This window comes from Melanostigma gelatinosum (genome assembly GCF_949748355.1).
Source record: "Melanostigma gelatinosum genome assembly, chromosome: 22".
Lineage (NCBI taxonomy): Eukaryota > Metazoa > Chordata > Actinopteri > Perciformes > Zoarcidae > Melanostigma > Melanostigma gelatinosum.
In genome coordinates this window covers 3,934,956-4,006,477 of record NC_136655.1, presented here as the reverse complement: position 1 = coordinate 4,006,477, position 71,522 = coordinate 3,934,956, and the positions used below count along the sequence as shown (strand labels likewise).

At 45.2% G+C, this 71,522-nt stretch overlaps 2 protein-coding genes across 8 annotated transcripts; one reads left to right on the top strand and one right to left on the bottom strand.

Annotated features, from left to right (window-relative positions):
* Nucleotides 1–17,008: 17,008 nt before the first annotated feature.
* On the bottom strand, nt 17,009–19,157 carry rps16 (ribosomal protein S16). Its single transcript, XM_079294116.1, has 6 exons — nt 19,109–19,157; nt 18,967–19,018; nt 18,359–18,460; nt 17,968–18,064; nt 17,810–17,857; nt 17,009–17,195 (listed from the first exon to the last, which is right to left on the bottom strand). The coding sequence occupies exons 2-6, from the start codon at nt 19,012–19,014 to the stop codon at nt 17,050–17,052; spliced, it is 441 nt and encodes a 146-aa protein (XP_079150242.1). The 5' UTR covers nt 19,015–19,018; nt 19,109–19,157; the 3' UTR covers nt 17,009–17,049.
* A 14,136-nt stretch (nt 19,158–33,293) lies between these two features.
* ppp1r12a (protein phosphatase 1, regulatory subunit 12A) lies at nt 33,294–66,391 on the top strand. 7 transcript variants are annotated; one of them, XM_079294655.1, is made up of 26 exons: nt 33,294–33,561; nt 46,474–46,604; nt 48,217–48,335; nt 51,037–51,196; nt 51,555–51,699; nt 51,782–51,856; nt 52,018–52,109; nt 52,340–52,497; nt 52,636–52,748; nt 54,876–55,100; nt 55,274–55,365; nt 55,567–55,680; nt 56,367–56,519; nt 56,806–56,964; nt 57,046–57,213; nt 57,613–57,703; nt 57,915–58,088; nt 58,176–58,347; nt 59,336–59,457; nt 59,578–59,643; nt 60,182–60,198; nt 60,293–60,410; nt 60,545–60,649; nt 60,737–60,784; nt 62,340–62,390; nt 65,331–66,391. In XM_079294655.1, exons 1-26 carry the CDS (start codon nt 33,325–33,327, stop codon nt 65,415–65,417), a joined length of 3,192 nt encoding a protein of 1,063 aa, XP_079150781.1. In that variant the 5' UTR covers nt 33,294–33,324; the 3' UTR covers nt 65,418–66,391. The 7 variants fall into 7 exon arrangements, with proteins under 7 accessions (XP_079150781.1, XP_079150780.1, XP_079150779.1 ...); XM_079294654.1 differs by having other exon boundaries at nt 60,293–60,425; XM_079294653.1 differs by having other exon boundaries at nt 52,636–52,727; nt 60,293–60,425; nt 63,307–65,334.
* The last annotated feature ends 5,131 nt before the right edge of the window (nt 66,392–71,522 follow it).

The following is a 71,522-nucleotide window of genomic DNA, read 5'->3' as shown; positions in this document are numbered from 1 at the left end:
GCTTGGGTTTCAAAGCCGAAAGGGGAGGCAACGCTGATGGCATCTGCCCTTTCTCTGGTGGACGACGCAGGGATTCAGTTCAAAGGCCGGGCGGCTGAAGTACATCAATTAGCGAGTGAAAGAGCTCGCTGACTTGCCCGGCTTGCCAGCTAACTCTCCATGACCTCAGAGCATTGCTTTATGCGACACGACGAGAGTGTTGCACTGGTCAGGCAATGTCAATAACCCCCTCGCAAATGGACTGGTATTGATGGACTGGCTTAAAGGGTTGTTCCTGCAAATGGATGTAAAGAATAATAACTCGCCATTTAGCATCGAGAGTAGAGGACGAAATGCCAACAAGCCTGCAGTGCGAGCAGATTTGAGCAGCTGTTCGCCTTTGTTTCAACAGGTCTTCGTCATAACGCACACTGAGAATGGGCCTTCTGCAGCATTTCACCTGACAGCCCATGCTGATTTAGATCAGAGTGATCTGAAGGTCCCTCCTGATTGATTCTGTCCTCATTCAGGAGAGTGATGGATCAGCCCTCGGTGTTGTATCCCTGTCTGCCAGCCAGACAGAGTCACTGGTGGGGGACTAAGAGAGGGCACTGGCCTTGACCCAGCAGCAGACGATGGGAGACCTCTCGTCTGGCCAGTGAGGTGATACGTTGACCCTGTTGCCTTCTGTCTAGCCCTCTGTGTTTCACCCCACCTCTTGTCCATGTACTTTTCGACAAGTGCCAAGCATCGCAGGGTGTCCAAAGGCATTTCTCACAACCTTCATTGCTCAAAACGTGTGGAAATTGAATCCAACTCCAAAAGACGAGAGAGTCTGAGTTTTTTTTGGGGGGGGGGTTCTTTTGCAGCTTTGATGTTGCAGCCTGTAAACGATACGGTGAAACGTCGCTATCATTGATATCACACGGGCTCTGGGAGCCGGGGATGTAGCCAGCGATAACACAGAATGAATCCAATCATCGGCAAGTGCGACTGTAGCCATGGCAACCCGGGTGACAATGATCCCCCAATATTAGTTTTTCCAGAAGTGTCTGAGCCGAGAACAAAGCGTGTTTTGTTACAATGAAAATGAAACTCCTGAATAACAACAACAGCAGACTTTTTTCTTGTGGTGCCCGGCTCCAAGAGAAACTAATAGGATATTGATGAATGTCCGTGCTGACGAGTGAGGAGAGGGGCGCTGCAGCGCTGCATAATTGGTTCTAAGGGGTCTATCATTAAAACAACAGATACAAAGGGCACCGAAGCTTTGACTGGACGCAGGCTGCTTTTTAACATTTTAGCTGGCGCTGAGATGATTGGTCACTTACTTAATGAGTCAACTGACAACATTTTGATAGAACTGACTTGTGGTTTTAGTCATTTATCAAGCTTTACCAGCTTCAATGTCGAATTGGCATGTTAGATATCATTAATTGGTTGAACAAAACAAAAAGATATCAACCTTGGGCTCTGGTCAATGATGACAGAAAATCTTGCTATTGTTGGACATTTGTGGAATAACCAAATAATCTACTTGATTCATATTAGTTGCAGGCCCAATTTCCATCATCGTGTTCATGGAATTGTTCATCAAAGAGATAAAATGTTGAGCGTGTCATCCATAAATAACGAAGATGACAAATAAAGAGGAACGTCCAAAGCAAGGGACTTCACAGAATGTACAAATGTACAAATTACTATCAGGACACCAACAGAACATCTGCCTTCTGTTGAGTTCGATCTTCTTTGAACCAAAGTGAATTAACATGGCCTTGACTTTAGCAGACACTTTTATCCAAAGTGTTTTAAAGCTTAATAGTTCTTTATATTGGGAAATCAACAGTGGATAGTGGCTTTTACCAGGATTTATAACATCTGTGAACTAAATTGGTATCTCAAATATCTCCAACATGACATGTAAAATAACCCAAATAAATAGCGATCCCATTCACGTCTACGAAAGTTGACTCGCTGCGATATCTACGCTCGTCTGACTTGGCTGAAAGCAACAAATGAAAGGTGATTTACAATTGATCCCTATAATGTTGACAAATGGGCTGAAGGCCTCGTCCAGCCGTACGTGTGTGTGTGGCCCACGAAATGTAAGAGAATCCAGAGATTCCCACTTTTGACACTCGCATGAATTATTCTCAACAGGTTGCTCTCCACACCCAAGACCCTCCGGACTAGCATTACTGTCCAAACACAGGAGAGGGTAATTGAGCATTGATGATCGCGTGTGTGTGTGTGTGTGTGTGTGTAGGTGTGTGTGTGTGTGTGTGTGTGTGTGTGTGTGTGCGTGAGTTCATCATCCCCGTATGTGGAATGCTGCAGGCACGGTAATGTTATCCTGAAAGTGCGACGCTGTTGTTCGTATTTTGATGAGCGAACAGGAGTGCGAGACTTCGGATCAATTGTCCCATCTGAGGTGCCGCACGTGCACGTGCACACAGACACACACATGCACGTGCACACGAGTCCTATAGTCACCGGCCCTGAAGGTCTTCACCACCTGTTTGATACAATATGAAAATATAGTGTTACTGTTGTGGAAGTTATTGGAGATGGAGTTTCATTGCGCGTGTGTAATAGTCGTGCAGGTGCATGCAGGGAAATGGTCAGACGGGTGTAATATTATTGATGGGGAAGCATCAGTCTGCTCTTTACAGCCATTTCGTTTCATTGTCTTTTTGGTGGGCGATAACCAGGAAGGCTTTTATTGATTTCTTTTGCAGAGAATTAGTTAAGAAAGCTGCAGAAATGAATTGTCCATCCAGAGTGAAGGTCAGGAGAGGCGGCTTTGCTCACAGATAGAAAATCAATTGCTGTGAGAAGAGAATATCTCTTTACAGAGAAAGTCCCTGGCTGAGGTTTTAGGGGATGGTTACCCTTAATGACTTAATCCAGTCTCAGTGGTTTTAGCTCTTTGTATGTGTGTGTGTGTGTGTGTGTGTGTGTGTGTGTGTAATCCTCGCTGTGAGATGGGAGCCCAGAGCTGACCTCACTGTTTGGTTTCACAGGGTCTCCGGGGGCCCAGGGAGGTTCTGGGTCTGGTCCTTACAGCGGCGCGGTCTAAAGCACTGACATGCAGGACGGGGTCCGCGGGGACCGCCGGCCCCGGCTCCTGTTACCGCCGGGTTAGTCACGCTCTGTGAGATTAATGTGTGGAACAGTAGTGAGGGTTTGGGTTGCACGATACCACCAAAGTGTCGCAATATTAATCCCCTGCAGTGCTGAACTTGTAATGCCAAAGATGCCCAAATGTGTATGCATCTATTGTGTGTATCAAAATGTTCATATAAATACATTAACGCCAGAAATTAGTACGCGTGATGAATCGATTTTAAAAGATGATTCACTTCATTTACATTCAGCCACAGCGTCACTTTTCCTTGACATGATTTCTGTAAATTATGAAAGGACAGATAATTATACCTCCACACTTAAATTAACACCGTTTTAGCCTTCATACTCTTTTGGTGATAAATATATATCTATATATATATATATTGAAGTAGAGAACAGTAGAATTTGATGCATTTCCCTGCTGCTGGTTTGAGATTGTTATGACATACCTTAATTTCCCACATGAGTTGGTCAGTTCAACTTTTATACAAACTGATCTTTCAGACTAAAATAGTTTTTAAATTAATGTCAAATAGAGACGTCAATCTCCGGATCTCCTGATCCAAATCTCACTCGACTCAAGTTCCCCGAGTGCGGAGTCTAAATCTCTCATTTCCTGAAAACAAGTGAAAACAAAATCCAGGAAGAACAATGCAGATCTAGAGACAGTAACCAAGAACATCAAGAAACTGCTCATCAGAAAATAATATATATATTTTTTCTTTTTAGGGAAATAAGACTTTCAAGTCCAGACAGACCTCAATAAAAAGGTTGCTGCAGTGGAGTCTAAAAGAAATAAAAAAGCTGATAATGTTTGTATCAACATGTTTTTATCGTCTAAATGTCTGGCTTTTTGCTCTAAAGCTGGCCTGAAATATGATTATACGGCTTAAATTTGACATAAACCTCCATAAGGTTCTTTTCTACACACATACCAGCGCTATCAACGCTGCCTTTTTGACTCTGAACGTGGTAAATAACAGCAGGCAGCGCCTGAATGTGAGTCATTGATTGCATAAACCCTGTTGTGTTTGCTAAGCTTTGGTACGAACGGCATTGGCGGGATTATACCTCCAAAGAACGCAGACGTCGGAGTCAACACATTCTCAAACATCATAAATTCCTTCATAAAATCCGTGTGGGCATTGTATCATCAACAGAAATCCCCGTCCAATCTTCAATCGGAACCTCCTCTTCACTTCTCAGCAGGCAGTGATTCCGATGTTGCTCAGCAGACGCTTCCACGCAGGTTACGACAACAACGCAGCGACAAAAAAACAACAATCCGACGACATATCTTCACGAGGAAGACCACACAGCTAGATAACTGAGATGTGAGGAGGTCCTTTTTAAAGCAAGCACTTGTCCTGGCTGACATTTGGACAGGCCGCTGGTTAATGTGTTGTTTCACACTGTTTAGCGTTGATAGGGTCTCGTGGTGTGGATGGAGCCAGGCGGGACCACCTCTCTGGTGGCTGACCCTGGGTGCAGGGGGACAGGTGGAGCGGGGGGACCCCCCATACTTAAACCGAGGACCTCCAGTAGAGAACACTAGTTGGATCATCACGTTTTGATTTATTATGCATTTTTACGTGGGTTTGTTCACCTTGTGGCATTCAAATGATTTTGCTTCGATTTTTCATGCATTAAAACGCCGACTGGATGCTGGATTTTCCAACTGTAAGTGTGGGCTAAACAAAAGCTGTGTTATTACACCTCATTCTCTGCGTGGGAGGTTTTAGCGTGCCCTTGCTACCTTGTAGAGACATAAGGGCTGCGGCACACACGCCCCTGCATGGATGCAGACCACAAACAGGCAGCACAAACAATGCCGGGTCTGCCTTGTGTTTTATCTCCTTGCCACCCACAGTTTACGCCAGCGGGGAGCTGAAACCTTGCCCTGCCCAGGGTTCATCTGTAATCCCCCCCCCAGCTAATCACCATACCGGAGCCCATCACAGAGCAAGGCTCCGGCCCATTAGAACTAAACCACCCTCTGGCTCCCACTCAAATTATCAAAACACAAACTGTAACTTTAAACTGCTATTAGACATTACTTCAGCTTCCCACCAGCCCGGTTCCGCTGCTGGCTGAAAATCAAGGCAGCCTTTTGTCTCCGTGTGTTTTCGCCTTTTTGGAGAAGTTTGTTTTAAAGGCGCAGCGCTGAATGTTTGAGACCCTCGCGCTCATTTGGACATTCTTTGTGAGTGAGGAGTTCCTTTGGGGGCGTTGTTTGAGTTTTGAGTCATGCTGCTCGAATGGAAAGACGGACGGTCGGGATGATGACCAGTAGGAGGGAATGGAGTCATCTTGGACCAGAGATTCCCCTCTTTTCCCCCTTTGACACAACAATGTCCAGGACTGACCTGCTTGACCCACACTCTTAACAGTGCTTGACAAAGGAATGCACATTTTTACTCACTGCAGCGGAGGCCTGTAAGCTCCCTGACTTCATCATTATCGTCTGTATTGAGTCCTGTGAAACAGATTATTCGGCAGTGATCCCAGAGCTGTCCACAGCGCTCCTCCTCCCTGTGTTGGATTGAGGCAGATGAAAGGCGACGTCAGAGGTTGTTGGTTGTGTTTGTCGGACATGTTTTCCCTGATTGCCTCTCCCCGTGTGGTCTTTGCTGGCCTGCTTTCAAAAACAGCCTCCTGAGCTTGTCAGTACATGTCAGAATACTGATCTCACGACACGAAGAAGACCATGTCCACAAACCCACGAAAACATACTGAGTTAAAATGGTCACAATGTCAAAACATATGTTGAACTTTAATAATCATGCAGGGTGAAGGGGTTTCTTGACTAATGGCCAATCTATCATTTGAATATTACAAAGTATTAAGGAATGTGGCGCTTACGTGACTACAGCATTGTAACTCTGACAGCACTGATTTCGTGATTTAATCTTCAAATCATCTAATCAATGCTACCCTATGTTCATAATTTGTTTAAAAATAAAATGATTGAGTGCATGAATTGCTAGTATTATTTCTTTACTTTGTTTTCTTTGCAAAAAAAGAAAAGAAAACCTTAATAACATATTTAAGTATAAAAAAATAATAATAAAAAATTATTGCATAAACATAGGTACTGTTAACTCAGTATTGCACAGTAGAAGATTCAATAAAATATCCGGCTATACTATAAGAAATCAGTTTTTTCATATTTGAAATAATACGTTAGCATGGAGCACCGAAGCTAACAAGCAAACCGGTGGGTAGCTGGGGTTAGCCTGCATGTAAAGGCCTGGGTGTATTCTTTCAACATTTGGCATCTAGTTTAGGAAATATTATATTTGTCAACAAAGATGCTCACCTGCGAAACGGCGTGTAGATGCAGGTGAAGGCGGTTTAGCATGGTGGGCAAAAAGGGAGGAGCTAAAGGACAACCTGGGTAAACACAACAGGGTCATCCGGGGTTCAAACCCAGGAAACCGTCAGTAAGACCTCGCTCCTCTGTTGTCTTTCTACTCTCCCTGTTATTCTGTCTTTTTTTCTATTTGTCAAACACCTCTGAAACAACTCTGGTCCCCACAAAGGTCTCAACGCCGCCTTTACCTCTCCTGTCTTTTCCCCTCTTTTCAATTACACTGATAGTCCTCTGCAGCGTATGATAAATGATGAGTGCATCTGCATATCATAAGCGTGCATGTGTTATTGAAACCAGGTTAGATATATCCACAGACTTGCTCCCGGACAGAATGTGTGGAATTTCCCAAAACCCATCTCCGAAGATGATTTGCACCCATGCAGCCCCAGCTTTATATCACCGGGAAGAAGTCTTCACTTCACTGTGCGCCTCCCGGGGTTAAAGTTACATGATGAATGACGGGGCAATCAGATCGACTTTCCAATGCAGCGAGACACTGCCGCCCTCGAGACGGTGCTGGAGGAAGAATCCTTTCACAGTCGGGCCAAAAGGACATCAAGATGAAGGAGAAGCGGATATGGATCGTGAAACTTAACAACAGATAACAAACCTTTCTTTAAGTAATCGTGCTTTAACTCTTTGTAATAAGTCGATCTTCATAACCTAATTATCCTGAGAAGAATATGAAGAAGTGCTGGAGGGGGTTCGGGGGGCAGGGTTAGGGTGATGGGGTTAGAGGGGATCGGGATGTCACTGCTCCGCTGAGCCTTCATTGAGCACTTGATGGATGCTCTGTAACCAATGGAGATAGAGTGCCTCCAGAGCCAGAGCGAGCACACAATCTTCTCAGCAGATTAACTTCCATTGATTTATCGAGATTTACCTCAGGAAAGAAAAACAGCTGGCAAAAGGACAAATACCAGAACTGGCAAGGGACAAATTCAACAGGGGAAAAGCCAGCGCATTTGGTAAAGAGGCTGATTCTTATCACCGTAAAGGAGACAGAGGATAGAATTTCTGTTCCGGACGATTATTAAATATCAACTACAGTACTGCTTTGCATGACAATCACTTAAAGCTACATTTTGGCCACATGGGGGCTGCGGAACAAGCTGGAAACGCTGACATATCATCTTATAAAGTTGAAACGGCAACCGTTGGCACAACTCTGTAGGTTTGTCCCATTGCACATCGTCATTTGATTTATTGTGATTGTAAAAAAATATTGACTAGTGTAGCTTTAACTACTATTGAGGCCATGACTGCTCTGAAGCCACCATGCTCTAATCGGCTTTGTTCTTATCGTGTGTTCGGCGACGGTATCGCTGCTCAGGACTGATTTCACAACTTGGACGCTAATAAACCTGCCTGAGGCTAGAGATGTCTGGGGAGGCTGAACAATTCAGACTCACGGGGGAAGCTATTAAGTGTAGATTATCTGAGAAGTTGAAATGGGCAGATACTGTTGGAGTCTGGTGAGCTATTGAGGAAAAAAACAGTGTGGGGATTTATGCGGACAGAGGAAGAAAAAAAAACGACTCTTTGTTCAGCCAATTCATCCCTCCCATGTTTCTCCTGCTCCCCCTCTGCTATTAACACCCCTCCATTAAAGTGAAATATCAGATGTGGCCGAACATGAACACTAACCAAGCTCCCATGACATCAGCTCCATAGTTTGGCCAAAAAAGCCAGAATCTTTGGCACAAAAACATCAACTCAGTTTCTTATTTTGTGGTTTTATAGAGAGAAAGTCTTCTTACTGTATGTAAGTAGCTTTTTTCTTTTACTGTATTTATAATTCCTTGACATTTAACTTGAAGTAAATTGATGTACATTTTGACTCCTACATTTAACGCTGCATCCATTACACACTATAAAAGCTGCCAACTGTGTGAAGCTGTGAAGCTTTTGCAGTCGTTGTCAGCGTAGAAAACAAGAATCATCTGCTTTTTTTGTGCACTGTATTTTGTGCTTTTTGTCCAATAACGAGAAAAGAGTTTTCTCCTTTCACAACAGAAAGATCACATCCAGTAGAAACATAAATATTTTTAATCTATACACTATATTTCCACTGATTTAGTTGGACATTTTGCTTATTGGCATCATGAGCAAATAAATAAGGCAGGTTGATACAAATCAGACGTAAAAAACTGAATTTCTATGTTTTCCCAACAAGTCAGGAACACGTCCAGTCATGTCCTGTCTCTGGGGGACTTGCAATGAGTCATAATCCTGTTGTATTGGACGGGTGTTGTAAATTAGCATTTAGCTACAAACACTTAACACAGTGCATCTGGGCTTTGTGCATAAATGTATGTTACAATTCTAATGCTACTGTGATGTCCATATGAAATAAAATAAACATAACATACCTCACTTCACTTGTCAGGCTGTTCTCATACCGCGTTCGTAGTTATACCCACACAAATGAATGCGTTGTAATTCGTTAGCCACTCTCTGTGTGGGGTGTGAAACAAGGAGTCAACGTTGATTTATTTGTCATTTAATTTCTGTACTTCAGTAACGATTCTTTGAACCCAAACTGCGATATTTTCTCCAACCTAACTAAGTCGTTTTGTTGCCTAAACCTAATCAAGTTGTTTCCTGTGAGGACAGAAGCTGATTTTGAAAAGACTGTAGGCGTGTAACGATTGGAAATCGACACGTGTAGCTGGACTTTTGTAGGGAAACGCACAAAAAACGTGTCCAAAATCACCCCCCATTTACTACATGGTCACCATTCACTGTCCACCGTTTCTATGAAGTGTCTAAATTCTGAGAGGGAAAATTGCAATGCATTGTTGTCCGTTTAATGATCCAAAAGTGCACAAATTCTCAATGTACTGCTCTCTATAGAGTCTCTGTACTCAAGTTGTAAGACAGCAGTGGATTCATGCTGTTTTACTACAAGCATGCACGTCCAGTCTTTAGTTATCGACCGTCTTATGGCCCAGCGCCTCTGACCAGACGTCCAAAGGGACCCATATGATGTTCAATAGCGGCTCATACAGTAGTTTCCTCTTGTGGCTGCAGCCTTGTATTAGATGCAGCTGTAGTTGTGTTTAGGTGTGCCTCTCTGGGCCTTGTGTGTAATGTTACACGGCTACTGCTCCACAGATGTGAACCTCTCTCCTTCTCGCTCACACACACACACACATGCATGAAGATGTGCATCGAGAGAGAGAGAGAGAGAGAGAGAGAGAGAGAAGTCTCCTTTCCCTCCTCCCTCCTGAATGTCTCCTTCCACACCTTGTCGATGGACCGGAACTTTCCTGTGTTTCGCCGGGGTGGGCTTCGTGCTTGACTCATTGGGCTGAATGAGAGGGGTCGTGACCCGCGCTCTGAACTGCTTCCTGTTTCTGTTGAAGGGGTCTTCCGAGGCCTGCGGTGATCACAGGAGAGGCTGACGGGCAGCCGGATAGCATCCGGTTTGAAGTGATGCTGCCACAGTAAAAAAAAAAAAACATACATCAACGGGAGCAGTAGCTGGAACAGGAGAGAGGGGAGGCAGTCAAATGCTCTTATTTACTGCTATGAAGACTACAGGGAGAAATATGTTCACTCTGTCGGACAGAGAAGAGGAGAGAGAGTGTTAGACTGGGGGCTCCATGCAGCACAATACAAAGCAGCTGGACAAGAGTTGTCATCCTCGATTTTGGATGTCATGTGCCTGTTGTCAATTCAGGATTATTTTTAAATCAGGAGCTGTCGAGGTTTGACGATGGCGAGGACGGGGTACCCGTATCCCTGGCGGCCTTGTAAATCTGAGCAGTTTACTACAGAGAGGGGGAGGACGGAGCCCTGTGCTCTGCTTGTCCAAGCCCGGCGTAATCCCACCACTTCCTCTCCTCCGCTCCGCTGGCCGGGCCCACGGCGTAATGCATTTTCTGTAACTAACAGCCGTTGTTTCCCGATTGTCACGCTCCCATCCCTGCCTCTTGGAATGTGTGTACACTTGTGTGTGTGTGTGTGTGTGTGTGTGTGTGTGCAGTAGGATAGGGTGTTGGGGTTTAGAGCTCTCTGCTGTGGAAATGGAGAAAAAAGAGAGAGAGAGAGACTGGTAGTAGAAGGTCTGGAATTGCAGTTAATATTAACGCCACCCTCCTCCATTACCGTTTACCTCCTCCTCCTCCTCCTCCTCCTCCTCCTCCTCCTCCTCCTCCTCCCCACAATCCCTTGCCCTATGACTGAGCTCTGGCAGCCAGACGGGGTGCTGCAACCTGGGCCTCCTGCTTCCGTCACGCTTGCCCCCTCTCTCGAACCAAGAACACATGGACGTCAAGTCCTCTCGTGCTGGCAGTGTCCAGCCCCTTTCAACAACTTTTACTCCGTTTAATTAGCCATGCCCCCCCCCCCCCTCCTTTTTACACATATAGGGGGCATGACACACGTACTCAACACAGGATGGCACACTGAGCGCGGTTTGGCAGCAGTAGGAGGGCAATCAATTCACACTCTTCTCTCTCGGTAACATTCTTCACAACGCTTCCTGACAGGTCCCAGTCAAGTAGCTCATGGGCTCCACAGCACTTAGTGAAGGGGCCTAGGAGGTCAAATCCCCCAAAAAGGAGAGCAACAGGTTTTCGGGAGATTCGCCAACTTTGCCCCCCCCCCGTAAGTGATGAGAACATCGACAATAAAATTCACCTGCCCCCTGCTGCTGATGTTCGCGTTTCACCGGATGTTAAGCGGTAAAACATGTTTCTAGTTTTACAGTCATAATGTGTTGATGTTATGTGATCGCAGCATCTTTTGTTGGGATTGTGCATGTAATTCATTCTTCTCATTGTTTCCAGATCGGATCCAGATACTAAGACGACTCATCCTCACCATTGCAGGTGAGCGTTATCGTCATAAACACAATAATATTACCCTCGTTAGAAATAGATTTGATGTATTTAAAGGTGTCATATCGTGCTCATTTGCAGGTCGTATGAACCTGAAAAATAGTTATATTCTAATGAGCCTGCAAGTGACATAGGAAAGGGGAACCAAATGTGATTGGCTTGTTGAATCGCATGTTCTCTGATTGCCGGGGTTGTCTTTATTTCACCGTTTTGGGTTGCTAGACACTCCAAAGAGCCAGATGTAGCTGCACAAGCACTGAAAGTGACTTTTTTAACATGATATGTCCCCTTTAAAGCTGATTTGGCCAAGTTTAATTCTGGAAATGTTTTTAAGGGCGCAATCAAGAGCTAAGCAGAAGATTGATTCCACTCGCAATTAACTCGTATCAATGTACCCTTTTACCTCTGGGCAAGAAAGCAAATAAGCCTATTTCTCAAAATGTCGAACGGTTCGATTAAAGCCTCGATGTGTAGAATTTATACGTCGTTAAATCATCCCAGTACGGGGCTAAAGTCTGCACATTTAAATTTACATTTCATTTACACATTACTCACACACTTTTTTAGGCTGTAGGAATATTTAAATCATATTAAATCACTTGACAACAAACAAATCCAAACACAAGCGAACACAGCAGTAAAAAACAGCCTTTATCAGTTGAGACTGAGTCGCCCCAAACATATTTGTTTTAACGAATTACATGCGTGATTATAAAATGAAGGGCTCGCCCTATGAAGCTGAGATAAAACTCGTGATTCATCTTGACTAAACATAGCTGGTAACAAAGTGTTTATCATGACGTTCATCATTCTCGTCTCCTCCTCCGGTAAGTTGACCAATCCACGACGTGCTCCTTTAATCACGACGTCAAAAGAAACGTCAACAAACGTGGCAGGAGCGCAAGATAACCTCTTTACTTCAAAGCTGTCTGGGGTCACTGTGAACTTTAAATCTCACCCCTGCTGCACAGGAGGTGAGCCTCTCTTGTATGAACTGTGTGTTTTCTCTAAAATAGATCCTGGCCGGCCACGCTGACCCCTGAGGAGGGGTGGGGGGGTGGTATGGGGGATCACCGCGGGTCTTCTGCAGGTTGTCGCAGGGTATCAGAGCGCCGCAGCCAGAGCCGAAGGGCAAAGGTTGAAGGGTGTGTGAGGTAGCCTATGACCTCCCGATTTGGCTCGGGCGTAACACGTCGAGCTCTCAGGGGGGGAAAAAACCCTGCATGACCCACGTGTGCCGGCCATGTCCGGGTAGTGCAACGCTGCCAACCGCCGCCACAACGCCTGCACAAAGACGGAGGACGAGAAGGAGGCAGATTTTAATGGCAGACAAGAGGTTCTGCGGTGTGAGCGCACTGGGACTAATTCCACTTCAGGTCAAGTCCAGGTTAAATGCGTTGGGAATGAGTCAATGCTGGCCGCAGAGAGTGTGACTAACACAGCGGGTCAGCAACAGGGTGCCCTTTTCTGGCTGCTTTCAGACCAACAACAGGGCCGAGAGGAGAGCGAGCGAGGCCTCTTTGTGCAGAGTGAAACAGATGAGATGACTCCATCATCAGCTCGATATTCTCCCTCGACGGCAACGAAGGGGTACTTTAAGGGTGAAGCCGTGGAATAAAGAGCAGAGACCTGACTTTAAAGTTGTCATCAACATTCATGCCTGACTTCTGAAATGTGTGTTTCCAACATTCAGCCGGCTGCTCATTCGTGATCATTGTCCTTTTGCAGAAAGGCACAAACAAAGTCGCACAAATCAGAAGGAAAGTAGAAACAACAAAAGACGATGACGATGAAAACCCAAAGGTTTATTTTGCTTTTCTTTGCGAAACAAAATGTTCTGCAAAGAGAGAATACGCACATGATCCCAGGTAGACTCAGAAACCCAAACTCCTCACAGATGATTCCAGCATCCGTGTTGTCTTTTACACCAAAGACCAACGAGAACAGTGTTCAAAGCTGCCTCATGCAGACACGCATCACCTCGGTATTAGTACCAAAACTCATCACATTGACACAGCAGACCAATAAATGTGTCTCTGGTCTCCCCTCCCCCCTTCAAACATCACACATGCTCACAGTGATCACCTCCCCTCCAGGACAATGCAACAGATAAGCAGCTCATTATCACTCTCGGCTCCAAACAGTCGCTTTGCTGAGCTGCGTTTCCTCTCCAATGAAGGCAACATTTGTTGCTGCCCGCTACTGTCCCCTGATCGTCAGCCGCTGACGCCCTCAACCACTTGTTGTTTACTCATTCGGGGCAATGAGGCCGAGGAGGAGGAGGAGGAGGAGGAGGAGGAGGAGGAGGAGGAGGAGGAGAGCAGTGGTCAGAATATATGTTAATGGTCCTTCCCTCTTTCTTTTTCTGTCTCCGCAGAGAGGAGGATGAAATAGAGAACGAATGCACTCTGGAGGTTTGTGTAGGCCTGAAGCCTGATTTTGTGTGTGCGTGCGTGTGGGTGTATTCATGCGCCTGCACGTGTTAATTGCAGAGTGTGTGTGTTCGCGGATGCCGTCGTCCTGAGAGGTGGGGATGAAGTGCAAGTGATGACAAAATGCATCCTGGCCCAAACACCTCAGTGTTTGTGTGATCTGGAGACCCAGAGAAGGCAGAGGTGTTAACAGAGGAAAGGCAGGTGCTGGGTTCAGTGTGTGTGTGTGTGTGTGTGTGTGTGTGTTCAGCCATAAGGCACTAAACCCTGCGAACTTAATGACACAATTTAAATGCTAAAAGAATTACAAGACTTGTTGTGCAACAATAACACAGACACCTTTGCGCACAGAATGGAATTGATTTAATTTACCATCACAGCTCCTCATTTATTTCAATGACTAAAAGCAGTGTAACTGAATCAAAGCAGCTCGTTGAGACGGAGGAAGATGAACCAGTTCAGGGGCCAACGTGTCGTTAGCATCCTTTCATGTGCTACTGCAAGTTACATTGAACCACACGCTGCACCGGAATTTAACTATTTGCTTTGTTTCCTGCAGCCATGCATGATTATATCAAAATAATCTTGCAACTGGTATCACTGTCCCATAATGCAACAAACGGTTTTAATAATGGTTGATGAATCATTAATTAATATCGTTACAGGCCACTATTAAGGGCATTTATTGTGAATAATCTCCAAGGCTGGAATTACTAGCAGTCAATTCATAAATAAATGCTTATGAGTTTCTTAATTACTAATAAGCCATTAAATCTGCAGTTGTAAATATTGATAAATAGTTCATAAATCCTGCAGAGCTTTCTTTGGAAGGCCAGAGGTGATATGGTCCATTGGAGGGTTTCTACATGGTGAACTTAAGTGTGAGAAACACCAGCCGGAGGGATTCTTCACAACCTGGCAACCCAAACGTTCTCCTCAATAATGGCTTTTAACCAACGAACTGAACCCCTTCATATTGACCGGCTCATTCCAACGTATTACCTGCTGTCGGCCACACGATTATGATCTGAAATACATGTTGCAGCTTTAAAAGGTTTAAGAATGAATCACTGTGTTCCTTCAGTTCATCAGTTTTGCTGTTGTGAAATGCTCGTCCTACTTAAGGCAAGATACACGCACATTATTTTGATAAAAAAAGACACATTTTCCCATCACACGGAGACAAAACTGGCACAAACATCTATTTCGACACAGCTTTTTGCAGCTCGCTGCGTTAGCCACATTAGCCAGAGAATGTCACCGGTGCTGCATTATGGCTTTCAGAGGTGAGGCGGTAAGCAGGGGCAGAAAGTAAACAGTAGTAAACAACAGCAGTAAACAACAGCAGTAAACACCAGTAGCGGTGGGGAGTGGGCTTCCCTGCTGTGTTGATTGTTGGAGGGCTGTACACAGGCCTGATCCCCAGCCCCCCGGGAGCTCAGCGAGCGGGAACGGCTGCTGCTGGCTGCCCACAGAGAGGCCAACAACATCTGGGCCTCAGCTCAGCTCACCTCATTACGCTCCCGTGGTGGAGTGTTTGTGTATCAGCACTGGCACCAAAACAGGCAGCGAGTAACGAGCAGAAAATGAGAAAACGCTGCGATTTGATGAAAACTTGTACGAGGCATTCTTCTCAGGGTGGGAAGGACAGAACAAAATACAATAAAACCTCCAACCAGAGTTATGAAATTCTACAATTTGTGCGCAGAAAGTTTCATTTAAAATGAATAAGCATCAAATCAGCAGCGGCTACAATAGCTGCTTTGTAAGAACAAAGCCAACAGAGGCCTGGAACTACAGTCAACACTACTTTAGTGTTTCTCATTATGTTGGTTCCTGAGATCTCAAAGCAAAAGGCAGCGTGGGAACCAGTGTTGGACTTTATTATTTATCCGAGCAAGGATGTACGTGGCTCGCCCAGAGGCATTTTAGCACACAAAAAAAGGGAAACAGTGTGGAGTCGTGATGTGGTGAATGCTCATTCATCATATATTTCTTGATCTGTGTGAGACTTCTGAAATGGCAGCAAGCCAGATTTCTATTGGCTGCTGGTGAGGGAACGTCTTTACGTCGCTGATTCGCCGCTGTCTTCTGGCTCCCTCTGCTGGTAGAAGGTGGTAATCAGTAAACAGTTTAAACATTAGTGTCTGATTGTAGAAGTAAAGTACGTATTAGTGTTCTGTCTTTAAATGTGGGTAAAAAAAAGCAGAACGTTTGTCTGTTTAAAAAAATCAACGTTAATGCATTTAAATAGAAGTACTGACTTGACTCCCATTCAGGGAATACAATTAGTCTGTAAATTAATTACTTCATCTGCCACCATGACAGTATCGTTTTTAAAAAGCATTTCCTCAGGGAATCAGTCAGGGATTGAAGTTACACGATGTGTTCCATATTTTTTACAGTTCTAAAGCGTTCTAGAGACGGTTTCATGAGTGGCAGACAGAAAATTGAGCGGCCGCCAGAAACACCCATTAAACTTTACTCTGATGTCTTTGTATCGCACTAGATGAAGCATGTGTCGATAATAAAAACTAATGAAGGCCGAATGCAATTAAGCTGCTTTAGTTTCAGGTTCCTGGTGTTGTAGCACACTTAATGGGATTAGTAACACCTGTGCTTTTCTTACTCCAAGTCAAACACTGTGACACAGGCCTATGGCACCTCTGATTCAACTTCTCTCATCTTTCACTCTCAAAAATATCACCAATAACAATACAAATACTAAATCACAAGAATCAAACAAAATGTTGGTCAATTTTAAGAACAAACATTAAACTGAAAATAAAATATCTAGAAAAATGTTTTATAGTTCTCCTAACATCTGCTCTGAGGTGTACAGAACAGATAGTGTATAATAGTGTTAAGTTCACTTAAAATGTATTATTTCTTGGCCTCATTCAGCAGAAGAAAACAATGCTGCTCATTAAAGAGATGAAAATATAGCCGAGTCCCTCAAAAGACACATACCACCCGGCAGTGAGCAACATTATGAATTAATGCTGTAAATACACATTTACTAGAACATTCATTATGTCTCGACACTTTTGACACCATGTCAAGAGAAATATGTAGTTTACTGTCAACATGTATTTTTGTGCTATGTGACCAAGAAAAATAATTAAGTGTTTTGTTCTCAATGAATCAAGCGACTTGAACGACACAAACATCCCTCATTGAAAACCGAGCAACAGAGGATGCAAGCAAGCCGTCTGTACAGTCCTATGAATAAAAAATGACAAATTCAATTCTTTGTTCCTCCAATTTATTAAGAAAATGTACAGGGGGATTAACGGTAGGACTTCTGGTAGCGGGCACGAGCTCCGGGTCCACCGAACTTCTTGGACTCGCAGCGACGTGGATCGGCGACCAGCAGGGTCCTGTCGTACTGGATCAGGATGTCTTTGATCTCCTTCTTGGAGGCCTCGTCCACATCTGCAGGACAAAAACACTGAAAGTTATTCTCGATCCAAAGTGTTCCAACACTCTGCATACTAGGTTTGTACAGAATACCATAAGTATAATAAACACTGCACTATGTATATTCAGATGTTCACACCCAAAGGAACTTTTGTAACACAAATAACTTTCTCATTCAATAAGAATTCTCTGAAGTGGTTGAAACAGGTTGTTTCTACAAGAACACGGCAATCCCTGTCATGCTACTGATGTGATGGAATTTGCACAGTAACATATGACAACATAGACTAATGTAGATTAAAACAAATTGACAGCTCATGTTCCAGACACACAATCACTGGAGTGATAACTGTTACCGTGTTGAAATGCTGACACAATACCACTCTTTTGAGTGCTGCGTCGTATTTTAACTATCCCGATTTGTTATTTGACAACCTTTCAGCTGTCTCGGACGTCCTCGGATCTGTAGCCTCCATTTATGTCCATGCATCAATGTTACTATTTGTGAACACGTCTGAAAATCAGTTCCCACTCATCGGGCCTCTGTTCATTTGGTTGAAACCTTAACAGCGAGCATTTTCTCAAAAGAGTGAGTGATGTTTGTGCACTGAACAAAATGTCATACTCACACTTCTGGTAGTAAGCAACCAGAGATTTGGAGATGGCCTGACGGATAGCTGGAAGACAACAACAACAATAAATGGCAGAAAGGGTAAAAAGCCGAAGACACGATATCTGCTGATGGATAAATATGAAGCAACAAACTCATACTTGAAGTTCTGCTTACCATAGATCTGTGCCACATGTCCACCACCCTTCACTCTGACTCTGATGTCCACACCAGCAAAACGCTCCTTGCCCAGCAACAGCACTGGCTCCAGAAGCTAAAAAGCACACAAAAAGATGAAAACTATTGAAAAGAGGAAACAATTGCTGCAACCAGGATTATAGTAAAAGGATAGTAATCAATGTTGTTGAATATTGATGTCAGCTGCTACGACAAGGGCAGTAACCCATCTCTTTGTGTAGTCTTAAAATGCATGGTGTTAGATACAGAGGTTACAACTAGCACCCTTGTTGTGCTGAACTGCTCATCCCCACCAGTGCTTTGCCCCCCCCCCCCCCCCCCATCAGCCATGTGCTCCCTGATGGTAACCCCCTCTCTCCTTAGGACTCACCTTGTACTGGAGGGTGGCAGGCTCCACCATGTCCAGGGGTCTGCCGTTCACTTTGATCAGGCCATTGCCCCTCTTGCAGTGAGCAACTGCTGTGGCGGTTTTCTACGACAGAAGCATCATCATCATCAGATACCATATAAAATCAACTTTAACCCGCACATGTATTACGTGAACACTCGTAGCGTTCCGTTTTAATGCAAACATTCGGTTTGTGAGAAAGTTAGACGAATTTATCAATTAAGTAAGAAATTGGTGTTCGTTTGTGCGAAGAGACGTGATCTAAAATCAACGTTGACATCCTGTTTTAGGTATTAAAAGCACAACCATTGCTAGCAGCCAGGCTGGCTACCTAGCTACTCAAGCTTCGATAGAGTAACGCTATGCAGGGAAAAAGCCCGATTTTGAACCCAGCAACAGCATCACGTGTGCTTTACGGTCGTGTACAACCGTAATGTAGCTTCAAACAATGACGTCTAGATCAATATAGGCCTCCACAACACGGTGTAAACCGACACACTACCGCATTATGTTAGCTAAAGTAGCTAATGGGCGCTAGCAAGACAGGATAGCCACACCACCACATGTGCAACACTCTTTAATTTACTTACTTTACGTCCAAAAACCTGGACAGATTGCAAAGGGCCTTTCGCCGGCATGTTTCTGAAACACAGAGAGGAAAAAGTGTTACACTAGAAACCGGCGAATACGTATAAATTATACTATTGAAACGGGTCAGGCTGACAAACATACCGTCTTCAGCTAGGGTGCCGTACGGAGAGACCGACGGGGTTTCACGTGCAGAAAATCAGGGGCTGTTGCACGACACATCAGACGTGCTTTGGGGTAGGTTTTGCGACAGTTGATATCGCTCTACCTCCATTTTACTGTAATATATCCATAGACGATTCACTTAGATTGCTTAACATGATATAACAAATATGATCCTTGCCAACACTCTGTGCCTCTTATTATCTCCCAGGAGCTAACACCTGCCAATGAATTAGACACTAAAGTAAGGTTTATTGCAGACTCTGTCCCTGTTCTTATGTTAAATATTGTCCCAGTTCCATTATTTAAGCACACTGGCTTTATATCTCCATTAACTCTTCTATCACCATTCCATTGTCATCATTACCATTACCCCATAATGTGCTATGAGCAATCTGTGAATGAGAAATGTAGATTTTATATACAGTAACTGATGTGTGAAACTCTGACACTGATCAAGATCTTTGATTTAATGTTTTAGTTAAAGCTCTAAGAGGTTAATGTGGTTATGTATAAAAATAAACAAACACCTGTTAGCTTAACACTCCGGACTTCAGGTCATATATACGACTATATTTTTAATGATAATGTTTTTTGTTACTTTTTTTGTACTTTACATTGCCAAGCAACGGTCGTGAACCTCTTCTTCCGCACATGAGAGCAGAGGTGCTGGCTGGATCTTCTTGCTGGTTGCGGGGAAGGGCACGTACTGCGCCTGGGTCGAGAGAGATTGGGGGTTAACATGGACACATTCAGGGTGAATTTATAACATGAACACACGCACAGATGTTTAGTTTCACCTCCTCCTGACTTCGACTTGATATGAAGGTTATTTTCTTCTTCGTGTAGTCGTCTATGGCCTTGGCGATGGCCTCCAGCCACTCGTCTCTCTCTGTAGCTGAACGTTGAGCTCGTTTGTAAAATAGTATTTAAAAAATGAAGACAAAAAAATGTGCTTATCTCACTTTATTATTTGCTATAAGAGCTATACATATTAATTCCTATTACAATTCAGTGAATTTCACATTTGTACAAAGTAGAGAGAGAGATTATTGATTTTATTACTTTCAAACATTTAAATATGCTTTTTACTTCACAGAGTCCTCTGAGGGTCGCCCCACGTGGATAAAGGTGGTTGCCCCTGACACAAACACAACATCGAGGCTCGTACTGTACAACTGAATTGTGTACTTGACTGGAACATGTTCAATTAAAGACTTTGGATGCAATGGAGTATTAATAGGAATACTGACAAAAAACACATGTAACAGATGCCATCCTGGACTGAATTTTGCTGTTACTTCCATCACGTTCAGTTGACATTTCTATTTTAGAGCAGAACAATAGAATGGCATTTAAAAGAGATTGCTTCGTACTCGAACACTATCTAGCATACAAACTGTGTGTAAGAAACAAAAAGAGGTAAGACATTTGGAAACAGTGAATCTAAATACCTGGAAAGATAAATTGCCTGTTGAGAGGAGGAGGAGTATCTGTCTAAACAACAAAAACCAGAAGATGCAGCAGCACTGTTCTGCTCTGCAGGATCAGGATACAGTTATAAAAAGTAGGAATCTTTGTTTCTTTACATGGACGCTCCTGGAAATTGTGATGAGCTGCACCCAGCTCATGAACTACGTTGATAAGGACGGTAATGTAATAACTTGTTTACTCAACAGGATCTGGTGGAGCCAAATCACAGCTATAATCTCAATTTTAGCTCGCTATATAAATGTAGATTTGAATCTACATGAATGGTATTTTTGTTTTGAATAATACAATCCATCAAATCACAAATCATATTAAAAAAAACCCATAAACTGTGACAACTGTAGTCCCAGTGGCCTGGTTTATGTGAGTCTCCTCCTCATCCGCTTTTCAGAATCTCTGCCCAACACCACCCTCTCGTGGAAAGTATTAACACAACACAATTTTAAGTGTGACATCATTCCCATCTCAGCTGGGGGCAAGGTTGTACAATCAACCAGATGCTGTCTGGCAGAAATCAGAGCAGAGCGTTCATTTCTCCTGTATAACAGGCCGCCGTCACACCACACAAACTCAAAGCGCCTCGGTGTGTAAAAAACCTCATTTCCCAGCTTGTGGTGAGCCAAACGACATACAGAGGTCATGTTGTCCAGTGCCGCCTGGGGCCGAGGAGCTTCGGGTCAGGGTACGGGAGTGGGAAGTGGGGAGCTTTTTGGACAAATATCAAACCGACACTGAAGACGAGAGAAAAGTGTCGGCTTCAAGGCACAGTCTTACCCTTAAAGGAGGGGAGCAGCGGGGACTGAAGATAGATAGCATCTTGGGAATCTGTATACAGTGGTGTGAGTCATGTGTGCAGTGCCTACCTATGCCTGACATTTACTACAGCGAGACTGGTGTTTATAGTGTCGGCCACGGCTGAAATGGCACCTGGCTTCTTTTATTGGCAGAGGGAACGTGCACTCCCATCGGGCCGCGTGCTGAGCCTCTGTCTGGACTCCCGAATTCAAACCGCAGTGGTGTGCGTGGAGCTTTGTGTGAGAGCATAGATTTAAAAGTTTATGTTACACTGTATGTTCAAGCCATTTACCTCCCTTTTTACAGTGCAGACCTGTAAATATTTTTGAAAATAAAGCTTTTACCTTCTACTTTAAAAATAAATTAATTCCGTTTTGGGCCACTTGGGGGCAGTGGAATAAGTTGTAGACACAACATTGATTATATTATTACTTTATCAAGTTGTTTTGGTGAACATTTTTTGCAAAACAGCTCGCTAACTACACATCAAGCAAGCATAGAGCAACATTAGCATTCACTTGTAGTCTTGTTTCTGGCCACCTGATGAACAAGAGTCCAATATTCACTCGGCCCTGTTTCAGAGGCCACCAGCTCCTGAGGGAAATAACTGTCTCTTTATCTGCTCAATATGAAATCATTGTATCGTGCAGCGTGAACACCTCTGAACTCGCAAGGCTGCTTTCAGCAGAAGAATGGGTCTGTGTTGAAATGATGACATACACAGTATGTGTTTGGACCTTTTCCTTGATGCTCTTGTCGTGACGAATGGAAGTCATTCTATGACTCAATCTGCTCTTTTTCACACAACACTCTCTCTTTTCCTCGCCCTTCCCCTTTCAGTTGATGCGTGACAAGTCTGAGGAGTTTATTAGCCAACAGATAAATGCAAGGGATGCAGCTTCGGACTGACAGTGCCAATATCTACACCAGAGTCAGGCAGACTGAGGAAGCGCAGTGTGGGGACCCCAGGCTGGATGCTTTCAGATAAACCTGCGTTTGTGTTAGTGGTCACGTAAATCCCACATTTTCTAAAAGAGGCGGACACACCGAGCCTCAATGCTTCAGAAGAGGTGCAGGGCTTACAGGAGGAGGAGAGGCTGCACTCATCCAGTGCGAGAGCTGGCAATAAATAAAGACCACACCATATATGTGCATTTCCTCTCCACGGCCTTATGGAAACACATCACCTGGAGGCGCGACCCCTCGACCTCGTCTTGTGACAGCACCGTGAGCATGAGGCAACGCTCTCAGATTTACAGGGGAAGGAGATGCCGTTCCCGGCCGGCCATGGTGTCTCGCTTGACCATAATAGGCCTGGCGGTGGTTGAAAAAGTGTTGCCGGTTAATTGAAGTTTCCCTGAGCAGAAGGAGAAGATCTGCTAAACCCCGGTAGGCGGAGAAGCCGAGAGGGGAGCGAAAAAGGGTTTTTTTTTTTTGGTGAGGTGTACACAAGTGCGGTCGCCACAGCAACGAGAGAAACCTCCTCCTGGACTCGTGAGGCAGAAAAGTGTCTCGTCTGAGAGGAGAACGCCGAGGGCCGTGAATCTGCGAGTCAAGAGAATTAGGATTCAAGGCAACGGGTCTTACCTTTTATATCCATGTGCGAGGATCCATAAATAGCTCTCGCTAGCTCACCATTTCCCTGTGAAATGTTTAAAACATCCTCCAATTCATGCTACTCAGACTTGTGTCTGGAAAATACTATATTCACACAGGCTGCCTACTTTTCTACACAACATACTTTGCTACTGTTTTAAAGCTTTTTCATTTCTGGCGAGTGTTTTACATACACGTCTATATTTACATGCCAGACTTTCCACTGTGTGGTGAACATCACTCCCAGTACGTCTGTCATCTTTCAAGCCTCTTTCTAAGAACCAACAGTCCCAAGGTGGTGCACCGATGTGTTTCCCCCAACTGTCTGCTCCCCCCTGGAAGTGAGAGGAACCAAAATGGCTGCCACCCCCTCTTTTTTCGTGCCTGTCGCAGTGCCATGGCAGCAGTAAATATTGATGTCTGCCTGAGTGGGTGACAGCTCATACCACTATAATGTAGCCTGGTATTGAACCCTGGTTTGGACTTGAGCCCCTCCCATTAATTTGGCTATTTCAGCACATTTACCACATAGCAATGGGCCTCGCAGCTGTCCCATGCTCAGTCAACCTCCATCTGGCCGTGGAGCTGAGGCCACAGGGTGATGCTGAAGTGAGCGGGCTCAGGGATGCAGCGGACAGGTTGTCTCTACTCCCGGAACACAATGCTCTGCCCAAATAGTTGATCTTTCTGGACTACTTTTCTTTAAGTGCCATGAAAAATATCATGGAGTCATGAGAAGTTAGGGAAAGTCAACAATATTACTGCGAGATTCTGACTGATTTACAGTGATTATACAACATAACTTACTATAATAACTGTAATTTATTGGAGTACGATACACATTCAGCATCTGGCAAAAAAAGGTTGATTGGATGAAGTGTCTTTCTGCAGGTTTAAACTATTTTTAACGTCCATGTCAGCCACCAATGCATCGATCTAATTGAAATGAATAAAACCAGCTGATGTAGTGAAATGTATGTTTTCATTGTGAGCATCTTGTAAGATTTAAAATAAACAGCATTCAGGATACCAACTCTTGTGTTTCATGTAATGGAAAAACAGGCATTTATTCAACTTCTGTGGCTTCTTTTGGAACTAAATAGGTTGTTTAATGCCATCGGATTTGGTTTAAGAAAACCCACTTCACTCAAAAGGCGTCACCATGAATTTCAGCGACGCTTATTGTTTACGGAGCAGGTTGAGCGGCTCAAAGCTGCACTGGAAACATTGCATTCATGAAGCTGATGGCAGTATGGAGCAGGGCCAAACTTGCCAACATAACTACCTTTCATTCGCCATTTGTCAGCGCTGTCACACATGCACCGGTACTTCCCCTCGATCAATCTCACACACACACACACACACTCTCTCAGCTCGCCCACACAATCTGCTTCGTCACCCTCCTCGTTCTCTTGTTCCATCTCGCTCTCGGTCTCCCCCCCTCGCCTTGTTTCCCTCCTCCATCTCACCCGTTCTGTGTGAGCGTGTGCGGGTCGTCCGGGGTCCATGCATGAGGCGGTGGCACTGGCTTGAGGACGGGGACCGTGTGGGGTCTGGCTGACATCAGCAGGGATGAAGCCAGAGAGGGTCACCACTACAGCAAAGCCTTCTTTATTCCCCCGACTTCTTCTCTCTCTTCTTCTGGGAATACAATGATGAATATTATGGCTGCCAGCAACTTGCATCCCCTCATTTCTCTCCCTGTATTTGCTTGTGCCTGCACTCACATTAAAATGTCGAATAGATGATGGAGTGTGACCTGTATATGTTACATCTCGTGGTCCAGTTCTCTCTCAAGTGCACGTGACAAATGATCGTCCCGCTGATGCTGCTGTCTTTGTGTTCCTTGTAGTTTGTCTTCACTGTCTCAGAGTATATTCGGTACCTTTTGTTAGCGTGTTTGTGGTATGTTTTTAAAGTATATTATATGCATGTTGTGTTTCCTGGTGTGTCTCTGAGTCTGTGCTCAGTCACTCCGTGTTCCAGGCTCCCAGGGGGAGAGGAGACGGGGCTGGGAAGCTCTGATGGGAAAGTGGGCCAGCTCTCTCAGCCCTCCACTGGAGAGCTCCTTAAAAGGCCTGGAGAGATGATGTCGTGGACTCTCTCTTCCCCCCCGTCCCCTTATGTTTTTTTTCCCTCCCTCACACAGCAGTGGAGAAGCCCGGCAGCAGGAGCAGAACCAGGCTTTGGCCAGCCTCATCATGCACATCAGAGAAACACACGACACTGATGACTTCATTGAGCTGAAATAAGGCTTCCATCCATCAGAACCTGGAAAGGCGTGTTATGAAAGATTTCCCGGATTGGGAATTTGTCTGATGTACTCACTGATACCTTTTAAATTCTTTTTAGAGTGTTTCATTTGCGGAACTGCAGCCAAGTTCCCTTTATTTACGTGACAAAAAGCAGAAATGAGGAGGAAATGCAATATCACAACAGCAACAAGAGATGCAGAAGTAGTCTTTTGCAAGTTGCGTTTGGCTGAGAGTGAAGCCTTTTTATTTCGACACTTTCCGCTTACATATCGGCGGGCCGCGCTACATCCTGGCACTCTGACCAATCAGAAATATCCCAAAAACACATTAGATAGCGGATGTCTTCACACGCAGCTGCTGGCCTCTCTGTTTCAACAAGCCTGACTAATTTTTTCCATCACAGCCTCGGCGATAAGGGTCAACAACCGCTTCATGTACACAATGCGTGTAAGTCCAAAACAGATGCCCCCTTTGACCCCACACCCAATCATTTTAGAGCCTCTGCGTGGGCTTTGGTGAGCTTCCAGCGGCCGGAGTGAGATGCATCAGGCGTGTGTGGGCGAGCTCTTCACCCGTTCCCCATGCGGCTCCAATCTACCAGCCATCTGCTGTTATCATGGGGAATGTTCTCCGCACACTTCATGGACATATATGTACCAGGGCTTTGACGTCTGTGCTATTTTTAGCGCCGGCCCTCCAATGGAGGTTGTCATGATGACGTCACGCAGGCTCTCAAAATAAATCTGATTGTTTATCTTGTGCACTTACTTCCTGCTTTTCAGGTTGTGTTTCTTTGTGTGTATTCATCTGTCAAACTGGATGTTTTTTGGGTTTTTTTTGGGGAGCTGTCGACAGGTACCACATGTGATGTCAGCCGTCACCTTATCAGCTGCGACACAGCCACACCTTGCTGTGAGGCCCATGCCAAGCAGATAACGCGGCTGAATCGAATGCTACAGTTTAGGTCAATGCAATTGACAGTCTGAACGTTTTGCAGGCTGCTGTTCAAAAAGAATCTGAGTCGAGTGAATAAAAAGATTGTGGGCGGCATTGATTGGTGACTTTCTATTTGTTTTAAGTAGCAGGTTTTGTGCAGGATGTCCAGTGTTGCGCATGTGACAATTCTCCAGTTCTGCAATGTTTTAGCTCCGCCCTCCAGTATCTGCTCAGCTTGCTTGGAACCTCGACCGAGGTGACCACAAAAAAAAAGGTACCAGGTACTGCCTACAACTTTCGCTAATGGAAAACCAATTGAATCAATTGAAATTGACCAACTTACCATTCAATGGAACAGCGGCATTACATTACAAGAGCTCCGTGGAGGAAAATCTATACTTAAAGTGTACTTTACATGAGATTACTTCTTGCCTCAAAGTCTATAATTGATTTTCTTCTTCTCTGTTTCCTGCGATTACGCACCCACCAAAGAACTGTGCTTGAGGTGTCAGCTTGCAGAAATACACATCCCTTTGATGTAACATTACAGGTCATCCTGCATAGAATCCTGTTGAGATCCAGCCAAACAAACAGTGCTGCTCTAAAGTTGCGTTACCTGCTGTTTTGCCTCTCAGCGGTAATTGACTTGTCCCAATATGTGAGGTGGAGCGACAAATTCCTGCTATCTCTTTGCCTGCAGGCTTTATTCTAGCTCATAGAGTGCTGCTGCAGAAGTTAGTGCTGATAGTACTGTCAGATGGCTGCATAAAGGGGAATAATCATATGTGGGTGGCTTCACTGCAAGAGAGAGTAGCACAAGTAACACTTATCTATTTTTAAGCCGCTGCTTGAGGGCCTCCTTTGTGAAGTGTGTGGACGGAGCTTTCTGTGTGATAGGGGAGTTAAAAGCTGGATTTTCAATGCCGGTCGCAATTCTTGTTTAATTCGGGTCTGATTTTGACCTGATTTGCTCGCTTTAAAGACAGTTATTGCCAAACAGCCTTTCATGGGTTTTCGGGTACCCCTCAGAAAATGCAATCCATGTATTGGAAGACATCGCTGGCTGAATCAAACTGAACATGATTGATGCTAGTCACGGGAAACACTGTATCCATTGTAACTGGCAGCAGATTTTGGGATCACCGAGGTCGTGGGAGATGAGCACAGTTGGGAAATAAGATATTTGACACCTGTTAATTGAAACATGAACCTGTCCGCATATGAAGCGCCCTGAAACTGTCCATGACAAACGAGATGGTCTGTGACCTTTCACCTCGGAGAATGCACCCCCATGGGCTCGCGCCCCCTGATCATCCGCAGGGTTGAGTGCAGTTCACAATGTGTTCGTGCTATTTAAACCTGATAGGGCCGAGGCTTTAAAGACTGAATGCGGCTCTGTTTTTCCGCTCATGCTTCTTTTCATCAAGGTGAATGGAAATAACGAGGGCAGAGGGTTTCAATGGCGAAATGAAGAAGTCTAAAAGAGGAGAACCAGAGCTTTAAAATGATCTCAGAGATCAATAGAGCTAATGGATGTATGGCAGTATTCTTTTCAGTTTACGTGGAAATCATTTTGTGGAACCTCAGAAACTGCATTCCACTTTAATTAAATTGATGTGTTATTACAACCATCTCTCAAAAAGCGCATGATCATAAATGAATAAAAGTATCTTTTACAAAAGCCCCTACCTGAGGCCGCTGTTTGGTTTGTCCGCTCTGGGCTGCTGTAGAAACGTGGAGGTGCATCATGGCGGACCACGTAAAGAGTGAGGACCAGGTTTGTATGTCGATTAAAACGGCTCTTTTACACTAAAGAAGACATATTTATTCATATTATTTGGGCCAATAGATCCCCCTAAATGCTACACACTGGCTCTTTAATGCAAAACACGTGCCCATATACACAACAAAGACTTATTCAAGACTTAATAAACCCAATACTACAAGGACTTTTACGAGAAGATACTAAATTTGACTAGCTCCAACTGATTTATCCTCATATTTGCTTTGAGGATATTGACCTCCATCTCCTATTGGAGTCACTTTAAGACGGGATCTCTTCATACAGATAGGAGATGTGAAGACTGTTTGATGTGAACCTATCCTTAATTTACAGTTCCTGTCTGATCGTTTGTAATCTTGTAATCTGTTTCCTCACAGGCTCCTCTACAATCTTGGTCATCGTTTTAAAGACTAAATCATGCTAATCTTCATCCGGCTGGAAATTGATGATTTTTTTTTTTCCATGTCTTGCGTGGAATGATTCATCGTAGCTTTTAGCACTAACCTATAACAGTCTTCACCGCAGCTCCAGATTTGGGCCTATTATTAGCCTCTTTTCTCGAGGAAACAAGGTCACTGAAATCGCCTTGTCTTATTAGGCTGTCACGATTCATTTGGCCTTAAAGAAACACACACGTCCCAGAATGAAATATGCCTGCATCACACACTACGTAACACCACCGTCCATTTGCACATAAGGCTGTCACCAAACATTTGAATTGACTGAGCACAACCAAGCATCCATTGTTGTCATATTGCCAACATATCGGCCCGAGATTTAAAAGAGCAGAATCAAGTGATGCTCCAGCTGTACAGCTGCCCTATTTCTGTCCGCAGGTTAGAGCTCAGCTGTTCGTCTGGGAGCAGATCACCTCATGAACACTCCTCAACCCTGTGATGCTTACGAAGACGTCACCTCGTGTTTGCAGACACGGGCCATGGAGAGGCTGCAGCAGCTCCGGTCTCTGCGCTTCAGTCCTGACCCAAAAAGTGCTCGTAATCTGTGCAATAATCACACGTGTGGATTCTGTGCGACACACGAGGCGCTGCTGCGACGCTTAACCTATTTGGTCCAAACGATTAAGCGGCCGAGAGTGGATTCACGGTGCACAAACACACAAAGAGGAACCCAAAGACGCGTGCAGTAAAGCAGCATCCACAGCTGAGGAAAAACCCACAGATCAGGTTGCTGTCATTATTCCTCACCCCACCTGCCATTCATTCAAGTCTCTCCGTTTCTCTGCCAATCGCCGTCTGTTCCTCCACTTCACTGCCTGACACATGATTGGCCTTGGACACATTGTGCGTTCTCGTTGCACTCTCCCTCTAAATATTTTGACTGTTGAAGCCCCCGGCGACATTGGGCCAATGGGCAATGCAATCTACACATAGTTAACAGGCAGTCAAATGGAGGCCCGTTCATCAGTGATGGACTTGGGGTTGGGCCCAATGCAGCACGACGTGTCACCTTGGGGCTTCTGGGAAGAATGTTTTTTATATTCCACCCGGCTCTTTCTGCAGACATGCTAACTCTCGCCTGATACCACAAGCCGGGGCAAGCTCCTCAATCCACCGGTGACTAATTGGAAGGGTCTGAAGGGCTGAGCCAGCACTATCGGGGTATTTCTCGACATCACTTGTTAGACGTCCTTTCGATAACATCAAAGCATGGCTATTTCTATCTGCTCGATAGCACTGCTGTCTGGACCCGTATTTCGGGGAGGGAGATGAGTGTGTCGGCGTCGCAGGCGCCAACAACAGGCACCGGGTGACATGGGAGCATGGGAGCCGAGCGTCTGGCTTCTCTCCGATGGGACCGAGTTGTCCACACGTCACCAGTCACCCCTCTGCGAGTGCTGCTTGTCTGGGTCACCTGCACTGACATGCTGGTGGATATGATACAGTTACTGTATGGCAATTCATTATTTGCCCTGTCTGATCCCACTGTTGTGGCTTTCTTTTGCAGGGCAGACTGACCCCATTGATAACTGTTCTGAAATCTTCTTAACAGAGAAAAACATTGATAAAAACCAAGGTACAGCATTTTCCCTGGAAATACAAAAAAACTCAAACTCTAAAGTGGACTTGGCTTGATAACACGACACAGACTGATACTTTAAGTCAGATAGTCACCTCCAAATTGCTTTGCCTTTGTGCCTTTCCAGACCACTTGGCATGAACACCTCATCTGGTTTCACAAACCACACCAGAGAACAGTCCCCTTGGAAACACTCAATTAAAGCAGTAAACAAGAGCTTCCTCTGGGGGGACCGGTCATAGGTGCCGAGGGACCAGACAGCGATGTCAATGACATGACTTACAGATCTGTCGGTGGGTTTTAATCAGCGCGCTCAGCGGCTGAAGACAAACAGCGAGAGTGCGCCGGTGTAATTTTGTGGTACTGATATACACTCGAGTCACTCCCAGACACTTTTCGGAGATCAAAGCGAAGGGTAATGAGAGACAGGAGTTTGTCCAGGAGCCTCATGACACATGTACTGCAGGATGGTCACTACTGCCTGTCAGAGGCGATGCTGATGAATGATTTTTCTCCCGTGTTCTGGAACGTACTGTATATTCCTGCTGACATCCCATCAGTTATATCGAAAAAAAAATCCTCATGCATCCTCCGGCATCGCATTAATAACTGCAATTATTTGTCATCACTGAGGTAATTGCAGCTGCAGCTCTTACGTAACCATGTTGATGTTGTAGATGTTAAGCAAACTGTAGGGGAGATTTCCAATTTCTCATTTTCAAGCTTGGATGTTAAATGTATTCAAATTGTATTTTATTGGCCCTGAGCTGCGTAAAATACCAGAGAATGACGTTTTTGATTTTGATTTCACGGCATCATTTGTGTATAGATTTCTGACTAAATATATTGATGCATTTGTTTTTAGGGGGCAACAACACAACATCATGGTGGTGGTGTTGTTTAAATTGAGCTTTAAAGGCGACTCATTTGTTTGGATATTTGCATAAATATGTGAAAGGTGCATGTTTACTGTATGGTATTAGATATAACTAAACCCTGACTAAAATCAAAGAGCATATGTACCCGTTCCATGTTTTCTCGTTGGTAGGTAGGACATTGAAAATGTCAATGTTATCCCATATTCAGAGCTTGAATATTCAAAGGTTATGAAAATGTTACAGCTATTTATTTAAAGCAACCTTATGAAAACTCTGAATCATAAAGATAAGCACAGTTTTTTTTGGCCTGCGAGTAATAACGCAGTCTGCCAGCTCTGAAACTTGTGTGTCTTACCTACACACACTCTCACTTGTTGGACGTGGCCCTCATGGCTCGCCTTGTGCTGTCGGCCCTCCTCGCTGAGCAGCGGCTTGCACATCACTTTCCCTGCAAACCCTCCTGATATCAGCTCACTGAAGCCTCCGGCCAACGACTTCCTGACACTGACGCCGTTGGTGTCCCACCATCTCTATGACTCAGTAGAACCACCGTAATTCCCCGTCACATTTCTGGAACATTGGGGATCAGTATCAGCTGAGCCTTTCCGTGTTTTAACCTCCGTGTTCTGGCCCAGAGTCCCCTATAGTGCTGAGGCCCAAGTCTCATTTATTGCATTTGCAGACTATAAATAATTTCAATCTGTCTACTTTCAGTGTCGGTGACATGAGGAATGGTTCTGAAATGGTAAAATTGGGGGTGGCATGACTTCACACAATGGCTCATGATCACAGTTGTATCAATGTTTTGGATCATGATTCTGCTTGAACAGCGTGTTATTCAGGATGTCAACTCCAAGTTCAGCGGGTGGGTGGTACTTAATCAAGCGCAAGCAGCAGCATTTTCACTTTCTGAAATGTCTTTAAACCCAAAAATAACATCATTAGCGTCTGTAATGACACAAAAAAGAGGTCTGTGTGCATCTTATCCACAACTTGCATATGAGGGGGCTGCATCACACCCCCCGCTGAGTACACATGGGTGTCTGCCAACAATAACACATGGTGGTGCCAAAATAAAAAACACTTTATGCCTGGCCACCTTGTTTTTACTCCAGGTTGAGCTGGACCACCCTGGTGCTCGAGTCCACGACATTCCTAGCACTTCAAGTATTACCCATCAAATCATTCCAGGTACTTTGTGGTGAGGAGGGTTTTTTTTATTCTTACAAAGAGAGAGAAATGTGTTTTTATTAGATGTAAACTAAACATGTTACATCTTTGGAATTTCATTCGATGCGTTCATGTGTGGAGGAAGTTTTGTTAGCACGCCCATTCCTGAAATGAAAAGAGAAAGGACAAGTCACGTCTGTTTGAAAAAACAACAACTAGAAACTAAGAATAACAGTCATATCATGAGCAGGAGGGACAACCGATGACAATAGTGACCTCATCTCCGTAAAAAACAGACAGAACTTGGTTCGTCAATATATTCATAATGTTTGGTTTTCACTACCCACCTGTGGAAAATGCACATGGAGAATGAATATGGTGCAATTCAGTCCATGAAAGAGGAAGTGCAGAAGCGGGGGCATGGTTGGATGCAGACTTTAAGAAAACTGCAGAGTTCTATATGTTTGTGCCATGTAAGTGCCACTCTTTTTATTTTTTAATCTACATGATTTTCCTGTCATTGTGTCTGTATTTCTTCGATAGATTTTCATTGTCTTAAAACACCATATGCTTAACATTGTCATACGGTGCCCTCCGTTTGTTAGATGTACCGGATTTTCTAATCTAATGGTTTTGTCGACTGATTAAGAACAAACTCACAACATTCTACATGCACGTGGTTGATAACATGACTTAGGTATTATTAAATAGGTATTATGTAAAATGAATGAGTGGTTTTGATAGAATGAATGCTTTATCTCTTTCTTATTTCAAACTCAGAGGGTTGAAATAAATAAAAAATAAACTTGGTGTTTGTGAAGCGATTCATATATTGTAATACCCTATGTTATTGTTACATGATGTGTCATAAATGTTATGGTCGATTGGAGCATTGAGGATATGTTGCAAATACTTTCCTCTGTATGTAAAATTGCCTCTTTCTCTCTAGCTATAGCTGAATGTTATGTAATATTTTCAAGTACTCTTGTCTTATTTGGTGTTCACACAGTCTATAAAGGATTATACCCCTGCTCACTCTCTCATAATCTGCTCATGATGACGTTATACTGCAGCTCCTGAGCTCCAGATCTCGCGAGATTTTGGAAAACTCTCTCTCTCTCGCTCTCTCTCTTTCTCTCGCTCTCCCCAGCCCTCCCTTCCCACGCCCCAGTGCGCTGTGGGATAGTGGCACTATAAAGTATATCCTCTCTCGGAGAAAGATAAGAAGAAGCCCGAGACAGACAGATCAGGAGGGGGATGAAGATGGCGGACGCCAAGCAGAAGAGGAATGAGCAGTTAAAGCGGTGGCTGGGCTCGGAAACGGACCAGGAGCCTCCTGTTCTGAAGAATAAGAAGACGAAGGTGAAGTTCGACGATGGCGCCGTGTTTCTGGCCGCCTGCTCGAGCGGCGATACCGAGGAGGTGCTCCGAATGCTTGACCGAGGCGCTGACATCAACTACGCCAATGTGGACGGTCTCACCGCCCTCCACCAGGTCTGTGTTATGCCTGCTGTAACTAGTTGTTAATGTCAGTCATCAATAGACACAGAAGTATCGTTGAACACCTGTCAAATGGAAGCCATTCTCATCCCGTTGTTTACCTTCCTTTTCGACGATATAGATCAACACACTGGCCTCTCTCTCTGAGCTTGGGTTATGGACTACTTAAATTCAAAACTGTGCTTGCAGGTTTCCCGAGTGCAATCCACAATGAGCAACAAAGTAAAAAAAAAGCTTCCCTTTAAGGACTACTTTTTGTAAACTAGCCAGGTCTATCCTCTAGTCAAGTGGGTGCAGTCTAATTGCTGTACTGCTGCACTTCAAACTGTAACGTCGGGTCATTTATATGTTGTCAGTTACCTTCAAGCCGAGCTACCACTAGTGTTTCTATGGCACATTGATGTAGAACAATCGAGTTGTGCCAGGAGCTTAAACACCAATGTTGTCATTGATTTCCACACCGATGGCTACTACCTGGCTATAGCAGTAAAAGTGGTTTTGTTTTTGACTGCGGCTACTCTCTGGAAGAAGCCAAAGCTAGCTGGCGTTAGTTGTGTACAACGTCACTCGATTACAGGCTGCTATTATCCTACCAAGACCTCAGCTGTATGCTACACTTATGTAATGTATATGTTGTTGACAGCACTGTTTGGTATGTTAGCTTAAATGTGACAAAAAGGTACATTAGGTCTGTGCAATATCAGCCAAGCGGAATGTATGCTAACGCTACATTAGCTAGCATAAGCTAGCTTCGTTAGCTGTTATGGAGGGTTTAGCTGATGTTAATTCATTCGTTAGCTCGCTTGAGAAGCGACGTCAGCGGATAACTAGTTTGTCTCCAAGTTTGACGTTCGCAGAGGAACATGTGTGACCAATAATTTACTATTACGTTGGAATTCCACCAGTGCTATGCTAACTATTTGCCCGCTAACCACTGGTAGCTACGTTGACTAGCCTCGGTGCTTTCGTAGGCAAATAATGAAAATGGCAGCTCGTTCTGGCTGTCTGTAGTCAGTAACGTCAGGTGCTATTCACATATGAGGCTTTATTGAAACTAAGCACGGCTAAATAACAGATTATAAGGTTCTTAAAGCACCAGTACAGTGATCGTAATATTATGGCAGACAGTAGGTGCATTCAAAAGAAAGGGGAGTCCTGATGTGTCGAGTTTGATTGTTCAATATCTGCTAAGCTCCAGATGTGACATATCTCTACCCTTTACTGTAAGATAAACAATACTTGGAAAATATTAATAGTATTCTACATCGGATATAAACTACAATGCTATCGGATCTAGGGACATGTATTACAAATGTAATAATATGATGGCATATAAACAATATCAGCTGCTGTGCATTAACAGTTAATTCTGAATACCAAAAGAAAACCTACCTGGATGGATTTATAACTAGGACATTGCAATTATGTCTTAGTTACACACATTTACACCTGTAGGACAACAGGAAACCTCAGGTACTTCATTAGCAACTTAATAAATCAAAGTGCCAGATATTAATTGTGGAAACAACCCATGCAACAGTTTAATTAATTGCAAAAGCAAGGATGCTTTTTACACCTATTTGTTTTGATAGCAAGTGCTTAAATGATTTAAGAATGAATCATAGAATATTAAATGTGTAATGCTTTCATAAATCTCCAGTGATGTCACCTTATTAGTCATGCCCACATGTGCTGTGTTAGTAAGCCTGAGCACTGCTAATTGCACCACCATGCTGCACGGTTGTTGTCCAAGACTTTGTTCCGCCTATTCAAAGTTTTAAAAGTATGTTTTCTGAGAAATCCCAGAATTTCACAGAGGTCAAGATGATGAGGAGGAGAGGGCCAGTCGGTCAATATATGATGTCTTTGTTTTGCATTTGTTTCATTTTGTGCATGAAGTGCACTGCCCTATTCTGTGGAATGACTTGACCTCTGGCTTTGTTGAGAAGTGTGTCATGTTGTTACATGAGGACTCTCTCCACAATAGGTGCAGCGATATCACTCCCACTGCTGGGTGGTGACCAGTGCAGGTTTATAAATACCACCGCCACAAGTTCTCCTAACTGGGTTTCAGGAGATGATGCTAAGTTTGGGTATGACTCACAGTCTGCAGCTCTGCTTTGTCGTGCAGCCCTGGCATGATCTCGCATGTAGGCTAGCGGTTGTGTCGCCATGCGAGTCGTGGGCCTTCTGTCACCTAAAAAACAGTTTGTTGCAGAAGCACCCGTAAACATCTTCCCTTCGGTTGTTGGCGCTATAACGTGATTCATGAAGACCATTACAGGTGCACATGGACGTTGTTGGTAGCCAGGGTTAAGATGTCGACTTAGTATAGCTTTACAGATTGGTTCATTCAAACACAGACTGCGTGGTTTCAGGTGGACGGTAAAGAGGATGCACGAGCGGACGAGGGGTCCATCAGACGAGTGGAGAGTCCAGATCTGGTCTGCTAAATTCGTCTCGGAGAGTAGCATTCCAGGTCCTATCGTCCAAGCCCGTACATTCCTCACATGACAGTCGCTTGAAACCACGGCAAAGAGAGCGGAGCAGACATTCCTCAGCTGTCACCGAAACCCCTCCAGTCATTCTCTCTCTGGCTCGCTACTCCCAATACAACGCCGAGGCCCAGCTGACTGTCGCCCACTGAGCTCCATCAAGGCAATTCGTGTGGCGGTAACCGGGGCTTGTCGCCTCGCACAATAAAAATCTCCACACTGACCCACACCTGAACTTTTTTGTCTTTAGCGTTCGGAGCCTGTGTTGATCCCCGAGCACCGAGGTGACAAGACTCAGGCCAGCTTAACATGTCAGAGTTAGGGTATTACAATGCCTTCGCTCTGTTGACATTACACACCCTCATTACAGCCCTGAAGTCTATGAACATTATCTTGCACTGTCTCCATAACAACGACTCGGGGACGGTTGCTAGTCACTCGTGTGTTGGTGGATTTGCATGTACAGAGTGGGAGGTTGCATAACAGGCTGAGCAGAGAGCGGGAGAGTCTCTGGCAGTGCTCAGAGAATCAATTTCATAGGATTTTGTAATGGAACAGTTTACAGCGCGCGAGGTGGCATCCGTCATAGTAACGCATTACATAATTGCTGTGGACCTCTCACTACAGATCAGACCGGCCTTGAGATTCTCAGCTGTGCCTTTTGACATGTCCTCGTCCTTCTGATAAAGGCGTCATGGCATCCTCTCACGGACCCTCCTGTCTCTCTGCCCGAGGGAGGAACATCCTTCCATCTCATGTGGAGAGGCCCCTTGGCTAAAACAAGCAAAGCATCACATTGCAAAACGCAGATCTTCCCTGTTCTCACCTGTTTTGCTTTTTCTTTACAACTGTCAGGGCTCTAGCTTCCTGCAGAATAACTCCCAGATCAGACTGTTCGATAAAGACTACCTCGGATTACATCGTTTGAGGTTGAAACGTAGCGCACAGCGCTGTCGTCGTCTTTCCTGCAGCTCGTGGGGGTTTTCGGGGCGTGCAGCATGTGGCCTAAAGCGAGCCCAGATGACGATGCTCTTTTGCATTGAGGTTTAATTAGAAAGCCGAGTGATATTTGGTGCTTTCCTACAAAGCATTGTAAATCAACTGCCTTTTGATGTGCATGCTCTAAAGCAACATCCTGGGGGTCTTTTTGAATGGTAGTGACTTTTTTTACTGTCTGGTATTTTTAGGAGGGGAGACAGATGTTCTTCTCAGTAAAGAGAAGCTCATGTGTTGCAGAATTGACTACTTTTATAATAACTTATTGTTGAACATCAAGGTCCAGGTAGTTTAGAAATCATTCAGCTTGACTGCAGCCTTTCAGTCGAGCTGTTGTTCACCGTTAAAGTGTTATTGTGCCCTTTGAGGCAGAATTGTGAAATTGGGCTATATAATAAGATTGACTTGACCACATAGTGCCAGTCCTTTTCTTTTGTTGGACTCGTGCAGAGAACTTGTCTCTTAGCTGCTATGACATAACCAGCTGAAGAGTTATTGTTGGTTAAACAGGCTTTAAAGTCGACGTGATGAATGTTAAACTACATTTAAAATGTTGGCTCATTGAAATGAACAGGTATCATTGGGTTTTTATGGTAAACTATTCCAGTATTTGGACTGTAACAGGATCCCCGTGCCCGACAATTACTGCCTTCTTCAGGCACTTGATATCTGCCCATTTAGAACAAGTCTTCTTTCAGCTTTTTGCCTCCAGGTTCTTTGTTATGGTTTAAGGCCGCCTTACAGTAGCAGCTAGTCACTCATGCATTTCTAATATATTGCAGAATACATTATGATGCAACTTAATAATTCATGGTCTGGAATCTAGACAATCTTGATGTTCTTTGTCCAGCACGAATAGTTAACAGCCAGTCCTCGAATATGATTATAGCTATTGTCATGTTTTGGCGTAACATAGATATATTTACAGCTTTCCATATGAGTTATGATAGTGTGTCATTGCTAATGACAGACCTTTTGTTTGAGATCTCAATTCTGGTTTCAAATCAGAAGCCGACACGGACTGGTGTAATATGGTCCAGTTCAATGCACACGAGAATAAGTAATTTAATTTAATCTTGGTGCCATTCATTCATTCTGATAAATGATCAACTTCTCAAACAATATCACATCTTCAGGGTACAGTTGAGAAAATGTGATTGCATCATGAATTTATTAACCACATGAACCAAAACAGGTCTTGCAGAAGTAATTTGAAACTTATTGAGACCAAGCAGATGGTAAGATCAACATTAGGAGTACAAGAAAGACAAACATGAGTGGATCATTATGGCTTAAAGCCAAGCAAACATGACACAACAGCAGACAATAGGTGATGGATAGTGCAGTTGGATTCAGGAATGTTTTATTAGATTTTCCGCCAGCAGCTGGTTTGTGTGACCGGTGCTGAATGTGTGACGTTTTACACAGCACATGTCCCTCTGAGCTTCTGTCAGTGTAGTTGCACGTTAGATCCACTGATCTGAGATAAACACGATGTCCTCTGTTTCATTCCTTGCATAAAAGAAAAGGTCATGTTGCGACGCAACGCTGAATTCCAGTCCACAGTGAATCACAGTAGCGCTGTTGTAACCTCAGCGTGCTCGATGATTGAGAGCGGTACTTTTAGAACCCGAGCCCCAGAACATGTATATGTTACCTGTCTATAATTGGCAGGTCTCTCCTTGTCAAGCTGGCCTCGCTCACCGTTTCATTCAACATTTCTTACCAACCCCATAATCAACAGCAGGAAGTCCTTGTGCTGTCTGCGCGCCAATGCTCTGCACCTTGCCAGGTCATCTGCTGATTGTGACACGTCGGTGTTGTTTCCTCGCGCACAGTGTTAACATGTCAACTTTTAAAATGGACAGCCACTGCGTGAGCGAGATGGGTTGGAAGCATTGTAAGATGTCTTGCAATGTAGTTTCTTTGAAAGGGATCAAAACTACTGTTTATAGCTGAACATCTCATGTTAGATGGCTGCATATACACTTGAGTTTGCTGAGAAGTTGTACATGAAACTGTAAAGCCTTTTATAGAAAGTATTGATTTCCTCTGAAACAAAAACCATGCATGCAGCAGTGGCTGCCTTAGACTTTCATTCTGACGGACTGTGTTGCAAAGACACGACACCGGCCGTGCGGTCGCTTTTTGAAAACATTCCGTTAAAGCGTCGTCTGTGTCTCAGTTGATTCTGGTCTGCGTGAATCCTACGCGTCCCAACTCTATTCATGACACTGCCGTGATCATGCACAGCGGATATTCCAGAGGATCTGGAACAGTGAGGGTTCTCTGAAGTATGTCGGATGAGCTTTGCTGCAGGTTGGAACTGGTTTACCTGGGGTCGTACGGAGAATTCCTCAGGAGAGTGAACCTGCTGCCACGTATGTGGTCTGCGCTGACTTGACAGCGAGGCTGTGGACACAGACTTGACCTTGCACTAAAGCACATTTGATGTATCTTATGTCTCACCAAACTGTTTCACCTGATGCATTTATTCCATCAAAATGAGCAGTTTATTTCAAACCAAAGGCTGCCATGTTTTCTCGCTCCCTTTCTGCTCGGAGTGTAAAGGAACCTGCCAGGTGCCTGAACAGATTACTGCCCACCGCTTGCTTTTCTAAGCCGTGCGTAGTATCGAGCTGCTGTGAAATGTTTGTGGGATGACTTCAGCTTGTTTTTTTTGTTTCACAACCCGTGGCACAGAGTGTCTGTCTTCTACTTAAGCCAGGTATTCTTGAAGCCGTCCCGCTGTTGTTTGCTTGGCGGCATTCACATTTTTATGAGCTGTTTTTGAAGTGAAAACACCTGGACCCAGAGACCGTGAATTCCTCATTGTCTTACGGAGCAGCGAGCGCAATTAAGGCGAGCGCTAATTAATGAACCACAACCAGTCCTGCTAAGACACGGCTGCCATCCTCAGCGTCTGGGCCTCTGGCTGTTTTATAGATCATGTTAAATCCTCGTCCACTGTGCAGGAAGCTCACTCTATGTTCAACTGATGACAGATGAATCACAGTTCTATGCTTGCTATCCATCTAGAATATGAGAGGGGTATTGCTCGTCTGGTGGTGGGGGGGGGGGTCAGGGTGTTGGAGATTTCAGGCCAGAGAGGAACAGGAAGTGGCTGTTTATTTTTCTCATTTCCTCTTTGAGGCTCCACTAGTGAGCCTGCTTCTTCCACTCCCTCTGCTTTTATGTCTGACACCAGCCTCGCATAGACTCATGTTGTCACACACACAAAGCATACGGCTGTAATGCACTAATAATCGACCTAAAGCCAGCCAAGCAAAGATGTATTCTGATCATAGTTGGAAGTCTTGCAGTTTTATCTTTTATTGTTCCATTTGTTTACATACGAGGAGGGTATTATACTTAAAGTATAGATCACACTGTATTTATCTTATTTTAGTCCGCTCAAAACAGCAGAAATGGTCTTGGACCTCAACATGCGTAGTGATGCGCTGCCACTCTGGTGACGATCCATGTATTTCGTGGTAATGGCTATAAATCGGTAGAATTTCTGCGGGGCAGAACCCGGCGCCCACACTATCCATTTAACCGCTCGGGCTCAGCTCGTTGGCATGAGCGGTGACGCTGCCAGGGGGGTGGGTGCTGTGGACCGTTCTCAATGCCTCTTTAGTTGACCGACTGTCCTCCACATAACGCTTCTATTATATGGAAATATTCTGCCATCTCTCCGTGGCGCCCCGACCTCGGTGCCCCCTCTCTCGCCTTTGGACCCCTCACATGGAAACTAATTTGGCTCTCTCAAGTGGGGCTATTGTTTTGGCTGCTGAGCGAAAGCCCAAGTGAAACGTACAGTTACAATCTCGCCGGCATTTTCTTTTGTTTTTTTCTTCCCCCTCTTCCTCAATCCTAGTCTTCTTTTTCCATGGGAATCCCAGGGCCTTATATGGTCGTCCTCAGTAGCAGAGGCTGTGTGTGCGCATGCGTGTAGTCTGGTTACAGCTCCCAACAGGGCTCATCTAGCGGAGGGACCCAGCTGGTCGCCCTGCAGCGCTCTAACCCCCCCCCCCCCCCTCGTACCCTCTGGCCTCATGAACCCTGCCAAAAGCACAGGAGCTGTGAGCTCTTTGTCTCAGGCGTAAACACACACAGATGTACACCTTTCAGAATGAACATTCACACTAAAGTCTCACAGTTATAGATTTTAATGGTAGTTCCATTTCCAATAGCGTGTTCACTTTCTCACCACGTCTTTCATTGTCTGGGCTGATTTTGTCTAAACGCAGACGCGTAAAGCACTCATACTTGCATGCAGGCGGTAAGAAGGAATTCCTTTTGTGGAAGTGGCTGCGCGCCTCTGAGCCGATGACGTAGCCCAGCGAGGAGTGGCCAGAGCGCTGCAGCCTGAAGCGCCCCAAGGCTAGGAGTATTACTTATCTGGGAATTTCTCCACTGGTATGCTCGTCCAGGGCCGTGCTGCTTACTAGGCTTGGGTGGTTGCAGACAGATGTTGTACTACTATAGAGAGGCCAGCTCTGAGCTCCAGAGGAGGCTGCTTTGTTGTCCACACTGTTTCTTTATATGGGAGAAAATGGGTCTTTATTCCTTTTTTGAGGAAAAGCAAGTGCTGTGGAACTAAGCTTTATTGTGGAAGCCCTCAGCGAACAAGCCTCTCCATGTTGTACATGTTTGAGTAACCTTATATCACAATACCCAGATCATGTTTTGGCTTTACTGACTATCATCCATCTCACTACAGACGTGTTACTGAGAGTGACCGTATTCAATGACTGAGCGCCACAAACGAAATTCCATCGGCAAATAAAGGCTGGATACCATGAGGGAACATGGGGTGGAAAGGTTTGTCAGTCAAGGGTGATATAGTGGCCGTGCCCCATCGTCATTAAATAGTAGAATATCTGCACAATGGGCTTAGCCGGCTGCCTGTGTCTGTCTCTCGCTCTCGGCAGTAAAAATAATGCAGGAGCCGCAAGCGGAGCTTTTCTGCAGCTCGAGTTGGCCATCTGAGGGTGCTACTAAAGGAAGTCAAGGAGGGGAGGGGTCTTCAAGTCTCTCCTTGATGTGGAGTGCTGCTAAATTAAGCTCGGAGCTCTCCGCCCGATTGCCCAGGAGATAATAAATCTACTCTTTTATACACACACGGTAGCTTTACCCCTTCACCAAGAATACTGTCTTTTTAAAGTGTTTACTTGTCGAAGTAACCTTTTTTTTCTTGACATTTCTACATGTTATTCACACATTAGATACAGTTTTGGGTGATTGGCTTAAAAACACCACATCGGCTCTTGTATTTATGTTAACTACACTGTGTTTCTATTGATTTAAATCTGAGATTATAAGTCAGTGGCACCCGCATAATCGCACCAGAAATCTCTGCTTTTTGTTGCCAGAAAAGGTCATGAGAATCGCTCCAGTAACAGCTAGAAGTCATGTTTAGAAACAAAGATGGCACCTCGAGATGCTCCTTAGTGGCTTTTTTGATGTTTCCTCACAGTGGTTTGCTGTTTGCGCTGCCTTCAGGGGCCATCCGAGCAACCCCCGTGTGCTTTAAAATGAAGCCTTTTCTCTATTTATTTATGTTACTTACAAAAGCCTGACGAGGCCTGAACTCATGTTCTCTTTTTTTTGGGCTTTGTTGTCGAGGCAGCAGACCGGCCTCCTTTCTGAGGTGCACGTCATGGGTGCATTTTTTTATTTTTTTATTGTTTTTGGCTTAGCTTATCTTCTTTGCAGCGCTAGCAGGGAGTCGGGCTTGAGTTCTGTACATATTATTTCAGGATTAGACCGGTGCATATGATGGACACTGTATTGTTTCTGTCCTAATCTTCTCTATTTTTATCCCCACTGGCTTCAAACGGGTTTATTAAGTTAATCTCTTGGTGGTTTCTATATTCGTCCCCGGTTAACTGATGTGTGACGCTTTATTTATCGTTTTGTCTCGGGAACTTGTTACCCGAGTGCAGCTCTACTCGTTTAAAACATTTTGCTTCAAAACAAGTCAACATGAGAAACTGTCGAGTTATCTGCGTTTATGACTACTGTTGAAATGCAAAGGTGAGGCCTGATTGCATGTTGATGAACAGTCTGTTTCCCGGTTGTAAGGCCAGTATGTGTGTCGTGTTTCCTTTATGTGCTTTACATGCTTTACATAAATACTATCTGGCTGGTGATGGGTTTCTTTTTCTTTCAAAAAGTGCCACTGGAGGACTTTTGTCTTTTGACTGTCCGGTGACGTCTGGCTGATGTTTATCTTACACCAGCTCATAAACACAGACACATTCCTTGATTGAGAGTCCATGTTTTTGAGAAGAACATGGTAGGAGCAGTTCTGTATCGTGAAATACGACGCTAAGCAGTCAGTCACACTCTCACGGATCAAAAAGTCTCCGTGGAAGCTTTGCAGAAGAGCCTGCTACACTGTACTGTACTGTTCTACAAAAACAACTTTAGATAGCCTGTGGTGTTGTTTCTGCTTTACAGCGCTGGATTAAAGTGAATCTAACTACGAAGTCTGTTAAATGTGACAATTCTCTCTCAAGCCTCAAGGAAAACATATTAATGATGGCTTCTTTATTTCACAATGTGCATTAAACTCAATCCAAAGGACCTTCATGTGTCCATTGATTAGGTTAGTTGTGGATTTTTTTTGTTTTGTAAACTTCCCAGAAGCCCCAGCTTCCATTAGGGAGGTCCTTCTGATCAGAAAGGGCTTCAAGGACTCATCCTGTCCTCCTGGTTGGCAAACTGACAGCACAGTACACATAAAGAGATCTCTAACACTCTGCAGCCTTATGGTGGTTAGCAAGTCACTACTTCTGTCTCTTTGTCAATGCAGCTACTGTGGCGTTCTCAGGTCTACTGTATGTGTAACGTTGTGACTCAAAGCATGAATTAAAATCATCCATGCACATGTGAAGCAGACATTGGTGTCGTAAGAGTAAGAATCAACCCAAATTGTTTTCAGAATGATGACGTGGACGTAAACTGCAACTTGACGGTAACTCTAGTTCACACGGCGCAGTGCCGTCCGTCTTATTGCCGTGATGCTTTACGCTCTTCTCACGCACACCTGCCAAACGGGTTTAAATGGCAACATGTCTGCTCGAGCAGTGAGTCACAACATGTCTGAATGTTTCTCTACGAGTGCAGCTCCTACATGCTGATCGTGATTGTGTGAGACGCGGGATTAAGTCCACGATGTTTCTTAATTAGTAGTCCGATCCCCCTCCGCTACTCTGCCTGCTGCCCGATATCTGGCATTTTGTCTGTGTAGCTGTATATATGAACCATGGCGGCGAGTGTGGGGTTGTAAAAGCCTCTGCTGCCCCCTTACATCACCTGTCAGCCACACACAATCGCAGCCATTAAGGGATTACCTTTGTTGGGCTCCTGATGGCTGCTGGGAGGAGCCAGGCTGGTGACGCAATGCAGAGGGAGGTCACAGCCAACGCTGCTGCGTTCGCCTTAAGGGGCTTGTTTCCATTCCTGGATCAGACTTTGAAGCGGTAATAAGTGTGTGGAGAATGACTGAGGGGGAGGGTTTAGATGAGGACCGGTTTCAAATGAGAGGCAGAAAGCTGCAGCAATCCATGTTTTTAAGGAAAAGTCAGTTTAAATGTAAAAGGTGCCCGATGCACAAATTCAAGGCGGACTGTATGTTGCCCTGCATCACCTGATACATACTTGTATCGTTATTTCACATCTCAAAAGGAAGTGGAATGAAATATAATGAATATCTGGAAGGCAGACTTGGCATGAATGTGACGGTGAAAAATAACCATCATATCGAGTTAAACCGATACGATGTAGTGGCCGACCCTGTTTGGAAGACTCTGCTGTCCCGGTACTTTATTTGAACCACAGGTCTGCCTTTGCTGACGTTCCCAAAGTGTGGACTTGGATGGCGGACCACAAGCTGCCATGTGTTGGCACAGGGCAGCCGCATCATTTGCACTTGATGGTGACGTCCACCTAACAAACTCCCAGAGGGTGACATTTCACCAGCGACGAGAGCTGCAGACGGCTGCACTTTCAAAGCAATATGTTGCGTTGCTGTGTTCCTCCTTGCATTAAAGTCAGATGAACACGGTCTGTTAACAAGTTCATCTGCACCTGGAGGAACTCTGTGCCTGAGCGCACACACACACACGCACTGTCAGATAAGCTCAGTGAGGCCTTTTGCAGGCGCTCCTCAGCTCTGGCCATGTACGGCGCTCTAAACAGCCCAAATTTGGACAAGGATTCCAGCCAGAAAGTCGTGTGACCCGAACGTGAGGCCGCTGTGTGTTCATGTGTAGCTAGCAACCCCAGGGGAGCGAGCGAGACAGTCCAGGCACAGTGTTCTAGTGATGATGGGGGGGGGGCAACAACGTTTGGTGTTGATATCGCTAAATGGTGTTACCTGTTCATGTTGTGAGAATACAGATTGTTTTCCTCTTGAAGACTGATTAAATGCACAACAGAAACGCACAGTACGCCCGCCCCGGTGCAAATTCTGTTTCATAATGTCTGTAAAATCACAACATCTCCCACTTCATTCGTCAGAGAATCTTAAAATAGATTCCTCCCACTTGCAGCTGCTATTTATTTCTGTGGGCATCATTGTCATCAGTCATATACGCTGTGGTTTGCTGCACAGAAGGCTTTCAGAAAATGGTTTAACGACATTCTTGATGGTGTGAAGAACATTAGACATTGTGCATGCTAAGCGCCCACTTCTGTTGTCTTCTGGTCCCCTTCGGTGACACTTTGGCATGACGTGTTTGTGGGTGGTCTGCTAGCTTTCAATCCAGTGTGTTGACTTCCTTTTGAATGTCCGATGTTATTTACATTAAGGGAAATCTGAGATCTGTAGCTTGTCCCCAGCACCAGCGACTGGCAGAGCTCCTCATGATTATGATGGATTTAAATAAAGAGGACAAACTCTGGGGGCAAGATGTCAAATAAAGCCTTTTTTGACTTTCGCATACCCACAGATGTGGATTAATTTAAGTGCTTCATCAGCTGCTCGGTGTAAAGAGAAGAGACGCCCGACATGTTTGGTTATTTCAGACATTTTTTGATTGATCACACGTAAGAAACTATTCGGCTAATCTGCAAAGCTCAGCGCTGAACTAAAAGCAGTCTTTGAAAGTGTTTAAAATTCAAATCGCTTACTTTTTTTTGCAAAAGTGCACACTGCACCTCAACGGCTCCATCAGCAGTACTACGTTATGTGGTATTTCAAGCACCCTGGCTATGTGCAGGCATTTTTGGGAGAACGCTCCGACTGCCAAAAATTCCTCAACAATTCGGGACGCACGAGGCAATCTATCAGGCAATGCAAGCTAACTATAGCACACGGCATCACACTAACACAAACTCATGTGCATGTACACACACGCATTAGCCATTAGCCTTACTCCTCTCCTCTATTTCCTTCTTTCAGGCATGCATAGACGACAATGTTGACATGGTGACTTTCCTGGTGGAGCACGGCGCCGGCATCAACCAGCCGGACAATGAGGGCTGGATCCCCCTACACGCTGCAGCCTCCTGCGGATACCTGGACATAGCGGAGTGAGTATTGAGAAGTTTAACAACCCAGTTCAAGCCGTTTCTAAGAAGCAGCAGCAGCATCTGTTTCATCAGGTTTCTGCAAACTCACCCTTACATCCTGTTTTGTATCGTTTATTCTCAGAAAGCTTGTAAAGCTGTTTCAGTTCAGACTGCGTGAGAATGACTGAGGGGTAAGGTTCATCTGCCATACACGGTCATGTGGATTGTCAAGCACAAAGTGACACGAGGGCTGAACATGTGGAGGCTCCAGCACGCAGCGCTATAATCCCATATTTGTGACGGGAGCAGCGGCTCATTTGGAGGCCCAGACGCGCTGTGTTAGAGTTATGTAATCAAATATGGAGACATCGGGCCACCGTATCTGGGACGGCGCTCTATAGAGTTGTACTGTAGTATTTTCTTGCCCCTGGTCCTTCGTCAGGTAAGACGGCTGCTCGTAGGGCACCGAACACAACACACAGATGTTATCAGAGGGTCTTTGAACAGGCTGAAGGAGCTCCGTCGTACTCATTGTTCAGCATGTTGGGAGTGTGCTGTGACCTGCTTTACTTCTGTGTTACATTACAGGAACCGGAAAACGTAACGCGTGCAACTGGATGTAAGAAGATAAACTTTATAGTAGTTGCAAAGCAAATTTCTGCATGGTGTTTGTAACTAACCTTTTGAGCAATAATGCAAAGAAATTATGTTTCACAAAATGTCGATATTTTAGTGTTAACTTCTCAAACCCTGCAAGTTTGTGTGCAGCAGGCCTCTTGAACACAACACTGGGCTAGTATTACAGAAAACAAGACGTTTCTTGTGTCTCATAATGAATGAAAAGGTCAAGTGGTCGGCCTGATACGGGTAATGGAGAAATCATGTCATGGAGGGAAAACCCGTCAACGAGATGTGGGTGGTGAGCGCCCAGCAGCTCCCAGCATCCTCGTTCACAGTAACGGGAACTCCGGAGCGGGACTCTTAAGCCCTCGCTGTCACCACAGCCATCTAATGCTAGGGTTGGTTAAGAATCCCACAGTGGGGCTACACGCCACAGAACCATCAGTCCAAGTAGAGTTCACCCGAAATAGGCAGAATAGAAAGTCCAGTCAAGGAGATGTTAAGTCATAAGCACTGAGCCCGTTTCAAGTGGTCAAATGACAAGGGCCCGAGTCTCACCGCAGCTTTAACTAGAAGCAGCTGAAGTCCAGATGTTGGAGTCTTGAATCTCTGCTGGGGGCAGACAAAGATATAAAGGGTTAAATCGCTGTGTTAAATGTGTGTTTTGGTTGTCTGCTGTTATTTAAAGGGTTTTATGGTTCAACTCCTGGTCTGTGAATGGCCATGCAGACACAGACTTTGGAGATGAGCTAGTTGATGCTCAATTCCTGGGTAGCAATGAATGCTTCGATTGCATCTGCAGCTTTGTACTTCAAGACGAAGTGGAGAGCAGTAAACATCCATGCCACACACCGGTCTGGATCACGGTTCAGTCGCCCTCATTTTAAAATTTCTTTTATTGAGCTCCTGTCCTTCAACTGTTTCCTCAGCAGTTGAAGGAAGTGACGGTTGCCTCTACCTCCTCCTTTCCCTTGGTTCAAAACCTAAAACGTGTGTATTATTGTTGTTGCAGGTATCTCATCAGCCAGGGTGCCAGTGTAGGAGTTGTGAACAGTGAAGGAGAGACGCCTCTGGACATCGCTGAAGAGGAGGCGATGGAGGAGCTCCTTCAGAATGAGATCAACAGACAAGGTACCGTATTAAAGACTAAACTTCCGGGTCGTCCTTCCCTCCCAGCGCAGAAATGCTTCCATGGAAAAGTATGTAAATGGCAGCATACATAGCTGGTCTGGGCCCGATGTGTGTTTCATGCACTTACGAGTGTGTTGTCAAATGGAATCGGAGTTCAGTCACCTGCTGCTATTCATTTTTTTCCCCTCCGCTTGCTTGCTTGAATACAACTTACATAATCTGGAAAAAGTGGCGCAGTGACTCATGTGATGATTCGAAACTGAGAAGTATTTTGTATTTTGTGCCGGGGGGCATTCTTGAGACGATGAAAGGCCCTCCTCTAGGGGCCACGCTCGGACGTGTAAACTGGCCCCGGGCCAGAGGGGTGCTCCTCTGCTCACTGATAAAGGTCGGCTGGCTTATTACCCTTCTCTGTGGCACCATCTTAAAGCAATCTTTACGTTCTCTCTCTTTTACCACAGCATGCTGCGTTTTATAACCTCGGCCCTCGATAGTTTACAGTAAGGTGTTCAATGCAATGTCTAAACCAGTCATCTAAGCCCCATCTAGTAGTATGTGATAGGCTTTTACTGTGGGTCAGAAGATGCACAGACTCTATTCTATTCACACTGTTTTAAGAGTATTGTGCGTTAGTGTTTGCTGTCTAGTATCTCCGGCAACCTTTGACAAACATGCTTTCTGTGAGCCGGGAGTCCCAGTGTTTTCAAAGCACATGGCACCGGTGCTGCTTTGCATGTTGCGCTCCTCCTCCCTTGTTGCATAACGACAGCTAGACATGCACCCGGCCCAACCTCGAACATCACGGCCAGCGGCGGCTGTCTGCTTTAATTTGCCGGAACGAAGGAGCTGCCCGGTTCTAGAGAGTCTGCACGCTACCTCCTCTTCAGTAACTGGTGCAGAAGAACAAATGTTCATAGACTTCTAATGTGTGCTTGTTGCGTATTAAACTGCTTTCGAGTTTAAAAAAAACAAACACTGAAGAGTGTATTTGCGCTGCTCCTCCTGACCTCGGGGCATCTGCAGACAATCCACAGCTCAGTTCTCTCTGTGCGAGAGGTAGCAGGCGGCATTATGCAACTAGCTGTTGTGTAACGCTTCTGTGTGATTGCAATGTGGTTTCTCCTCTCAAAGAGACACCAGTCATGAGGTTAAACTTGTTAGCGAGTGGCCCCCTTGGCAGAGACGACCTCTCGATCCCATCCTTGGCCCCGATTAGGTAAAGTAGCTCCGAGTAGTTTCCTCTTGGCGCAGAATAAAACAATTAGTTTTCTTTTGTTTATTTCTAAAAAGCCAGCATCTCTTTCTATATTTCTGTAGGTATTTCATTCTTTTACTGTAGGTTTATTGTCGGTAAGGTGACTGAAGAGGCGAGGTCCTTTTTTGGTCTGTTGGATTTTCTCTTTATCGTCTCATGTGGAAGATGTGCTGTTCTCCTTATAAAAACTCAACTTTGAACGGCTGCCAACGCTTCCACTCTTCTTGTTCTGTAGTTCTACTTAGAGGCCGTTAGGCTCCTGCTTTTTATCGACCCAGTGTGGGTGCTACGTCCCAAGAGATCACGGGACGCTGGCCTACCTGCCAGCTCCCATCGCCTGCTCTGAGGAAGTCTGGGTTCAGCTTCCTCCGTAGCATGTATGCACTGCGTTTTCATTTCTTGTTAAAGTGTCTTAAATGTTTGAGATGAAACTTTTAACCCAGTCAAACATGAACTCGGACACCGAGTCATCTTCTTGGACTTCAGCCCACTAATGAGCACGTCCGGTTTCAAACGAGCCCGAATATTACGCTTCCAGGGCTCAATTCAAGCCTGCGTTGGAAGGTGGATTCTACTGATATTTAACACTTGTAGGTGAAATTCTAAGAGCAAAAGCTCTTCATAGCAGGTGTCCTGGTGACTCTGTTTGGGAACCAAGCGTCCTCTTCTTGCCGAACAGATTCCTGCTCCTCTCCAGCTAGCATCGGCTGAAGTTCTCCTCTGCTTGCACTTTTTTTATTGAAGCCAAATGTGCAGCAGACACGGATGTCCTGTTTCATTGGTTCAAAAAGCTCGAGGCAATCTTGAAGCTTCCTAGAGTGTCACGGAAATAAGCGATGATGCATCCTTAGGGAGGAGGAGGAGGAGGAGGGGGGGGGGGGTAGAACAAACACCCGTAAGATCAGCTGAAGTCTTGGCTCGTCCGTGAATCTCTGTTTACGTAGCTCAACACAGTTAACACTCAGCTGACGAGTCAGCGACTCCTGCAGCGGTGCGTTCAGGCCCGTCTCGTGTTCCAGCCAGGTGTCAACAAGACAATACAGGCCTGTTTGCCTTTGCATGCAGCTTAAAGCGCAGACATATTGACCCACTTCACTGGATGAGGCCTGTGTTTTTACAGACGTTATTTCAGAGGAAAATTGACAGAAGTTTGGCACAAGACTTTATTTGCTGAGTGCTCTACAGCACCCTCTAGTGTTTCTAGAATAATGTCACGGCTTCAACGTCAATAAAAGCACAAAGGTTCATGGGTTCCCTGTTCTCTACTGTAATCCATAGTCTCATATTAATGTGATGTATTCCAAACACCTTTACCGTAATAAGACTTTATTAACTCCTCGATGCGATTGTTGATGGTCTGGGTCCAGTGTTGCAGCGTGCTCCCTCGGTAGCGGGTAATCCTTCGATGCCCCTCTGACGGTTCCTTTCTCCCCCGTCTCTCACCAGGGGTGGACATCGAGGCGGCCCGGAAAGAGGAGGAGCGGGTCATGCTGAGGGACGCCCGGCAGTGGCTCAACAGCGGCCAGATCCAAGACAGCCGGCACACCAAGTCCGGCGGAACGGCGCTCCACGTAGCTGCTGCGAAGGGATACGTGGAGGTTTTAAAGTAAGCGCGATGGCTCTTTGTGTGCTTGTTGTTGCATGAAGCCTTTACTGTTTGCTGCGTTGTATAAATACTATTTACAGGCCTAGCATCGCGTGTTTTCTTTGCTAACGCCAAACATATCTTGGTCTCTGCTCTGATGCGTTCTTCCGGCATCCTCTCTGTGGGCTGCCCATAGATAGCTCTAAGATCTCTGATGTTTAGCGCCGCTCCAGTGTACAAGACGGGGATGTAAATGTTTCCCCCCTCACGCACTTCTTAAAGCCTGGACGCTGTCAGCGCCTTGAAACAAGACAAGATTTGCAAATTCTAACACGTTTTTGTTCCCTCTCTCTTTCTCTTCCACTCCGTCGTTTCTCAGGCTTTTAATCCAAACAGGGTATGATGTAAATATTAAGGACTACGATGGCTGGACTCCTCTACATGCGTCGGCACACTGGGGCAAAGAGGAGGCCTGTAGGATACTGGTGGAGAATCTATGTGACATGGACCTCATCAATAAAATGGTGAGGAACTGTCATGAGGCCCGTCATCGAGTGCTGTGCAGTCTATATTTTAGATAACTTTTGTTTTATTTCGTTCCCTCAGGGCCAGACAGCTTTTGACGTAGCAGACGAAGATGTTCTTGGATACTTAGAAGAACTGCAAAAGAAACAGAATCTGGTAAGTCAATGTGGCTGGTGACTTCTATCTGCACACGACAATGCTGTCCTGTTGTTTTAACAGTGGATAAAGTTCTGTTAACATTTTCACTCATTCGTTGTAAGATTGTTCGCCTTGCTGCGGTTTCCTCTGTTAGAATTGCTTTGTTCTCTTTATTCCAGCTGATAGGCGACAAGAAAGACGTTAAGAAATCTCCTTTGATTGAAACGACAACCACCGGGGACAACAACCAATCACTGAAGCCGCTCAAGAGGTAAATAGTTTGATGGTGGAGAAATAATCAACGGAAATGGCCCACTAAATGGGTTTTATGATTATTAAGGCAACGACGGCACAGGCATAAGTGAAAGTTTTGATATTTTATATTGTATCTGTGACTTTGACTTGTGTTTTCTCTTGCTGTTCCAGAAATACTGCACCACACTGATGCTGTGGTTCTGTACTGATGGTGTTTAAATGTGTGTGTGTGTGTGTGTGTTGCAGCAAAGAAACTGTGCTTCTGGAGCCAGAGAAGATCGCCCCACGCATCGAGACCTCTGAACCGGAGAAGGTGGATGAAGGAGAGGAGGGCAAGAAGGACGAATCGAGCTGCTCCAGTGAGGAAGAGGACGACGAGGATTCAGAGTCGGAGACGGAAGCAGGTACAGCGTGTGTGTGTGTGTGACATTTATTTTAGACTGCAGTAAATCCGGTCTGCAGCCTGAGCATATCCCATAATTCTCACGGAGCATGTTTTCATTAGAACACGTCTCATTTTCTTTTCTTTCTGATCCCTCCAGACAAGAGCAAGCCGTCGGCGTCGGTGAGCAACAGCACGACGCCCGCCCCGACCGGCATCACCGTGTCGCCTCCAACCAGCCCAACCAACCAGGTGACAACCCCCACTTCACCGGTAAATAAGGTGCGACCCGGTGGACGAGTGTTCAGCATCCCACCCTGCGCAGACAGCTGTCGCATTGCTGCCATTAAAACAAAAAAACAGACGGATCTCACTCAAAGTAGCAGCTGATTGGTTTTAGAAATGAATTTGGATGCTGCAGCACAGCCGTGATGTAACCACGTCACTGTTCTCCCCTCAAACCGCTTCAAGTAGTGCCTCAGCTTTGCTGCTCTGAGACGTGTTGCTGCCTCATTCTGTACACAAATCAGTGAAATTCACCATCTATTTAGTTTTCCTCCCCATTGAACACAAACCTAATTTCACAGTCGGCTGACGTTGCTGTAAATGAGTTTGCAGTTCAGACTCCAGGCCAGAAATAGTTCCCCGCTTGTGATATGTTCTCTGTGTTTCGGTACACTGAGCACACACGGCTAACAAATGTCACGGAGGCCCCGAGAATGACATTTACGACTAATTGACGGTGGCGTTCAACAAACATGGCACCGGGCTGCATGAATGGTGTCAACAGTTTACTATAAGACTGTTAGGAAACCAGGAGGCCGGAGAGGGTTTGTTGTTAGGAATAGAACATAGCAGTGTTCTCCCACTCTTGAGTCTGCTGCCCTCTGCTGGCAGAATGAGGCCAAGCAGTTAACCAAAGTGAACCTGGTGACTTCTTCCAAGGGAATGTCTGCTTCATAAGTCCACACGTTGAAACAAATACTTAATGTGACATAGTGTTTACTGATAATAAAAATACGCTTTATTTGCGTAGCATAAAATGCAGCTCAAAGTGCGTCACAAGAGAAACAAATCAATAAAACATGTATTTAATAACGGGGGACACAAGGAGCAAAAGCAATAAAATAGACAATATAGGACAATACTAAGTTGTTCTTGTTTTTTTCTATACGATCAACAGAAGTGGCTTGTCTTATTTGTCATGGGAGTTTGTTCTAAACTCAAACAGAAAGCTACTTTGAAGTATTTTGTGTGGCCAAAGTTAACATTTGGAACTAAAAGCTAAACCCCTGAATAGAAGCCCTGACAGTCAGTGACTGCAGCCTAAAGAGGAGGGTTCCTTTACGGCTTTCTCTCTCTGAACCGGCACCGTTTAGTCAACGTCCTGCGATCAATGGCCGCCTCTCCAAGACTCTCTAAATGTGTTCTTTTATTTCTGCTTCTATTCTCGCAACGATCTCCTTGTTTCCAGTCCTGCTTTGAAGCCTCGTGCTCACACATCACAATGTCTTCTTGTCTAACAAGAGTGCGAATAAACATGAACAACATCCAGGTTTTGACACTACCAAATGTCACTTATTCCAACTGGTTTGGCAGTAAGCATTGTGTGGTGTGACTACGCCTTTAAAACAAAGATCTGTCCTTGCCGTAAAGTTTGTTTCTTCTTCTGTTGCTGCTTCTGTCTTACTCTGGCTTTTTCTCTGTGTCGACCTCCTCCCTGCCCTCCCCTTCTCTCTGCGTCTTTCCTCACCCCTGGGCTCTTGTCTCGGTCGGCTTTAGTTTGATTGCGTTACTCCCCTCATGCCTGTGGCGGAGCCAGGCTGTCCTGCATTGTGGCGTCAAGGCTTGCGCAAAACTGGCATTTCTCTAGCGCCCAAAAAAACTATGGTGAGGCATTGGTGTGCACCAGAGTTGTTCTCTCATCCCACATGCACCTGTGCACTGACTCTAACCGCCCCGGTGATGCTGACTTTCACTCCTCAGCCCCACATGCTGTTGTTTTCACACAAAAAAGGACTGTCCTGGTTGTGCTCTCACCGTGTGTCTGTGTTTTGTTTACTGTGTGCATCGATTCTTAAAGAAATTGTAATTTGTTGCCAGAACTGAAAACTATCAAAATCAAAATCTGAAGGGTTTTAGTTGCGCGACATAATTATCATATTTTGAGGATTGCACTCACTCTGAAATAACCTTTAGTCCGGTAGTCGTGGATGTGATCTCCGAACTGGCATGTCCTCTTAATGGTCTCCTCTTTGCAGCCCCTGGAGATTAATCCAAACCGTTTCTCACCTGGTTGACTTTTGTGTTCCTCACTCAACGTGACTAACATAACCTCTTCGCACTACTTTCAACGGTTACTTTGCACACTAAAACCCGCCGTCGCTTCCTCCCTCTCAGCCCACTCAGCCTGCTGGAAAGGTCTCGACGAAAGTGGAGGAGGAGAGGAAGGACGAGTCTCCGGCGTCGTGGCGGCTGGGTTTGAGGAAGACGGGCAGCTACGGGGCGCTGGCCGAGATCACCGCCACCAAGGAGGCTCAGCGGGAGAAGGACACGGCCGGGGTGATGCGCTCGGCCTCGAGCCCTCGCCTCTCCTCCTCTCTGGACAACAAAGAGAAAGAGAAGGTCAACTCATTGTATAGAATATAAAATGTCTTCTAGCCATAATGAGCTTCTTTTCTTCCCACATGTGTATGTATTTGAAAAGGAATAAATCCTCCATCCTAGCTACTTTTTAATGATAAAACAAATTTTCCATAACGTAGATCCTTTTTTCTTTTTTGTCTCTCTGTCTGCAGGAAAAGGATAAAGGAACCCGTCTCGCCTACGTGGCCCCCACCATCCCCAGGAGACTCGCCAGTACTTCAGACATTGACGAGAAGGAGAACAGGTGAAACTGTGGCTCTGCGCAAACATGCATTGGCACTAGCGCCCCCTGCTGCCCACTGCTATGTGTTGCAGGCAATAGGCCTCTGCGGCCCTGAAAACTGCCTTTAGTTCGGTTGTTACGTTGGGCAGCGCTGGATTTGTACACGTCTCCAGTATCTGTTTGGGGAAGCCTGAGGTTCTATTGTAGCTTGTGCTTCCCCAGGGACTCCACTGCTCTGATACGCAGCGGCTCGTACACCCGGCGGCGCTGGGACGACGACCTGAAGAACAGCGAAGGAAGCGCCTCCACCAACCGAACCCCCAGCTACCAGCGCAGGTTAGCCTCCGCTGCGATGCAAACCTCCACCCCTCATCTCATCGTCTGATCGCTGCTCCGTCCGATATGTTTACATCCGCTGTGAGGTTGAACTAAAGCCACTGCGTTGATAGTCGTTTATCAATCATCCGCAGTACATTTGGCTCGCTTTATGTCACCAGAGATATGTACGTACATGCTTCCATGCACAGCTGAGAAGGCTTTTCTCCGTCACTGCCGCAGAGTCTGTTGCATGACTGTACCTGTCCTGTCAGGTTGCTGTGCCACTGAGTTTGCAATGCATTACTCATTGCATTTTAACGAGCCTGTACACCTGTCTGACTCCCACATGAATCAAATTCATACAGTTGTTTGTGGCACAAAACCTAGACATGGACTTATGATGCATTCATGTCATGTGGGAAAAACATTTCAGCCATATTAATTCATTTAGTATCTCTTTAATTTACCAGTGACATGTGTGTTAACTGAACAAGGTGTTTGCAATCAAAAAATCTACAAAAACCTTTAATTCATGGAAACGTCTCTGTTGCTTTGATCCCCATATGACATGAATGCACCAACAGTTTGTCAAAGCTTGATAGTCTTAAAATATGTGTCTCTTGTACTATATCTGTGTTTGTGTGTGTGTGCGCCTCCACCGCTAACATGCCCTCTCTTCGCCCACCCGCCTGCCAACACGCCAGCACGTCCCACACGCTAGCACTAGGGCGGAGCGGCAGCACGCGGGACGTGCCAGCCAAGTCTTCGTCCACCTCCAGCTTGGACCCTAACACCTGTAACACTAAACCCTGGCAGCCACCCACCTCCCACTACCAGTCTTACAGCATTTACCGCAGGTACACCAGCCTCGCCCGGGGCCCTGCCCTCTGTCCTCTCTGACTGTGTGTCCCTGCTCCGCTGGAGGGCCCGCCATGTCTACAGTGTTGCATTCAATGTCCAAATGATTATTGGGAAAGGGATGGTTGTTTTGACTTTAAGAACCTTGGTTTTCTCTTAGTCTCCTGCAGTCACGATCTAGATATACTATGCAATAAGGGTGCTAATATCTAATTCATCCACTAATTATCTCGGCTTCCTGCTGACTCTGCATGTGTTTTTACGTCTGGACATTTTGTCCTCCAGCGGCTCTTTTGGCAGAAGACACGAGGACCTGAGTTCCTCGACCACCTCCTCCACGACGACCACCTCCTCATCCGTTACCTCGCCCACTGGCCATCGCGGCCTGCTCTCCAGCCTGGGCTCCTCCTCCACCCGGGCTGGCTCCACCAGTCTCACCAGCAGGTACACGAACGGCACCGCCATCAGCCGGACCTGGAAGAAGGAGATACCGTTCTTTCTGAAAATGCTTGTGTGTGTAAACAGGTACTGGTCAGAGGAGAGTGCTGAGAAGGAGAAGGAGAAGGAGTCTGCTGCAGTCATCCCCACGATGAACACCGGCTCCACTACGACCAGCACATCGACCACTACCACCAGCGCCATATCTACCACCACCACCACCACGGGCATCGTCACTGGCTCTGAGAGACGCCGGTAACACAAACACACTAGTCCTGTAGCATCGTGTCCTCCTTGTTCTGTGTCTCGTGAGTGATGTTGAACTCTGTGGGGAGGAGAGAGTTTGCATGAGTGCGATACTGTAGCCAAAGACGTTTGTATCCTCTGTCATCACAGGAAATCCTCGTCCACAAACCTTTCCTGACGTCGATATCTGCTTCACGTTACACAAAATGTACTTTAGGCACCTAAAAGAAAGGTTAAAGTGACTGTTTGTCATTATGGTCCGGTGGCATACTACCATACTCAACAACTACAATTGCCAGACGCATTGTGTTCATCCAGTTTGCCCATCTCAGCACTCATGATGCTCGAGTGTTTTTGCTCTTATTTTCAAAACGATTAACTGTGTGTGTGTGTGTGTGTGTGTGTTAGGTCATACCTGACGCCAGTGCGGGATGAGGAGTCAGAGTCCCAGAGGAAAGCTCGCTCCAGACAGGCTCGACAGTCAAGGAGGTCCACCCAGGTTAGTGAACCGATTATTACCAACACGTAAAGTGACAGCTTTCCACATCAGGATGACTGGTCTTCTTTTCTAATAAAGAACTATTTGAGACACGTTTTTATTTTTAAAACTAACCTTGTAAAGCACAAATCAGACGGATGGTTTTTATGAATAAGTCAGCAAATGTAGAGAATTCAGATTGTAAAGATGGTGCATTACTCTCTTCCTGCAGGGTGTGACTCTGACTGACCTGCAAGAGGCGGAGAAAACAATCGACAGGAGTCGCACCCCAAAGACCCGAGAGGAGGAGAAAGAGAAGCAGGACAAGGAGAAGCAGCAGGAGGAGAAGAAAGAGACGGAGGTCAAGGAAGACGATTACCGATCGAAGTACCGCAGCTTCGAAGAGGTACGTTTCTGTTACAGCCCAACCAATCACTGTATCGACGCCTTTAATCTACACCTTAAATATCTGAACTTCATCTCTCCTTACCAGCGCTACCGGCCTTCGTCTTCCTCCTCTACCTCGGCCATTTCCACAGTCAGCACTGCCTCCACCCCGTACACTAGCACCGCTTTGTCCTCCAGTTCCAGCTCCCTCAACAGGCCCAACAGTCTGACGGGCATCACCTCCTCCTATAGCCGTTCCTCCAGAGACACAGAAAAAGGTCTGTGCCTCTCCCCGTCCACATCCACCTCTGCAGCACCTCCTTCCTGACTGATCTATTCATCCGCTTTACATTCACTATGTAGATGATGGTGTTGTAAAACTTCTATCTGATCCGGTCTCTTTGTGTGTGCTGCTAAAGTGGTTAAAAGCCAGCTTTGGCGATCTTAAAGCTGGGGAGGGAAGTTCATTTTTGGCATCGTTTGGTAAAAAAATCCATAAAAACCTTTCAGCATATTGTAATTCAAGTGGTCTGAGAGAAAACTAGACATCTGCACCTTCTCTTGGCTCCGTGACGGGAGGCTTTGACCGATCGGAGACAGAACGCTCCTCTTGGCTGTTCTGCAAATGCAGATGTGCGTCACATTGTGAAAGCAGGATTTAACAAAATGGAAGACGGGACTTCACAACAACAAAAAAATCCGTCAATAAAAACCTGTTTTGATCTCAGAGACGGAGAGAAAACCGCTCGGTCCACATTCTCATGGGCAAAGTGCCACATGCTGATTAAGGGCCTCCAGACAGAGGGATTGGGTTGCGTTTAATATTAAGTCACTCCTCTTAACAAATAAACCCATGAAGCATCTCTGGGGAAACTGAAGGCAGAAGGAAACACTGACCTCTTTGTTCTCCCACGAACACGATGGCCTTTTATTTCCCCTCTGAACTCGAGCCAAGCCGAGTTGTTGTCCTCATCGTGTCTTTTGAAGTCAAGTCACTGCCTTGTTTGACGTGAACTTTTCCGTGTTTCGCTTTGAATTCCTGTTGGGATTGCTGTATGAGCGTTTGCACAATGTTGATGTCCAAATGCGCAAACTCCTGGTCTTCTCCTTTTTATTGAGGAGTTGACTCAAGATCTAATATTGTAGTACATGCTGTTACTGTACGTTTACACAGGCTGTCATCTCTTTATTCTGTCTTTCAATACGCTGTGATGTTGGTATCACGTGTGTTTGTTGACCTGCTGGCGTCTCTCCTCGATTGGACAGAAATAGACAAACGGGAGGAGGAGAAGGAGGGCGAGGACAAGTCTCAGCCTCGCTCCATCCGGGATCGCAGGCGGCCCCGTGAGAAGAGGCGCTCCACCGGCGTCTCCTTCTGGACCCAAGACGTAAGAGACTTTGGTCATCATAAGTATTAAAGCGCTCTTGATGAGGTGCAGCAGTTCATAACACTTTCCTCTCTTGATCAGCTGAAGGGCAACCCTTGTTCTCTGCGTTTTTAATTCCAGGGTGATGAAAATGACCCTGATCAGCTGTCCGACTCAGAGGAGGGCAGCACCAAGGGAGAGCCACAGGTAACTCTTCTCTCTCTCTCTCTCACACACACACACACACACGCGTGCGTGGAAAGTAGATCAAACTGACTTTTAAGCCCTCCAGCCAGAAGTCCTATTGCTTTTCTTCTGTGGCCCCGACCTCCGTTTGATTCTTGCCCTCCTTCATTTATTCTCCGTCCTGGTGCTTCCTCATGAAGTCGAGGCCAGGCAGGTCCAGTCCTCTTTGACATCCACTTCTCCTTCCTGTTCAGCTATGATTTCCTCCCCTCCCACTAATCTTCCCTTCTCACCGTCTGCAGCCTTTGATTTTCTTTTATTGTTGTTCCCTCGTCGTTTCCATCTTCTGCCGATTGTCCGGCTGCTGCAGTGACCTCGCAAACCAAAAGTGGCCTCAGCCGTAGATCAGTGGGTTTTAAAAACATGCAGACATACAAAGGCAAGGAAGTCTGGGTCACTGGGGTCAGACCACACACGAACATGTATTAGTGTGTGTGTGTGTGTGTGTGTGATGTTAATCAACATTAATCAGCCGCTTTCCTTTTTTTCTGTCTTACAGAGTGACAGATTGTCCAGGTATGTTTCCCCCCCTTCGTGTTATTCTGCTCTTTCTTATTACCTCCCGTGTGTTCTCTGTATTTCAAACGACCGCCTGTTGTTCCCGCTGCAGGAACGAGAGCACTTCATCGATAGATCGCAACGACATTCTCTTCAGCCGCGGCTACGGCGAGAGTCGGAGGACGTACTCGAGCCGACTGGACAGAGACGACGCCACTGACTACAAGAAGGTGTGTGAAACAAAGGTGAACCGATGCGTCTGCTCATTCCGGATCCTGGGTTTAATCCCAGCACCGGTACTGCGTAACCCCCAAAAACCCGTCTCACACGGCGCCTGTTGGATTTGCTGGTCTCCTCCCATCAGCTCTACGAGCAGATCTTAGCTGAGAACGAGAAGTTGAAGGCCCAGTTACGTGACACAGACGTGGATTTGGCGGACTTGAAGCGACAACTAGAGAAGGCCACGCAGGTACACCGAGCTCTCTCTGCGTCAGCTGGTCAGTATCGATGATGAGGCGATTTAGGATTCCTGAGAACTGTTTCTTTCTCATTGCAGAGGCAGGAACGCTATGCCGACCGATCACAGCTTGAGATGGAGAAAAGGGTAACGACAGTTTAATAAGCTCGATGACAAATGTCCTTTTGTTTGGTAACACTATGCACTGACGATGTGTATAACTTCTGTCTCTCAAAAGTAAACCTAGAACTCAGAAGTCCTTGTGTTCTTTTTGATAAATCCGCCATGCTTCAAACATGCTGGTGACACTTACAATGGGTTTATGTCTGAAGGTAACAAGCAGGCCCCAATATCATCTGGGTAGTGGTATGATCTTAACCTGACTCTCTGTATCGGTCTGCTCTCTGCTGCTGGCTGTCACATGTAGTCGGGGGGTCAAAGGGACTTCCTCCCTCCTCGCCACCCAGAACACCGCCAACTTCTCTCTCACCTGTTTAAAGCCTCTGAGGCAGCGTGTGGTCACCTCTTCTCTCTTATTTTGTTCTTTTCATGTGTGTTTATCTCAATTCATGCAGGAAGTAGAACAATTGTAGGCTGTTGATTTGCTGTGCATGTGTTTTTTTGTCTCACTCGTTCAGTAATAATGCTGACGTCTTCAGCTGCAGAGCTGTGTAGCCGTGAAACCACAACCAACCCATCCATTACTCTTAAAACGCATTTAAAGCTGCTACAAGGAACTTTAATTCCGTGTTGATTTTGGCGGCCCCTGTGGACAAAAGCGGTAGTGTTCCCGAACACCGGACTCTCTTTAGGAAACCTCATTTTACTCCAGCGGGGTCTGACAGTCTATTCCTCTCAGTTCTGGTTCTCCCGTGCCTCGCAGATCTGGGTCTGGCCCCTTCTGCTGGAGTCGGCGCTGACGAAGTTTCTGGAGAACCTGTAAATGGTTTAGTCTGACTTTTGCGGGTTATCGGACGGTGATGGGCATTAAAAATCAGGAGATATAAACCCAGTCTTCTCCTGTAGGTCATACAGAGGCATCGGTATTAAACTGAGACCGTTCCAACCAGTTAAACGTTCCTTGTAGTAACTTTAAGACCATCCTCCATTTGTCTTCAAGACTTTTTATAAGACAAGAATGTCATTTTTTTTTTTTTGTCGTTCAAAAAAGACATTCTGACCGCCCTGTCCATGGATCATGTCTTGAACATATCAATTATAAATTCACTGAATACTTAAGTCTGTTGCTTGCAGACGCCTCACAAGACGTGTGTGTGTGCTACCGCTACACCCTCACCATCTTCCCCCACCTTATTCAACGCAGTGTGTAGAGGCTGCACCACCGTGTGTGGAGGCTGCACCACCGTGTGTGGAGGCTGCACCGCCGTGTGTGTGGAGGCTGCACCGCCGTGTGTGTGGAGGCTGCACCGCCGTGTGTGTGGAGGCTGCACCGCCGTGTGTGTGGAGGCTGCACCGCCGTGTGTGTGGAGGCTGCACCGCCGTGTGTGTGGAGGCTGCACCGCCGTGTGTGTGGAGGCTGCACCGCCGTGTGTGGAGGCTGCACCGCCGTGTGTGGAGGCTGCACCGCCGTGTGTGGAGGCTGCACCGCCGTGTGTGTGGAGGCTGCACCACCGTGTGCTTTCTGCTGATCGTCTCCGTGAGATAGTCCCGAGTTTTAACCGCTCTGCTCTCCGCCCCGCAGGAAAGAAGAGCTCTAGAAAGGAAGATTTCTGAGATGGAGGAGGAACTTAAGGTACCACACACACACAGTCACACGTTGTATTCTCTTCATGTGCAGTTGGGTTGAAGACATTTCCATTAGTGGAGTCAGGATCACAGCTAGTGTGTAGGTGGTACTTGTGAATTCCAACATAGTGCTAACAGCTGTCCCTTACGTCTCAGTGTCCCCTTCTATAGAAGTATAGAATTTCCCTTGAGATATTCTGTGTACATGTGGTCTGTTTATTTAGGAGCTATTAATAACGGTATTGGTATGAAATGGCTGATAAAGAAAGTAAAGCTGCAACAGTCATCGACTACGTTATTCGGTTTAGTTTTGAACCCAAACTACCGTATTGGCCTGAACACAGCGTTTAGTGTTCTGCCCGTACGGCCCCTCGCCTCGGTCCCCATGCTGCACTCCTTGTCTACCTGCTAAATGTGCATCTCTTACTCTGCTCAGGTCAGCTGTTCTAATCCGTGTTGACATGACATTTAAGCTCTTCTGTTGATGCGGCCAATTAGAGGTTCTTTTGTTTTTTTGTCTTAGGAGGACAGATTAAATTCTAGTAAGCGAGTGTTGTTCCCGTCGCTGTGATAACGAAGTGTTTATTCTCCGGCAGCTGGCTGATCTTATCAGTGTCACTTTCCCGTTTCTAGCATCAGGCTGAACCGGAAAGCTCTTAATCATTCCGTCTGTTTCCAAAATCTGTCCCCATTTTTCTAACAATCTCCCTCTTCTGTCTTCCTCCTCCTCCTCCTCGGCCCCTCTGCTCTGTTAATTTCTACTGTCCTGTCTTTCATTAAACCTCTTCTCTCCAAATTTGTTGAAATATGTTCCTCTTCTGCCATTCTTTCTCTCCTCTCTGCCTCCTCTCCCCCTCTCTCTCTCACTTTGTTTTCTTTGTGTTGTGGTTGTTGTTTCCCCCCCCCCCCCCCCCCCCCTGCAGAACCTCCCCCAGGTAAAGCAGGTTCAGGCCCTGCGGCAGGTTAAGGAGCGGCTGCAGGCTGAGAACCGGGCCCTGTCCCGAGTGTTGGCAAAGCTCTCGCAGTCCGCCTGCAGCCAGCTGCCCACCGTCGACCTCTAAGCTACGTCCGTCTGTCCACCACCACCACCTCCTCCTCCTCTTTCTGCCTCACCTTCCCCCTCCCCAAACCCCATTCTTCTCACGCTCCATTCGTGCTCTGCCCGCACCGATAGACAGGCAGGTGCCCAGCCGCTCAACCACCTCTGGTTTTGTAAACCTTCAGCCCCCTCTGCCTCCCCAGAGCTTTTGGTTTTCAGATTGGGGAGGGTGTTTTTTTTTGTTTTTAGTTCTTACAACAGGACACTCTCCTTCTACAGAACAGTATCTAAAAACATCCTAAACCAACATGGTGGCTGAAACAAGCCCCGGGTAAGTCTGTCAGCTGTCTGAGCTGACTCCACTGAATCAGAGTTTGCTGTAAAGGAAAGTGTCCTCTGTAGTTTCTCGTTGTGACGCTTCCATCAGAGGGAGCTCACGTGTTCAGTTTGGCTTGTTCTGGCTTCTTTGCATGAACTGGCTTCCCTGTAAATCTTCAGAGACTGAAACTTCATTTATTTTTTTCCTTTCTTTACTCCCCAAATTTTTTTTATTTGACAGATGACGTCAACAAATATAAAAGTGAGCTGCATGGAGCGACGGCAGTGTCTGATCAGCATCACGTATAAAGTAGCTCTACGTCACAACATGAATGTCTAAGCTAGCGGTTGATCGTCATCTGTGTTAAATGAGTTTGTTTTTAAGGGGCCTGAATTCTCTTGTTGAGTGTCAGTGTTGATCGTGATTTTTCTACTGAAAGTTGTCGTCATCACAGCATCTGTAGATTCTTCTTTAAAGAAGAGCAAAACACCAGTTCACATAGTAAAGTCTGTAATCGAGTAGACTTAAAGTCACACCGGTGCACAAATAGGTGGATTTTTCAGTCTTTTCAAGTCTTATTCTAACGGTAAACCTTGGATACTATGGAACCCGGCAGGTTGAGGAGAGATGCCTTCTGCTCTTAAATTACTTACAATAATCTCATCTTGACATGCTTAAGGGATGTTCCCAGATGTTGTTTAACGAGCTACGGAAATCTGACGCATATCCAAGGTCCTCAGATTCAACAGAGATCTGCATTGAATCCACGTGTTTCATTCAGATTAGCGTCTCTTCGGTGGAGCCCAGAGGCACCCACCTGTCACTCAAAGGGGCCCGTAACTCATCAGAACTTTATGCCTTAATATGATGTAAACGGATGAGTTTATATTAGAAAGTTCATTCCCGTGCAGTTGTCATGAAGGAAGATATCGGCGATAGACCAAACAGTTTTTCTACCAACGTGTAAACATGTGAAGTTGGGTCTGTTGGGAGTTTTGGGGCCATTTTTACAGGAACATTGGCTTCATTTTTCAGCACTTTGGTTCCACTACAAAGCTGTAAACAGTCTGTGCACACAAGTAGCCTCCAAAGCTGAAACAACATCCAATGTAGCATCACAACTGTACAATAGCGTGTTGAGGGTCTGTAATAAAATATTTATATGATCATATGACCAATCAAAGAGTGTCTCCTGCCACCCGCTGGGCTCTGAGATCCTATTCGACGATCCAAACGTGACTTTGTGTGTCTCTGCCGTGTTTAATGGCTGCTGGTGAGCAGCTGTTCAGATGCTGCATGGCTTCCTCCAGACCTTTGACCCGTGGTGTGCCCGCTTTTACTCGTTTTACTGAGAACCAGGAAGTGTTTTTTTTATTTTTTTTATTTTTTAAAGGGGAAAACAAAACATGAGAGATGCTGTGTGACTCCAAGATTGCAAGGCTGTAATTAACAGTTTGTGGCCTGACTGGTGTAACGACTCGGTGTATCAGTCGAGACTTGTCTAAGCCTTCTCTCTCTCTCTCTCTGTGTGTGTGTGTGTGTGTGTGTCTCCTCCTCCCTTCCCTTGTTTCCTTTTTATTCCCTTTCAGATGCTCCCAGACTTGAAAGCAGACAACCAGAGACTAAAGGACGAGAACGGAGCACTCATTCGAGTCATTAGCAAGCTTTCCAAGTAGAAACAGACCCCCACCACCCTGACCCGCCCCGTCTCCTGCACCCCCTAGTCCCCCATGGCAGTGACGAATGGAATTGCACATTTAGATATTAATTGCAACAGACATCAGAGACGAGACGGTTTTTTTGGTTCCTTTTTATCTCCTCTCAGCTCTTTATCTCCCTTTTGCTCCACCACCACCACAGCATCCATCCATCCCTCCACCTCCTCGACTATTCCCCACTTGATTGTGTGGCTGCTGTCCCGATAGAACCACTTGAGTTTACAGAGCAAAAGGAGAAAGGGTTGTGTGGTCGGCATGTAAAAGCATTGTGGGCGGGGAAGCCTGAACACTATTTAACCAATAAGCCTTAGTTGTACATAAAGAGAAAAACACTTGCAGCTCTCTTCTCTCTCTCAGCTATCACTGAAGAACAGATATTATCCAACACCTGATTTTATTTGTGCCACAATCTCTCTTTATTTTTTTGTTTCTCCTCCGTGTGTTGTGTGCTGTGCAGTCCCCCCCCCCCTCTCTCTCTCTTTAACCCTCAGAGTGCCACTTCTACCCCATATCGAATCCCCCCCCCCCCACACACACACACACCTACTTTTTGTTACCTCCGTGTCTTCCTCCAAGAGGGAAATTTTTTTTTTTGAAATCTCGCTTTAGCGAAAAGAGGCGGACCTGGTGGAATTTAAGCTTTCACTGTATGTGCAATATGCATTTTTCTTCTTTTTTTTATGCTTTAATGAGTCCATCACATGTAGGATTTTCACTCTTCCACCGCTTTCATCGCTCACCTTCCTCTTTTTTTTTTATTTTATTTTTTAAGTTTGTGGTGTAGTCCGTTTATACTCTGTATTTCTCACTTTGTTTTAGCAGGTACTGAGTGATGCTGTATATACCTGTATTTGTTTGAGACCAGCACATGGCATGCGTTTATGGTTCCCGTCTGTTACTATTAAAAGTATACAAATTCCAGAGGACGAAAAGGTGTGTTTTTAATTATTTTCTTTTATAGTCGTTGGACACAGTACAGTTAGAGCCTCTCTCTCCGACACGGGGCGGCTGGCAGGTGTTCAGTGCGTCTTCTTCTTCTTCTTTCCAGTTTAAAATAAGTGTTCACATAATTGTGAGATAAAGAAAATAATGGCTTCACTAAATTTCACTTTCGTTGTATTCAGTAACTTGGAAGAGTGCTGTTCATTTTGTTTCCTTTTTTATTTTAAAGCTGTAGTATTATAGCCACGGTGTTGTCACTAAAAACCATAATATCTTAGGTATCGCTAACCCAGTCCTTTTTACAAATGTCTACATGCACTGTCGATGCCATGTGAGGAGTCTCTACGTCCGGTTGAAGCAAATCGCCACCGTCAAATATTCCATGCATCTGAAAACATTTTATGCATTTCAGTGGCCTTTTTAAGGATATTTTAGCAAAAGAAGTTTAAAGAAAAGTCACTGTAGATGGACTGATGACCATCTACGCTGGTTCAGACTTTTTGTTTTTCTTTCTTTTGTTTTTTTCCCCGTCATCTTGTAAAATAGGTGTGTGGCTTAATACATGCAAGCTGTGCTGTGACTACCAACCACTGAAGAGTTCATTAAAAATAAACTTGTACATTGTAAAGTTCCCACGTCTGATTATTTAAATACGTTATATTTACACTTATATAATGCATTATACTCGCTGTTATAATGTGTGATTAAAAGTTACACCAGCTATGTAAATTATAAATAAAATAGTGGTTATCATAACCAGAAATAATGACTTATTGTGTTAAAGCATTATGGATATTAGTGTTTAACTATAGTTATACAGTGCAATAAGCAGATTATAACGCATTAGAAGTGTTTAATGAGTTATAAACATGGTCGTCGTGTGTTATTAATCAACTGTCCTCTTTTTTTTTATTTTTTTTTACATTTAAATTGAACAGACCATGTCTGCTGTTTACTACCAACCCTGTCTTAGTTTCGACGACATGATAAATATCACAACATGAATATTGTGATTACTTAATAATACGGCGGATGAGCTTGATGATAGTTTGCTCAAAGGACTCGGGGCAATACTGACCCGGGGCAGCAGAGAGCCGCTCCACTGTCGCTGCGCCATCAAACCAGCAGATGGCGCACAGCTCTGCAGACTCCAGTCAGGTGGACTTCACATCTTCACATCCGGGATGGAGGCTCCGGTGGGCTCCGGTGTTGCAGGATGAGCGGTGGGATCTGCTGTAAGTGCTCCGATTCGTGCTGAGGTGCCTCCGCACGTTGTTGGGAGGTCTGCTTTGTGTCGTTACTGAGGCACCGGACGTGCTTCCTCAACCATCACGAGCAGAAAATAAAAACACGGTTTGAATTCCTGCTGCCTTTGCGTGACGTTTTGTTGGCTCAAAGGCAGAGAGGAAATCACCAGGCGGAATATTAAAAGATCTCTTCAAACACTTTAGGATCCATAATTGGGTTTGTGTGAGTAAACTGAGTTATTGTGTCAGAAATAAAATGTAACATTTGGGGAAAGTAGCAGAGAATAATACATGTAATTCACATCCCTTTTCTCTTAGAATTAAATGTGTGAAAACTCAGGATGGATAAATCAAAGTTTAGGTTTGGAGAAGGCGCTAAGTTCATTAAGAATTACTTTATTTGGATAAAGGAACAAATAAAATTTCCGAGGAATTGTGATTGATAAAGAACAGTTGTTTTTTTATCATGATAGCCAGCCATACGCGTGTGATATGTAACCTGCATATTTTATTCCTCCACGTCCTCGTCAGCCGGAATGTAAAGAACTTGTGTCGTGAATTTGAATAAAACATGTAGAAATCACTGCTATGGTGCTACAGCAATGTGGCATTAATACGTCTCAGCAGGAGCTGCAGAGAGAAGAAGAAGAAGAAGAAGACTCCTGATTGCTGGCTGGTGTCTTTAATTGGAAGACTTGGAGATTTTCTTTGCAGATGGCGCTGGGACGGTACCCGGCCCAACCTTCCCGCTGCAGAAGGGTTTTATCTATTAAGTACACATAGATGATGACGTTCACTCTGTGTTTCACAGGAAGTGTGTCACCTTAAAGCTCTCTGTTGTCCCTCGACTACACTTCCTTCCTGCCTTCAGGTCACTTCACAAGTCCTGACTCACAGCCGGCCACAGCAGGCTGGTGACAGGAAGCTCAGCAGCTCAAATCCAGGGTCATCAGGGAGCGTCTGCATTCATCCCCTTGCATCACAAAAAGGCCCTTCGGTTTCACTCGACAGCTCCTAGAATGAGAGCCAGTGTGTGTGTACACCTGGTGTTTTTTTTTCATATAACGTGTAGAAGTCTTTTCCAGTCTGTGATGAAAGATCATGTTATTGACCTTCATGACCATCACTGTCTGAGTGAGCAACACGACTAAAAACCGGACTCCCACGTCTCTCTCTCTCTGTTTCATACTTTTCTTATCCCGTCTGCAGCAGAGCAGGGGGGGGGAACATTTCCTGAATACTTGGATAAACAATTTCATGGGGGCGTGAGCTCCTCGCCTACAGAATGACCCACCTAATGGCTTTTGACTGAAACATTACTGTCAAATAAAATTTAAATGTGTGAACGGAAGAGTGGCCATTACACGGTGTCGTGTTTAATAGGAATTTCAAATTACTTGGCGTTGCTCATTTAAGAAAGCAATGCATTTTATTTCCTCTTTAAATAGTGTTGCACGATATGGCTGTTAGTTTAACAGCTCTCAGGGGGTGCAGAACACTTTGAATAAAACACTTAGCGTGGAGTGTGAGCACGCTTACTTTGGGAATACATAACTGGGAATGAGACGCAGTGAATAAAAGCAGCACAGCAGTGTTTGTGTTGGCATGAGAGGGAAACAGTCGGCGACAAACAGCCCCCTCCTTCTCTTTTCTCTCCTCAAGAGCAGAGGGAAATATGCTAAATATGCAGCAGTGTGACCTGAGTCCACAGATCAGGGTTTATTTTTAGGAAAGGCGCCTCACTCCCTTTTGCTCCACACAAGTTTTCTCATTATCTCCATAACAGGGTTGGTACTCGCAGAGATAGCGGCCGGATGCCTCGTCTCCCACTCACCAACGCGGGGCTGTGGAGCCGAAACAGCCTCTTTAATCAGTGATATCTAAGATGCACTTGTCTGAAAGTCAGGGCACCCTTTGGGATGCACACAAATCCAACGCCACGAGGCCCCGGCCCTTCAGCACAGTTACCTTATAGTGCCGTTATCTTTAAAAGCACCGTGTGGGGAGAAACCTGCTCGGTGAGGTAATGACAGAAGCGCTCAGGGATTGGATGTCACTGGAACGCAGTGCAGCGTTATCACCGCGGAAATACAAATGTGAGGTACTTTACTTGAGTGTTTGCATTTCATGCTACTTAATTGTCAACATACAAAATGTATGATGAGCTTATAAAATACTCCAACCGACCAAACGCGTCAGAATGCTGCTTCCACATTGATGCCTCAGGAATAATAATCCAATAGTATAAATATAACTGTACTGCAATCAAAAGGGGACATTTTTCTGAATATGTGTACTTTTAATAAGTACATTTTGCTGATACTACTTACATACTCTTACGTGGACGTAGTAGAGTATTCTTGTATTGCAGTAGAGCTTCACTTATTCCACCATAGAAACCAACATCCAGAACAAAGTCAATAAAAGACGTTAGAATGGAGCGAATTGCAAATGAACAAAAGTAAAACCAATATCAGTAATACAACCTACAATAAAACAAACAAATAGACATAATAATGTTGTTTTCTCTCATGTGAAGTCGTTCGGTGACCCTGCTTTTGTAAATTGCTGTAAAGATGACCTGTACCTGATCATGTGTGTTACTCATCGAGGACATTTTGAAAGGCCTGGACTGAAAACGTCTCATGAAGAGCTGAATGTGAACATAAAGGCTCTGCATCGCTGTCTCTGTGGCCTGGAAAGATACAGATGAGTACTAAGGCGTGGAGATTTTCTACCTTAAGTACAAGAGCAAGCAATACACCTGTCAATCTTACTGCCCTCAGCCGTCCCTTCAGCTGGAATGAAGTGTAGCAGCAGCAGGAGGTGACCGCGGAGGTTCTCCTGTGATCAGAGCTGGTTGGACGAGTCACCCGGTGCCCGAGGGAGTCGTTCTGTTTGATCTGCGTGGGAGAACTCGATCGGCGACGATTGCTCCTCAGCAGAAAAGCTGCAGTTCAACTGTGCGATTATCAAAGGCCTGTTGAAGACGAGACATCGGTGACACGCGTACAGAGTCTGTTATAAACACACACCTGTCTGTGGCTGATGGAATACAATGTACACCAAAGTTACTGCTGGATTGTAAGGATGATGTATCTCCATGATATTCCTTTAAGATAAATAAAACTGCCTGTGGTAAACCATACTTATCACCCATGTTGGGCTTCAACGAACCATTATTTTTATGATCAATAAAATCTCTTTTGTTTGTATTACTCAGTTAATCGTTCAGTCTATAAAAAGTCAACAATATACCTTATTTTGGTCATCAAACACTCAGTAATATTAATAATCTGTCATCATTTAAAAAGGTGAATAAAAGACTGGAATAAAGGCGACTAAAAATAAATAAAAATGCCAACTCAAAAGGATGTGCTGATATAGCTTCATCTGGCCATCCCTCACTCACGATACATATACTATTAATAATAATCAGTCAAAACATTATTTCTCCATTTTTTCTCTATTCAGTCATTTGATTAATCAACTATTGCTTTCCTCACCACACGTTTGTACATATTATTAAACATTATATATTATACTGCATTATATGTTATTATGCATTATATTCGGAATAATAAGATTAAAAAAATACTACTTAGAGTATTGCTGCAAGAATAGAAATATTGTGAAATGAATAGATGTGCACTAGAAAACCATGAAATAGAAATATTATATTGATAACAATAAAGTTCAAAAGTACAATAAAGCATGATAATATATAAATCATTTTCTTTATGGAAATAACCCAAAATACTATACAATACCGTAAATGCCTTTAAAAAGGACCATGAATCGCATGAATTACAGGACCAATAAAGTGACCTTGTTTTCGGGCTGAGCTCCAGTCGCTTCGGCTCCAGTCGGAAGT

What these genes read in the sequence shown, in the direction of transcription:
- ppp1r12a (XM_079294651.1), top strand. Translation starts at nt 33,325, where the DNA reads ATGAAGATGGCGGACGCCAAGCAGAAGAGGAATGAGCAGTTAAAGCGG. An exon ending in TCTCCTTCTGGACCCAAGAC is followed by an intron (nt 59,458 to 59,577) that starts GTAAGAGACTTT and finishes TTTTAATTCCAG; the next exon opens with GGTGATGAAAATGACCCTGA. An exon ending in AACTAGAGAAGGCCACGCAG is followed by an intron (nt 60,650 to 60,736) that starts GTACACCGAGCT and finishes TTCTCATTGCAG; the next exon opens with AGGCAGGAACGCTATGCCGA.
- rps16 (XM_079294116.1), bottom strand. Translation starts at nt 19,014, where the DNA reads ATGCCGGCGAAAGGCCCTTTGCAATCTGTCCAGGTTTTTGGACGTAAA. An exon ending in ACATGTGGCACAGATCTATG is followed by an intron (nt 17,858 to 17,967) that starts GTAAGCAGAACT and finishes GTTGTCTTCCAG; the next exon opens with CTATCCGTCAGGCCATCTCC. An exon ending in GGTTGCTTACTACCAGAAGT is followed by an intron (nt 17,196 to 17,809) that starts GTGAGTATGACA and finishes TTTGTCCTGCAG; the next exon opens with ATGTGGACGAGGCCTCCAAG.